At 38.4% G+C, this 55,163-nt stretch overlaps 2 protein-coding genes and 3 long non-coding RNA genes across 6 annotated transcripts; 2 read left to right on the top strand and 3 right to left on the bottom strand.

The window, feature by feature from the left end:
• Nucleotides 1-1,533: 1,533 nt before the first annotated feature.
• Nucleotides 1,534-3,137, bottom strand: LOC136240304 (uncharacterized). The gene is made up of 2 exons (XM_066031249.1): nt 2,971-3,137; nt 1,534-2,919 (listed from the first exon to the last, which is right to left on the bottom strand). The coding sequence occupies exons 1-2, from the start codon at nt 3,121-3,123 to the stop codon at nt 1,945-1,947; spliced, it is 1,128 nt and encodes a 375-aa protein (XP_065887321.1). The 5' UTR covers nt 3,124-3,137; the 3' UTR covers nt 1,534-1,944.
• A 1,833-nt stretch (nt 3,138-4,970) lies between these two features.
• On the bottom strand, nt 4,971-6,325 carry LOC136240289 (uncharacterized). The gene is made up of 2 exons (XM_066031231.1): nt 6,133-6,325; nt 4,971-6,079 (listed from the first exon to the last, which is right to left on the bottom strand). Exons 1-2 carry the CDS (start codon nt 6,304-6,306, stop codon nt 5,105-5,107), a joined length of 1,149 nt encoding a protein of 382 aa, XP_065887303.1. The 5' UTR covers nt 6,307-6,325; the 3' UTR covers nt 4,971-5,104.
• Nucleotides 6,326-15,416: 9,091 nt separating this feature from the next.
• On the top strand, nt 15,417-16,289 carry LOC136240580 (uncharacterized). Its single transcript, XR_010693894.1, has 3 exons — nt 15,417-15,830; nt 15,923-16,060; nt 16,108-16,289. It is a non-coding gene; the product is annotated as an uncharacterized lncRNA (long non-coding RNA).
• A 9,094-nt stretch (nt 16,290-25,383) lies between these two features.
• Nucleotides 25,384-28,954, top strand: LOC136241294 (uncharacterized). The gene is made up of 3 exons (XR_010694244.1): nt 25,384-25,636; nt 27,335-27,493; nt 28,442-28,954. It is a non-coding gene; the product is annotated as an uncharacterized lncRNA (long non-coding RNA).
• A 259-nt stretch (nt 28,955-29,213) lies between these two features.
• Nucleotides 29,214-31,669, bottom strand: LOC136241293 (uncharacterized). 2 transcript variants are annotated; one of them, XR_010694243.1, is made up of 3 exons: nt 31,215-31,669; nt 30,567-30,730; nt 29,214-30,513 (listed from the first exon to the last, which is right to left on the bottom strand). It is a non-coding gene; the product is annotated as an uncharacterized lncRNA (long non-coding RNA). The 2 variants fall into 2 exon arrangements; XR_010694242.1 differs by having other exon boundaries at nt 30,567-30,704; nt 31,215-31,659.
• Nucleotides 31,670-55,163: the final 23,494 nt, after the last annotated feature.

Here is a 55,163-nt window from a genome sequence, read left to right as displayed (position 1 = left end):
AACTATACAAAAATATGTTTACAGTTTACCCAAAAATTGTGATTCAAATCCTCTCCTTTTTAAGATTCTGACTATCTGGTTTTAGCTCTTTGTGATATACTTACACTGTGTATAATGATGAATGATTTATGCTGTGAGAAACTCATTTTCATTGCTTTACCCATAGCTAAGCTTTTAATTTGTATGATGACTACATCTAGAGTCTAGTAGAAATTGGTCTAGATTAGTTTTGTTTAAGTCTCCAAGCTGGTTGAGGTGTAATTGTAGCTTCAGTCCAGAACTGGGGTGTGCATATTGCTCCCTCTATGCAATAGTTTGGTCATGTGTCTTATCATTGTAAGCATTACTGCATGGCTGTCAATTCTATCTCTGCTACTTGTGTGTTATGCAACAGATTTATGTATCACACAGATTTACAGAACATATCACCTCCCTGGATCTACCAATAGTGCCTGGTTCTAATCATCATTACTATACCCGGTTGTCAAGTAGACATACCAGTATATGACCAGAATGTTGTATACTATCAGACACCCAAAAATCATTTTGGCACATCACCTCACACTGGTGGGAAGACTTGCCAAATGACATCACTACACTGCTTCAGTATGTGATTGCTGAAGTGGCACATTTTTCTAGCAAAACAATCCAACACGACTCTATAATTTGAAACAATTAGCAGATAACATGTACAGTCGTGGCCTAAAGTTATAGTGGTGCTGGAAATGTAACGTGTAAGCATCTCTACCTGGATATGAGTATATTGATGCTGCAACATATGCTACTTGCGGTGTGGATTATCTGAAGAATGATGACTGTGCTTATCATGGCAGTAGTAAGGTAGCACTACTATTGGGCCTCGCCCCCAGAAATCCTTTATGTCTCCAGTTGTTCTCCAACTATTTCAAACCCTTGGTGCCCAAGTAACTAGATCATTTCTATCCCATTCAAACTAGGATTAAAATAGAATATAAATCGACCTGTTTTATTAAGAGCATCTCTCATATATGTTGGAGGTTAGTAGTGGAGGAATCAGCTATTAAAGCTTCTCTTTTGATTGATTGTGACATTCATAAAGATGCACTACCAACAGTGAAGTTATTGCTGTGAATCAAGATCCTTTGGGAGTACAGGGACACAGAGTGAACATGACCTCTGATGGAGCTGAAGTGTGGGCAGGACCACTATCAGATAAATCAGTTGCAGTGATACCATTGAACAGTGCCGGGTAGTAAGACTCAAAATGCGACTGTTCATTTTTCTGGTATTGGAATGTCATGCACGGCATCATGCGGTTGGGCCCATGAAGATCAAGGAACAGCTACTGGCAGTATCAGCCAATCTGTGGATAGTCACTCAGCTGTTATGCTTCATCTTAAACCGCTGACATTAAAATATTGAATGTTAGCACTAGTGACTAGTATAATGTATTACTTGTAATAAATGTCTTGTATTGATAAAAACTTTTATGCAAGTGCCAAAAGCTATATAAGCAAGGAGTATAAATATCACAGTATTGAATGTTCTATTAGAGTAGGCAATTGTTGTGTTAGAGTACTCGTGTCATACACATCCAAATACTTTCATGGATTAAAATATAGTTACATACATAGTTGTATTAACATTGATTCTTGGCTGCTCCAGATATCAAGTTACCTTACTTTCACAAAGTCTTTCAACAGCTGAGCTGTATTTACATTGGAAGGCACTTGTTGATTCTTGGACATCTTTTCAGCTAAGGTGTTTGTGGGGGATAGAAAACGCTTGCATAATCATATCTACATACAATTATAGTCCTATGTATGCCACATACAGTTTAAACAAAGACAGATTGCCTATCACAACGTATATCAAATGTAGTGCCAACAAATACAATCAGAGTGACAAAACTACAAGATCTAAAGTATACAAAGCAAGTAGCATGCAGTTGTAATGCTCCAAAGTCTATTGTGGCTTAAGACGTAACATAACAGCTGAGTGGCTATCCACGGGTCTAGTAACAGTATTGGTTACCATTCCTTGATCTGCATGGGCCCACAGGTCCCTAACTGATGCTGTGCCTGACATTCCAATATCAGAAAAATGAGCAGTCACATTTTGAGTCTTACTACCACTGTTCAACAGTATCACTGCAACTGATTTATCTGATAGTGGTCCTGCCCACACTTCAGCTCCATCAGAGGTCATATTCACTCTGTGTCCCTGTACTCCTAAAGGATCTTGATTCACAGCAATCACTTCACTGTTGGTCAGGATATCTAATGTATCTTTGGACATGTTATGAATGTCACAACCAATCAAAAGAGGAGCTTTCATAAGACACCAAAGACTGAAGTGGACAACATACTCGTTATGGCTCATTCCTCCATTACCAACCTCCAACATGTCCGGGTCATTCCAACCTCCAGGACCAGCATACTTCCACCACTTGTCATTCTCTACAACTTTGCTGTACATGCTGTCCCAATTGTCTCTGATATCTGAAGTTGTCCGCCAACTGTTTCCAACTTTTGATGCCCATGTAGCTGGATCATCTCGACCCCATTCGCACAAGGAATAAAATATTGGTCGACCAGTTTTATTTAATGCATCTCGCATAACCGGGTAGCGTACTTCTGGTTTGGTGCCATCGTTATTGCAATTGTCATATTTCAGATAGTCCACACCCCAACTAGCATATGTTTCAGCGTCAATATCCTCATATCCTAATGATCCAGGTCTCTTCTGACATGTTTTTGTGCCAGCATCACTGTACAGTCCAAACTTCAAGCCCTTATTGTGCACATAGCTTATTAATTGCTTCATATCAGGGAAGTTCTTAGGGTCAGGTTGGATGGTTTTGTTGGGAAAACGTGCCACTTGCCAACAATCATCAATGTTCACATACTGATAACCAGCTGCCTTTAATCCGTTACTGGCCTGTAATAAACGGAGGTGATTTACGTTGTCACGTGACAGAACTCTACTCACCATTGCATCGGCCGTTTCCATGACAAGCTGGTCGTTTATTGAACAACGGAAATGGTTCCAAGAATTCCATCCCATTTGGGGTGTTTTACCTAGTCCGTTATCAAGCGATAAGCTTGAATGAAGGATACAAGCAATAAGCAGCAACGCCTTCATTTTAGTAGACTAACTTACCGATTGCGCATGCGTGAAAACAGCAAGTTTACAATCCACGTGTGAGTAGGCTAGTATACAGTGTACTGTAACTATATCTTTGGAAGGCGATACTTACCTAGGAAGCCTTAAGGAGGTTATAAGTCATCAGCAATCATGGACATTTACAATACAAAGGCTTGAGTAGTATATTAACTCTTGGTACTCAGTATAATAACGCTATATAGCTATATTTGCCGGTTGCACTGCTAATGAGTGACAGTCAAACCTACCTTGATGTGTTATTTTTGACTTAACTCTTCCGTTTCCTACTAAAATTACTATGGCATGCCTGTGTTATGATCACAAGGCCTCCATGTGTCTTTAGCCTTAATTGTGATGTGATATGAGTCACTTTTCTTCTTCTTTTTTTTTACAATAATATTTATTTCTACAGGGATGACAGCATCAGCCAAGGCTGTTCTTCAGCTGTACCCTGAATTACACAATATGTTTCTGGTTCAGCTGGATGGCTGGAGCAATGGGGGTAAAGTTTCTTGCTCAAGGAAACAATAGTAAGTCCCTGCACATGACACATGTATTGCATAATGATGGTGATGACAGACTAACGGCATAATAACACTGCTACTGTGACCATATAGTAAAGTACTATCTGTAAAGGTTATGCCTTGTATGTAACCCTTATACTGTGCTCAACTGGAATTAAGGCATGCAGGATTGCATACAAATCTATAGGTGTTCAAGAGAGATTCCAGTTCCCAACACTGCACTACGCTATTATATCATTTGATCGTAGCTTTGCAAAGTTGGCCTGTTACTTGATATTCACTCAGTATCCCTGTACTCCTGAAGACCTTAAAACTGATTTTCACAGCAATAATTTTTATGTATGCAAGTGGTGGAAATGGAGGGAAGGGGGCAGCTGGGGCTGTGACCAGGACCAATTTAGTATGGCTCCCTATAACCAATCAACTAATCGACTAATTGATTTCATGCAATGTGATTTTGCATAGTGACTTGTACATTTGACTTAGTTTTAGTTGTACCTGTACTGAAGTGGAAAATAGTTTAAAGTTTTAAGTTACCATCTTATAATTTTAGACTGCATTTATAATGGTTATAGTTTTAGATGTTAGATTTTTATGATTTTAGTTGTCATCTTCAATTGACATTCATATAAAAGTCATCAAAATAGCTATCTAGCCATAGCAAGAGGATTGTTCAGCGCTAAAGTCAAATTAAACCTATATAGCAGCTGAATTAATAGCATGATGTGTTATATATGTTTTCCTATTAGCTACTGTAAATTATTATGCATTCTTTGGTCACACAGGCCTCATGTGACCTTGTAATGTGATATGAGTCACATGACACATATGATGAATAAATTCTTGGTGGTTCCTGGTTGTTACATAATGTTAGGTAACAGCATAGCAACACTGCTACAGTAGAACCTCATAGTTAAGAAGACACTGTTTGGCTATTATTTTCCACAAACTATATAGATGTCTTCAATTCAGGCATGAAGTTGTCCACAATTTAAAGGTGTCATTTGAGGTTGTTATCACTGTTCAACAACTGATCACTGCGACAAAGACTAGTGGTCCCATACACACTATGCACACAGCTATAATGCATATCGCACCTAATTTTGGTATAATCAGTACGATGCAGGGCTCACCGTTAGAACAACAGCAATCACATTGCATAATGATTCTCAACAATTTCTGTATAGAAAGGCAAATAAAATATCACTGTAATATTCATGACATTTATATACAACACAACTGACATTCGTGTTAAAAATTTTGGAGGGCCCTCTTTAAATCTACCCCTGTTGGATAACATGATTATCTTAAATTTATTTTTATACATAACACTCAACAACTTTGTCTACATGGCCAACACAAAAATAATTTCAGCGGTCCAAAAGCATAAAGAACAGCACTAAACAGAGCAAGTAGTTCCACAGCAGTTTCAATACCTATTGTGGTTTAAGAACTAGCATAACAGCTGAATGACTATCCACAGATTTGGTGATACTGTCAGTAGCTGTTCCTTGATCTGCGTGAGCCCATAGGTCCCTAACTGATGCTGTGCCTGACATTTCAATATCAGAAAAATGAGCAGTTACGTTTTGAGTCTTACTACCACTGTTCAACAGTATCACTGCAACTGATTTATCTGATAGTGGTCCTGCCCACACTTCAGCTCCATCAGAGGTCATATTCACTCTGTGTCCCTGTACTCCCAAAGGATCTTGATTCACAGCAATCACTTCACTGTTGGTCAGGATATCTAATGTATCTTTGGACATGTTACGAATGTCACAACCAATCAACAGAGGAGCTTTCATAAGGCACCAAAGACTGAAGTGGACAACATACTCATTATGGCTCATTCCTCCATTACCAACCTCCAACATGTCCGGGTCATTCCAACCTCCAGGACCAGCATACTTCCACCACTTGTCATTGCTTGTAGCCCTACTGTACATGCTATTCCAATTGTCTCCAATATCTCCAGTTGTTCGCCAACTGTTTCCAACTTTTGGTGCCCACGTAGCTGGATCATCTTGACCCCATTCACACAGGGAGAAAAATATCGGTCTACCAGTTTTATTTAATGCATCTCTCATAACCGGGTAGCGCACTTCTGGTTTGGTATTGTCAGTGTTACAATTATCATATTTCAGATAGTCCACACTCCAACCAGCATACGTTGCAGCATCAATATCTTCATATCCCAAAGATGCTGGCCTATGTGCACACGTATAGTAGCCCGCGTCACTATACAAGCCGAACTTCAAGCCTTGGCTGTGCACGTGATCTATTAATTGTTTCATATCTGGGAAATTCTTAGGGTCAGGTTGGATGGTTTTGTTAGGGAAACGTGCCACTTGCCAACAATCATCAATGTTGACATATTGATAACCAGCTGCCTTAAGTCCATTGCTGGCCTGCAATATACGCAGAAGTAATGTTCATAGTCACGTGATTTGAGTTGACTCACCATCGCATCTGCCGTCTCCATAACAAGTTGGGCGTTAATTGAGCAGTGGAAATGATTCCAGGAGTTCCATCCCATCTGGGGTGTTCTACCCAGTCCATTATCGAGCGTTAAGCTCAATTGAAGGATACACGCAAAAACCAGCAACGCCTTCATTTTGATGACTCTAGTGCGCATGCGTTTAGACTTAACGTAATGATTTATTTGCAAACAAACTCATAGGAGGTTAAGTACTTACAAAAATGCCTACGCGGATCTTATCTTTGTAGTCGCATGTGTCCGAGGCTCTGTATGTAATTTTGTCATTTCATCATTATTCTGATGGTTAAAAAAAAAAAAAAAAAAAAAAAAAAAAAAAAAAAAAAGGACTACTTCGTCTGTTTTGCAAAGCATTTTTTATTTCAAAAATGAAGATCATACACAGATGTAGCTATGAAATCCTATATTGATTTGATTTATTATTATCCTCTTGGTAATAATAATCTAATCCAAAACAGCCAAGCTGTAAAAAAGTGTGCGGCCCTCAAAAAGGCTATGGTGAAAAAAGATGTGAAATCCAAGGTGGCGGCCAAGAAATGGCTGTGATGGTAGGTTGATGGTAAAAATTTTAATAACGACAATTCAGGTCTTGGCACAAAATTCACCTGAATTGTCGTTATGGCACAAATTTATCTGAATTGTCGTTATTAAAATTTTTACCATTAACCTACCATCACAGCCATTTCTTGGCCGCCACCTTGGATTTCACATTTTTTTTCACCATAGCCTTTTTGAGGACCGCACTGTTTTTTTACAGCTTGGCTGTTTTGAATTAGATTTCACTTTTTTTTGTATTTGTATACCCCAAAGCTGGCCTATGGCTGGCTTTGGGACTTTTTTAACCTATCTTTTTTTATTTACCACAGGAAGAAGAAAAGATGAAGCAGATTTTAAATACTTTAAATATTTCTGATTTTATCAGTAAATGTACAAATTATAATATAATACATATATTTATTACAGAACTATCCATGGTGGTTTCTTTGTAACTGAACACTTTACAAGGTGACTTCTTCTAACTGCTCTCTCTACAGGGTGAATTGTTTGTAGCTGAACGATCTACAAGGTAACTTCTTCTAGCTGATCTCTCTACAGGGTGATTTGTTTGTAGTTGAATTCTGTACAAGTGATTTGTTTGCAGCTGAGCTCTTTACAGAATGGTTTCTTTGTAGCTGAACTCTCTACAAGGTAACTTCTTCTAGCTGATCTTTCTACAGGGTGATTTGTTTGTAGCTGAGGAAACTTCTTCTAGCTGATCTCTCTACAGGGAGATTTGTTTGTAGCTGAACTCTCTACAGGTGATTTGTTTGCAGCTGAACTCTCTACGTGATGGTTTCTTTGTGGCTGAACTCTCTACAAGGTAACTTCTTCTAGCTGATCTCTCTACAAGGCGATTTGTTTGTAGCTGAACTCTCTACAGGTGATTAGTTTGCAGCTGAACTCTCTATATGATGGTTTCTTTGTAGCTGAACTCTCTACAAGGTAACTTCTTCTAGCTGATCTCTCTACAGGGTGATTTGTTTGTAGCTGAACTCTCTACATGGTGGTTTCTTTGTAGCTGAACTCTACAAGGTGATTTCTTCTAGCTGAACTATCTCTTTCTGTAGTTGAACTCCCTACAAGGTAACTTCTTCTAGCTGATCTTTCTGCAGGGTGATTTGTTTGTAGCTGAACTATCTACAAGGTAACTTCTTCTAGCTGATCTGTCTACAGGGTGATTTGTTTGTAGCTAAACTATCTACAAGGTAACTTCTTCTGGCTGATCTCTCTACAGGGTGATTTGTTTGTAGCTGAATTCTGTATAGGTGATTTGTTTGCAGCTGAGCTCTTTACAGAATGGTTTCTTTGTAGCTGAATTTTCTACAAGGTAACTTCTTCTAGCTGATGTCTCTACAGGGTCACTAGTTTGTAGCTGAATTCACTACATGGTGGTTTCTTTGTAACTGAACTCTCTACAAGGTAACTTCTTCTAGCTGATCTTTCTACAGGGTGAATTGTTTGTAGCTGAACTCTCTACAAGGTAACTTCTACTAGCTGATGTCTCTACAAGGTCACTAGTTTGTAGCTGAACTCTCTACAGGTGATTTGTTTGCAGCTGATCTCTCTACATGATGGTTTCTTTGTAGCTGAACTCTCTACCAGGTAACTTCTTCCAGTTGATCTCTCTACAGGGAGATTTGTTTGTAGCTGAACTCTCCACAAGGTAACTTCTTCTAGCTGATCTTTCTACAGGGTGATTTGTTTGTAGCTGAGGAAACTTCTTCTAGCTGATCTCTCTACATGATGGCTTCTTTGTAGCTGAACTCTCTACAAGGTAACTTCTTCCAGTTGATCTCTCTACAGGAAGATGCTGAACTCTCTACAAAGTAACTTCTTCTAGCTGATCTCTCTACATGATGGTTTCTTTGTAGCTGAACTCTCTACAAGGTAACTTCTTCCAGTTGATCTCTCTACAGGAAGATGCTGAACTCTCTACAAAGTAACTTCTTCTAGCTGATCTCTCTACATGATGGTTTCTTTGTAGTTGAACTCTCTACAAGGTAACTTCTTCTAGCTGATCTTTCTACAGGGTGATTTGTTTGTAGCTGAGGAAACTTCTTCTAGTTGATCTCTCTACAGGGAGATTTGTTTGTAGCTGAACTCTCTACAGGTGATTTGTTTGCAGCTGAACTCTCTAGATGATTGTTTCTTTGTGGCTGAACTCTCTACAAGGTAACTTCTTCTCGCTGATCTCTCTACAGGGTGGATTGTTTGTAGCTGATCTCTCTACAGGGTGCCTTGTTTCTAGCTGATCTCTATACTGGTTACTTGTTTCTAGCTGATCTCTTGAATTCTCTTCAGGGTGACTGCTCTATTAGGGTGACTGCTCTATTAGAGTATCTCGATCTTGCACTTGCTACACCAAGTTGGATTTCGTATTATAACTCCGTGGCTTTAAGTCTGATTCTTCTACACCATTGAAGAGCCTTTCTAAGATGATTACTTCATCTGTACTGTGATTTTCAAAGCATTACCCCAAGCGGTTTTTCTGGTAGGCGTGACAAGTAGTCGTTTTTATTAGCTAATCTCGATTGCATAATTGTTACACACTATTGGTTTTTTCGTTGTATCTTCCTGGTTTTTAGCTCGATTTCTTTCAAACCACAACAGGTTTGAGGTTCAATAGTTAACCTATTCACCCACAGATTTTCAGCTTCTTCCCATACGCGGTTTACCCTGTAGGCGTGACAACATATTGGTGTTATTGTTCGTGAATAGTCGCTCATAACTCTTTGCCTGTTTATCGTATTCCAGCCAAACTTGGTAGCGAGATGCGCTTTTATACCCCCCTTCTGTGTGCCAAATTTCAAGGCAATCGAATATGGCGTTCGCGTTTTATAGCAGTTTTTGTAAGTGTGCGACAAGAGGAAGAAAAGTAAGAAGAAAAAAACGAAGAAACTAAGCCAATTTTTGAAGTCGCATATCTCGGGAACGCTTGAAGCGATTTCGCTCAAATTTGGAATGTGGAGTGCTGAAGTTGGAGGGCGTGTCCACAGCAAAATTCGCCTTGTTTCATCATGGTAGCACAGAGCTACGGAGGTGCGAAAATTGCGTTTTCTTTCTTCCTGTCAATATACTCACGGGTGTTGCGCGCCGGCTTCTTGGGCCGCACGACACACTACCGTGTGTCTTGATAAATCAAATCAACATGTGGCTTTATCTGGTTTGCAGTTGATATTGTGATGTCTGGGAGTGAAACTCTGGAATATATTCTGATGGTAGATAAGTGTTCTGTCTTAGGATGTTCAGGAGTGTGGCCAGGATATTGTAAAGGGGGGTTCCAACAGCAGTATTGAGTTACCAGAAGCAAGGGTTGGGGGCACAGCCTCCAGCCGCTGAGAGACATTCAATATTTTAATGAATCAAAACTCAGCAAATTGCTATTTAATGCAAAAAATAGCTAGTACATTAATTTTAATGCATATTAGTACCCCATGGGATGAAGCTATAGTATTAGATAAAGCTACCTAGTGGAAACAGACAGCATGACACATAGAGACACATAATAAATTAGACATCTGTAAGGCAACTCCAAGAAAATTCATTGTTTCCCATTTCATTGATCTCAAAAACTGCATGCAGTTGGGCGGTTCATTATTCATTATAACTATGCTGCCAATTTTAAATCCATGACCCACACAACAGCTATTAGAACTAAACTATAAGGGCATGAAACACAGTATATGGGTTATGGCTCTGAATAAACTTATTGCTAGAAGTAGTGCCTGTGTACAACTGCTACACATTCACGTGATAAATAATGAATAAAATGTTTAGTTTACAGCATAATGGATAAAACCATGCGGAAGAGAATTTGCATGTGGGAAACAATGAATTTTCTTGGAGTGGCCCAAGTGATAGTTATCCCACTGGTATAGGATTGTAACCATGAATCCATGCACTGATACAAATGGAATGACTTACAATCAAAACATTATAACTACATAGTATGGATTTATTTTGTGCGCCCAAGTGATAAATTACTGGAGTTCTGTGTACTTATATCTTTAAACACTGCACAGCAGTATAAGGGCATGCTCAGTTTTGCATTTCTGAAAAACTCCACTAATGAAGATCCTTAAAATGTAGTCGATATTTACATGCATGTTCTATTAGAGTATATGTGACTGTTCTATTGGAGTATATCAATTTATTTAACAAGTTTTCAAGAGGGCTCATGTTTACCTCTGTAAATCCTTCCCTGAGAGATGAATGCAAGCTTTATAAATTGTGCTGTGCCGCACACTATTACTCACTAATTTTGTCCTACCACACTAAATATTGTGTTAGGGTCCTGCTGTAAACAATTTAAATTTTACAGGGGGGGTTCCTGAAGCCCTTGGAAATCCCACCCCCTCCCTATACGCCCCTGATGTTATAGAGCATGATCAAACTAAATGTGATTAAAGTGATTCACTCATTTAGCATCTCAATTTGATTCATTTATTGTTTATCCTCAAGGTAATCGGCATAAGCTGTTCTTCCTTACCAGAGCAACTGAATACATACAACAACACAGAGAACAAAGCACAAACAAATACAAAACACAGAACTAAAAAGTACATTACTATAGTTCTAAAATAATAATAACCACACTACACATAAATACAATTAAAGCGGGACACATACAAATTTAACACTCGTAATTACTTAAATACACAGATTTAGCATAATTGACAAATATAGGACAAGTGCACAGATTTTAGCGTAGTAGACAAATACAGGACAAGTATCTCTGTAGCACTATATGTATACTCTCCTTTTACATATCTAGCAGCACGTCTCTGTACTTTCTCCAACATATTCTTATTATTTATTAGGTGTGGACTCCAGACTGTGGTGACATACTCAAGTTTAGGTTGTACCAAATGTAAGGTGAACACTCTTTCTCTTAGCTGCGATGCTTTTAGATTACGCTTTAACAAAGCTAGTGTCTGGTTGGCTTTTACAGGTAATAGATTGGATATTTTTATGCCATTTTAGGATCGCTATGCCCAAATATTTGTAATCATGAATGTTTAACAGGAGATCAGAGATGGCTATGTATTCTGTATGGTTCTTCTAGGGTGCAAGACACTCATAACAAAACATTTAGATGCATTCAATTTCATCAACCACTTTTGCTACCAATCTTGTAGGGCACACAAGCCTGTAGTTTATTTGCATCGACAGCTGTGCATATATCCTTATACAGCATACAATCATCAGCAAATAGTCTAGCATTATAGTTTCCGGTAGATGGTGTTTACTCTCCCAGATGTCTAGTCCTGTCAGGTGTTCCCCAGGGCACAGTCCTCAGCCCAACTCTGTTCTCTATCTGCAAAACAATCTAAAACAACACACTGTGTTCTGCCATTCAAAAATGAGGAGATCCAGTTTTTAATATTTCCTTGAATGCCTTTACCATTCCAATTTGTACAATAGACATTTATGTGGCACAGTATCAAATACCTTCTGTTAAAAAATTATTTCTGTTTGTAATTATAATTGTTGCAATCACAAACATATGGAGGGCAATTGTGACTGCTGAAATTGGCATTTTGAATGTTCCCGGTTAAGCTACATGTATTTCTTGATAGCTATTAAAAGCTCTGGCTGATTGGGCATAGCCATGTAGTATAAGCTCCAACTATAATTATGTATAGTGTGGCTTAGCTAATCCATACTTTTATAGTTTGGGCAGTTGGCACATGTTGCCATCTGACTCTCAACACCACCACACTATTGTTGTACAACCATTTTAATTCTGTAATCTTGCATCTGGTGTTGTCAAGCAATGATAAATAAATAAAATACATTAAACATGAGTCCAACAATGAAGCAATTGCTGGCTTGGCTAATGCTAACATATGAATACTATAGACTTTAAATGGAGCAGAATTAGACTAGACTCCCCTGACCCCTTGTAGCTAATTATATTGTACATGTAATTATCAAATTATGATGTTATATATAACAAAATATCTGGTACACTTAGCCTGTCACATTAAATCCAAAGGTGATTCTAAATGTGTGTCAACAAAAAATGGATCACTTTGTCTCCCTTGAGGGGACCAACTGTGAAAGACAGTCTAGGTAATTGTGGGTGCCAAAATGTTCCTTGTTATACGATAGCCACTCATAGTGTATGTCTTTGTAGCTACGTATGGCAACTTATTTCTTAAGTCATAACATGCAGCTGATCGTGTACAGCTTTTGCAATAGTATTATAAACACAGTCCCTTTCTGTGTATTGTTATGTTAGTCATGAGTCCAGCACTATTGCAATTGTTGGCTCAGCTACATGCCAAGTTCCAGCTAAATAGAATAGCTCTACAAAATTAATAGCCCCATACATATGCATGGGATATGGTATTGGTATGCAGAAACAGTGCATGCAAGGGGAATGGATGAATTTCATAATAACAAAAGTTGCCCCTAGCAACCTGAATTTTACAATATTTGTAGGGGTAAATGTCTATAGTAACACATCCAAATTTTAAAAGGATAGCATATATAGGTCATGACATATAACATTTTAAAGTTTGTCAGTTTTCCATACATTGTCTATGAGAGGGGGCAACAGTTGCCCCTTCTGGGCAATCACATAAATAATGTGTGAGAAAACAACTAAATTCAATTAATGTCTTTTCTCAATTTAACATTATTGTAGGTGTGAATCTCACAATTAAATTTTAAAACGATAGAGTATATGGATCATGAGATATGACATTTTGAAATTTGTGGTTTTCCCATACATTATCCATGGGATTGCCCAGAAGGGGCAACTATTACCCCCTCCCATAGATAAAGTATGGGAAACTTTAAACTTTAAAATGTCATATCTCATGACCTATATATACTATCCTTTTAAAAATTAGAGACGTTACTTTTGATATTCACACTTACAAAATACTGTAAAATTCAGGTTGCTAGGGGCAACGGTTTACTTTATTATGAAATTCATCTACGTATTAATATTTGCTATATTAATGTATAATTTTTAACTGTTAGGCACATTATAACTTGACATGTATATAGCATAGTTACAGGATGACAATGACATGAATCAACTATAGAGCTATTTGGCAACCATATAATATTATATGTCTGGGAGGGGGCGGAATAATTTCCATTGCAAACTTATGCTGCCTTAGCAGTATCCCTCTAAAGTAATCACAATTAGCCAATTACTTCTGTGCACTCATTATTCCAACAAATTCAGTGGTGGATCTAGGATTTTTAAAAGGGAGTTTCTGATAGTTGGTATAGCTGAATAAGGCATGTGATGACATTTCTCCAGAAAATTTTGAGATTTTAGAAGCTCTGAAATTAGATTTTAGGCTACTTTTAGTTAGCAAATACAATAAATCCAATGCTTTAAACTGTAAATACTATAGCTATAACTGTAGGGTAAAGATGGTGACTGTAAGCTGTAGCTTTGATTGCTCTATTAGAGTAGTTACTTGACTGCTCTATTAGAGTATCTCAATCGTTTTTAATGCAGTAGGAGATGAAAAGTGAAGTGTAGTTAAGTGTATAGCTGCATGCATGCTACTGAAATACAGTGCACAGTATAGCTATAGTTGTTTAATATGACAAATTGTTAGTACAACAATGTTTATGCTTTCAGACTGCAACTGAGGTAAATTAAAAAAGGGGTTTCTGTCGAAACCCCAGAAACCCATCTAGATCCGCCACTGAGATTATATGTAGTTTAATTACTTGAAGCAACAAATTATATACTTATATACCTCTGTGTGTTTGTAGAAGTACATGCATACTACATGTATGCATGCATGTACATAGCTGCCACAAATAGGAGACTTCAAACATTAAAGGATGAAACAGACAAACAAAACGCATTCTTTTTGTACTCATGAAAAATATGCAAGTTTCACAATGCTATCACAGTTGTATCAGATGATCAGTATCCTAGAGCTGGTAAAAGTAGTCCTGGGATGTTTAATTAAGTTGGAGACGAGATGAGGGTTATAGAAAGTAGTTGCAAGGGTAATCGCCTTGTTGAAAATAATTGCGTTGTGTGATATCTCCAATAACATTTCTCAACTCATTGTCACCCTAGTTGGTAAGTAATGACTTGTTTGGTTATATTTCTGGTTATACTTTCCTTTGTAACTTTGATTTGTTTAGAGTGCTACCTAGCTGTTAATCATAATTTGTATCCTGAACATTTTATATGAAAAAAAGTAGTCTTCAGATCACATTTATAGCTACATTTAGCATTGTCACTATATAATTGAGCTTTGTAGAGTGTTACTCGTGAGATCTTCTCATAAATAGCTATACAGTGAAAACCTGTATGCATGCATGTGTGTGTATATGTGTGAATCAGGCTTTTAAAATTTAAAAAGATAATTTGACTGCATAGAACTATGGAGAAGAGGAATCTAGAAAACAGAAAAGTTTGAAATTTTAGATGCTTTGAGGTTGCAGTTTAGGAATTTTTAGTTCTCAATCACAGTAAATCCAATCTTTAATATTGTGAAATGAATTGGCTAGCTATAAGGCAAAATTGTTCAGCAAGCTGCTATTAGAGTAGTTACTTGACTGCTCTATTGGAATAATTATTTTGATCATTTTTATGAAATAGCTAAAGTGTTGCTGCATGTTTAATATTGCTATAATACATGTTATAGGTAAATGAAACTGCATTTGTACTGTTGATATAATATAGTGGTATATAGGATTGTCTGCTATGATATATAGTTAACACATCAGATATGGTATTGACCAAAACTATCTATATTTGTCACTGTGAATGCATGTGTTTGCCGTCATTGTATTTTGAACAGAAGTGGAGACCACCATTCCATGACTAGTATGATATGCAAACTATTGTATTGTCCCATTTAAAAGTTTTCATTAAATTGTTATCACAGACTCAGAGGAAATCTATGGTCAATGATTCATGCAAGGACCTCTATAATAATGTAAAATGAACTTTTTGTCTACAATGTCTACAATGCTATCTACTACACATGCACAAGATGCAGCAAAAAACTCTTCAAATCACATACAAATTGTCAATTTAAATATATATATTTATTAATGATTGGAATTCATTACCGCAGTCATAATCAGCTTTAAGAACTCACTGGACAGGCACCATGCTAATGTTGGTATGTATATGATGTTGTTATTATTAACATTGATTCCAACCATTTCTTGGCCGCCACCTTTTAACACTAGTTGTTTTCATGCTTTATTACAGCTTGGCTGATTTGGCATGGATTATAGTCATAGCCCGATAATCTGTGGTTATACTACTCTACTACCTGGGTGCAACTCCCCTTTCCTGCTTGTAGACCTCCTGCAAGTATATTGGTACATTTTCTCCTCTAAGACTATTGTAAGTAACAAATATGTCACAGTATGTACTACTGTATGAATTTACAGATATTGAAGTCTAATCAACAGTACTTCCCTTGGCTGAATTAATGATGAACTAATCAAAACTGAAAATTTGTAAAAAGTAAAGGAAAATTACAGTGCTATATAGCAATACAGAAAATTGGTACAAGTTATGTAATATGTAGTACTATCCCTTGTGTGCATATGTGTGAACTTCAAACACTACAGTGAGTAATGATTAATAGCTTGTACTAGCTAGTCAACAGTTATTCAAGCACTTGTTTAGCACACACATACTTGGTAGTAAGTGTAAGAGGATAGGTAATCACACCTTTAGGTATATCACCATGTGCTGCAAGTATTGGGTCATCAGAGTCAGGATCACATATCATTTTAACATCAAAAGAGCGGCCCCCTTCACCCCCAGTGTAATGAAATGTAAAAGATTTTGAGGTAATGTTGTAGTCTATTTTAGGACCGGTATTTCCAATGTTATAGTAAGTATCATGGAATGGATCTTCTTGACAGGCAGCAACTCCATTGCATTTTCCAATGGGATTCTCTAGCTTTATTCCACTGCAAGGATTGTAGTAGTAAGTATAGCCTTCACTGTCCACAGTAGTCAGTGGTGCATGTGGGTTGTCTAGATAATGAAGGTTTATCACTGCACCATCACTAGTACTCTTACAAGTACATGAGTCAGTTTGTTCACAAGTTTGAGGAGTGGGTGGAGTACTGCATCCATCAGGACAGGCACACACGCTGTAAAGATCGAATGTCTCTTTGTCATCATTTACTCTAAAGAATGGCTCTTCTCTTTGGCTTTCATCGCAAATCAGATTGACAGTTGCTAGTTGAGATGCCGGTTTCAAAGTTTGCAAGATATTGAATGCTAAGCATATTGTTATTCATTGTGAATTTAGCAGTATCAGTTCTACCTAAGCCTGAAATAGTATCTCCTTGTTTCTTACACACCGAGTGTGCATCACAGAAAGGATTTGTAATTGATGAGCATGGGTTGTAGAAAAATGTTTGTTCTGGATTTGGTCCATCACTCATGGGATTTGTTGGATTGTCAAGAGAATGAAGGTTAATTGTACCACTTCCATCGGACATTTCACAGCTACACAAATCTTTAGCTACACATTCAGTTTCTGCAGATACACATTTCCCAGGACAGGCACATTGGGTGTAGAGTTTAAATTTGTAATTGCGCTCAATGGGCTCTCTGATATACTCAAATTTTCCTATCACTTCATCTTCATCACATACCAGTTCAACTTCTGATGATCTGTTCTGGCCATACTTGTCAGTGAATCTAGACTTGTAAACTGCAACCACAAAATTGTCCACAACCTTAAACTCAACAGTGTCAAGATTTCCAAGATCATATGCCTCCACACCATCACCTGTCTGACACAAACCAGTCTGTGGACATTCATGATCAGAGAAATTCAAGCATGGGTTGTAATAAAAGTTGTATTCTAGTCCAGTTTGCTCAGACTTCCCTGTAGTTTCAAATTCTGGTCCTTGCCCACTAACTAATCCATGGAGATCAATCAACCCAGGTTGTTCGACATTAACTAAATTGCAAGAGCATTCGTCAATCTTGACACACATTGGTTGGAGATCTATAGCCACTGGCAAAGCATTAGAGCAAGCCAGAATCACCAGCAACATTAGCATCTGAGCGAATCTCATTTCTTCCTCACTGTTCCAGGTAGATATCTTAAATTAAAGATACTAGTCTGCTTCACTGTACACACTTTTATACTTGCTGTGGTCCACATGATGCAACAAGTGGAGAAGTGGTGCCACTGATCAGGTCATATGCTGCTTGTCACATGACGGAAACGTGTGATGGAAAACATGGTGCATGTTTGCTACCACACACTTTCATCACCAGTTACTACATTTAAAGGGGATAATATTTAGATTTTTGTGTACACTTATATGAACCATCAGTTATCATAATGTATTCATTGACAATGATAGTATCTTGTTTGTGACAACTTATTGTTACACAACTTTGTGTTCAATCCTATTTATTGCACAGCACACTTTAAATAAAATGTTTTAAGTGTAACATAGCGTCTCCATTTAGTATTTATTGGATGCACAATACTGTGATTAGCTTTTCTATGTACATATAGCGCATAAGGTAGATTATATTGCACAATTTGTTGAAATTATGTAAGCCATATGACTGCTGCATAGTGAAAGTGACCAGTCACTTCTGGTTTTCCCCTTCCCACAAATCAGATAAACAGATCTAGATAAACATCCCTTTCCTGCCTAGCAAAGTGTAAAGAACGTCAACAAGATAATGCACCATCAAATGCACATATCATTAAGTGGTATAGTGTATACAGTTTCAATGCTTCACCTTGCCAGTAAACATAGAGGAAACTGGACTCATAAGCAGTATTCACTGCTACACAGGATCCCGCAACACTATTCAAACCACCATAACATGTAGGAAAAGCAACCGTTCTAATAAACATAGCAGGATATATATGATAGCTACCATCCTAAAAGAGCCATGAAAGTGCAAATTACAAAATAATAAATACAGTGAGACCATCTGAAATGCATCATCTAACAGTTGCATGGAGTTTATATGTTTGTCCCAACAACATTACAAGAGTGATTAATTGAACACCCAATAAATTTGAACCTTGAAAATTACTGCAACTAGAAACTTGATCTTGTAGAGCTTGTAGCAAATTTTATAGATTATGCTGATTGATGTTAAAATGATCAGATGGCTGTTTAAGGCACTTTACTAGAAACATTAAGTCATTGAGTTCTAAATATGATAGTGGTAGCAATTGTAGCTGGTCAAGTCAAGTGTTTTAAGATGATTCGTAGTCATTTAATATGAATTTAACCCATCTTATCTTACCCCCTTTCGTCCATGCCTACGTAAGTAAGTTAGTTATTACCCCATGATATCTGAAATATTGAGATGACAGAATAATATAATGGTGAACATCATAATAATAACAATGAGATCAACAATCAGTACCCTTAGTGGAGAATTTTAATTCTATTTTCATTGCTTTACAGATACAAGATTACATGAATGGTGGGGCAAAAAAATCAGATGGAATAGTTAAGTGAGAGACAAATGACCAAACACCTAAAAAACAAAATACTGATATGTCTGTGTCAACAAAAAAATGGATCACTTTGTCTCCATTGAGGGGACCAACTGTGAACGACAGTCTAGGTACTTGTGGGTGCCAAAATGTTTCTTGTTATATGATAGCTACTCATAGTGTATGTCTTTGTAGCTATGTATGGCAACTTATTCTTAAGTCATGACATGCAGCTGATTGCATACAGCTTTTGCAATACTATTACAAACGCACCCCCTTTCTGTGTATCTTTATGTTAGTCATGAGTCCAACAACAAAACACTAGCAATTGTTGGCTCAGCTACATGCCAATTTCCAGCTAAATGGAATAGCTACACAAAATTAATAGCCCCATTCATATGGGATATGGTACTGGTATGTATAAACTGTGTATGCAGGGAGAATTGATATTTGCTATATCATACGGTATGATAGTTACTGTATAGTAGGGACCACAAAGGAGTAGACGTGGCCCATGAAATAATATCACCCAAAAAACAGCCTCAATTTCCCCTGACGATGATGAAGCACTATTGGTTAGGTAAAACTAAGCCCAAAAAAGCTTTCAAATGTACCCAGAATGCTTTCAACAAGTTGCTACGGAGTTTTTAAAAAATATATCTAACAGGATTTTGTAGTGACTGACTGAGTAACTGACTGATGCCTTCAGACAAGCATAACTCGATAACGGCTAAGGCTACAGGCTTGATTTTTTCACTGTTCAACTATTGCTTCGGCCCGACAGGTGCCTTTAGGCATAAGGTAAGTGTTCCTATTATGGGACACTTATGGATGATTGAATATTACTGCACACAGATAACTCATACAGACTTAAATTTTGGACCAAAGATTCATCAATTAGTCTATTAATGTCAGTCAAAAAATTATCCATAAAGCATAATCCAATGATGAGAACTTGTAAGGTGTCTCAATGTTGTTGGTGTACATAATTATGAGACAGTGTACATATTATGAGACAGAAAAATGTGCAACATCCTCTAACTTGGAGCAGAAAGTGTGTAAAGCAATAAAATTTGGACCAGGTACACACCAATATGTTCCATATAGAATATTAAAATTTGATGGATATTGCTTGCAAGAGAGCAGAATTTCTTTGTATGGCTTCCTGAAATGTAAATGTCCATAATTATGAGACAGATGACCATATTATGAGATAGCTCTACTTTCAGACACTGACAGTTGCATTTAGCTGTGAAGGTACACTAAAACACTTACTAATACATCTTTTAATAAAAACAAAGTATATCGACAGTCAGTGCAGTACAATTCCAATGTAGAGGCAGATATAACCACTGTAAGTGTTTCCTTCACTTCAGATGTTACTGAAACATGCCGAAATTAACTCCTTAGCTGAGTGATTACTTTTTCTACCTTTTTGGATAATAGATAATGTTTCAAACAACATGTTATGAAGACGAGATGCTACACACGATTGCATTTCATCATATTTACCAGCTTTTTACAGGGTCATCTTTAGACAGCAAAATTAAGCTTGATTTACATGGTTTAACACTAGGACATCTTCAATAACTCTCATGATTTATACACTATTTAGCTAAAATTTTTACACACTTCTGAGAACTGGCATGTCAAAACATCTTTATAGCATGCTGCGCACACTGAAGTAAGTGCCTAATAGTAATTATTTTATTTTATTTTTTGCCAAGAAATGCGCAGCCTCAGTTTGAGGATTAATGCACATATGAAACATGCATACAAAATGTTTTACAATGTGATTGATTATGGGATTACTGATTGGTAGGGGAAAAATAATAATAATTTCAGTTAGTGCTTAAAAATTTGTAATGATTGTTGTTGGATTGGGTCAAGTGGGAGTGAATTATAGCTCAAATTATCAGTGTCCCGTAATACGTACTGTCTCATATTAGGGACACTTACTTAGTACCGCAGTACGTACACTGTAATCTTCATCATACCAGTGTTCTCCTTTGTGTCCCATGCATCTTTGCTGACAACGACAAGTGTCGATTAGGCGATAGCACGTGATGGCTTCCCTTCGTAACGGAAATCGTCCGTATTTGTCATAGTGGCCGGCTAGCTATTTTGATAGCAGATCTAGAGGTGCTTTTCAAACAGTTCTTGATTAGTACTGCTGTGTAACGGGTTGAACATATCCGACTCCCTGTATTCTGTCATGCTACAACCGGTCCCCCCGGACCAGTTGCAGCAACCATACTTGGTCCCCCCGGACTACTTGCAGTACTGCAACCTGTCCCCCCCGGACAACTTACGCCGCCACAGTTGGCCCCCCTCTGCCATAAGTGGTCCCCCACTGGCTTTATTATAGACTCGATCACAGAGATCTTTGAGAAGGCGTAGGGCTAGGCACAAAGTGCCCCACTGTGCCGACCTAGCTTCCCGTTCCACTGTGGCCTTCGAAGTGGCCTTATAATTACTAGTATGCGTACGTGTTATGCAAGATCGAGAAACTCTAATAGAGCATTCAGTCAATACTCTAATAGAACAGTCACCTAAAATATACAGTTGCATTGGTACATTTAGCCTGCTAAGGATATCTTGCAAATGAAATGCATGCGATCTTGTGTATGCCATTCTTTAGGTCTATAATAATAATCTGCTGGCATGATTGTCACTCTATACAACTCTTGATCAATGTAGTCCACACAACAAGCAGTATGATCTAGATGTTTTGTCCTGTAAAAAGCTTTAGTTTCTGGGGGGCACAGATCTCTACTCCATATACTGGTTCACCCCCTTTGATAAACCCTGGACCATGCAGCTGCTGGAAACATTAGGGGTAAAAACACTGTAGCTAGCTAGTACATACAATGGAACCTCTCTTAACAAACTCCCCAAATTAAGGACACAATAGAAAAACCTCCATAATAAGGACAAAAATTTTGGTCCCAACTGGTCTGGTCAATACATTTTACCTCTGAAAAAGGAAAACCTCTGTATTACAGCAAAAAGTGGCCAAAAAATTTTCTATATAACCATGTGGCACCCGCGACTCTGTGTAAAATGGTGAAATATACAGTAACTTAAATAGTTGCATGGACATCAAGTGGATCTTTCAGATTTGGTTAACTTGATTGGTAGTCATTCTAGCCTATACCATAGCACTAGCTGGCCAACAGTGAGGGTGGTCTGGTCATAACACTGATGCTTCAAATTCACACACACATATACATGGGTAAATTTTCACACAAATATGCTTTGAAATTAGCCTATTATGCTTTTGAGCAGTGCTCAAAAATCCAGCCTATGGTGCTCAAAATTTTAACATTTTTTGAACATCAAGAGGTGGTCAAGTTTGAATAGCCACCACACTGATTTTTGAAACTGAGGTCTGAGGTAATAAATGTTGCAGTGTTTAACCGAGTAAATAAGGTATATGATACGGCCGGTATAGAACAATAAAACCATTGTGTGCGGTGATTCAATTAAACTATTACGTGTCACACTCTAAGTTTACTAACTTATTGGCTTGTAAAAACCACTTAAGGTCACCAAACTGCATTAGTTCTAGTATCATTGATGGAGAGTGTAAAGTTTACACACTAAGACTATAGTATATTCACGTTGAGCTGAATCCTGAAAAAACAGCTAAAAATTAAAAGTGGATTTTTTCTCAACAGAGTTAACATTTCAGCCAACCAGATGATTATTGGTAACAGCAAAGGTGTCAACAACAGACACGTATGGTTTGGCTCCATTACTAGTTTGGGAAAGGGCTATAATGGACACCGTACTTATATGGCTTCCCCATAGGAAATGTATTGTGAAAATTTTGATTGGCCATAAATATTATGTCAAACATTTGAACAACAAGATTTTGAACTATTTTTAGTGGGTCAAGCAGTACTACAAATGAGCCAAATTTCAAGATTGTGTGTAATTGCATCCATGAGTTATTAAATGTTTTTGAGGATTCAGCTCAACGTGAACATACTATAGAATAGAACTTTTCAGCTATAGCCTGTTTGTATAGCATTTTTGATGAAACTGACACTTTAATACATGCCAACATGTTCAAAAAATTATTGTCTAGAACTATTGAAGCTGCGTATGAGGCATGAAACATGCAGCTTGATTGATTATTACTTTACAGTAATGCATACAAGTATAGAATATTTATTTTTATTTTATTTTATTTACCTATACTGTACAACTTCAGAAATGAAGAAAAATGTACAGATGAATCACAAAAAAAACAATTTAATACAATAAGTAGATTATAATTTAATTATAGATTTAAATATTTCAGTCTTTAGCTTGGTTACGTAAATCATTCAAAAGTGAAATTGTTGCTGGAAAAAATGAGGACTGGATATGAGGTCTTTGATGCTTGCAATGATGGGAGGTTAAAAGGATGATAATTTCTTGAACTGGAATATGTTGCAAAGTTAGTATACAAATCAAATGGGATATCAATTTCATTGTGGATAATTTTGTACATCATGGATAATCTTAATTTTGATCATCTGCTTTCAAGTGATTCCCAGTCCAGCTGGTCCATAAGGTTAGTTACGCTAACAGTAGGGTCACGCGTGTATGTATTGGTCACAAACTGGGCTGCTCTTCATTGTATCTGCTCTAACTGGGATATTAAGGTAGACTGCCAGGGTGCCCACACTGTTGCAGCATATACGAGTTGGGAACAAATAAATACTGTGTATGCTAATTTCTTAGCATGGATTGAGGCACATGAGATATTACGTTTGAGAAATCCCAAGGTTTTGTTGGCTTTAGCTGTTATGTAGTTGACATGCATGTTCCATTTTAGGTCTGATTGGATGATGACACCTAAGTACTTGCAACTATCAACTTGGGACAAGGGAGAGTTATCCATGTAATAGGTTCTTGGGATAGCGTAAAGCTTACTTAGGGTTACACTCATGCTGTGACATTTACCTACATTAAGTTTCATTTGCCATATCGAGGCCCATTCCATAAAGGAATTAATATCGCTTTGGAGTAAAATAGCATCTTCTGTACATTTAATTTGTCTGTATAGTATGCTATTAAGAGATGTGCAATTAATAAAATCTTTAGGGTACAGTACTGATGGTCCACTAGCTCAAGGCTACCGGCCATTAAAAATCAACAATTTACTTACTGTATCACATTACTTATAAAAATTACATTACTTATACTTAAAAAGTCACATTAAAGAGGGGCAGGGTGTGTTGGAACATCTACTACATGGGCATAAAAAATGAAATGTACAAGGGTTGTCAGCTAGTAGTTCCCGATCACTGTCCAAGTCTATATCCAAGTAAACTGATTAATGATTTTCACCATTGGTAGAACAGCTATCTAACCCATACTCCAGCCTAAATCACAATATAGACATATTTTATTATAGAACTGAGAAACTATAGCCAACTGTTCGGGTGGTGTGTCATGGTCTCTGGAAAGTGGACATGGCTAATTGAGCATTACAAGTTACTGCGAAGTGGTGAAGATTCCCAAAAGCTTTATTTGTAGCCTCTTCTGGAGATGCATCTTATAGCGTTATCCTGTCACATACTGCTGACAACTGCATGTGGATGATACATGACACTATAAGCTATGTCATAGTGGTGACTGTTCTATTTGACTGATTGCTCTATTAGAGTAGGTTTTGTTAGTAATTTTGAAAGGGGGATCGAAAGGGACACTGGTGCCCACAAGGCGTTACACGAGAACCACGTGCAAATGCAAAACAATGCGATGTTCAGAATTATATGTTTAAAATAGGTCATGCATTAATTACTCAAATTTCGCTTCACTGGACTCGTATTTCGTGGAGGGCAGTGCGTTTTGATTAAGACGTTGAGCTAGCACTGACTGGGAAGCTCATAGTGAAGATTTTTTTGGGGGGACCATCTGCAGCAGGGCGGACCATCTGCAGCAACTTTACATGGTCCGGTCGGACTACTTGAGGCGCGGTAGTTGGTCCGGCCGGACCACTTGCGGCGGGGGACCACCTGCAGCGTGACAATTCACATGCTTTAGCCTTCTCACAGGTCCCTAGTGGGATAGCATTCACAGACAGATAGACAGACAGACGAACGAAACGTACCTAATGGATACTTCACTTTTCAGACGATAATTGATACGTAGTGGCTATTCGTCCGGTTCCGGATGCCAATTTCACCACGCTATTCGTCCGGCTCGGATCACGTGATCCTATTTTAACAATAATACGGCATTAGTATACTTGAACTATCCTGAACTTGTGTGCGATCGGGTGGGAAGATGCAGATGGAATCCTATGACTATGTGTCCTGTTGGCGATAGGTTCGCGATTTTTCCTAATTAGAAGAAAAAATTAACAGATACGAGAAGGCCGGGTTTGTGCGAGATTGAAGCTGCTAGAAAGAGAGTAGCTAACCCACAAGTGTTTGAGCTGCATTCAAAGAGAAGTGATACCCAATTAATCAGCAGTAAGCTCAGTTGATATGTTATTGTTGCCTCTCTGTGTGTGGGTGTGTGTTAGTATTTAGTAATTGTGTTACAGGTGAAGAGGGCTCAAGGAGCCTGTATGTATGGAGCCTGGTATGTATGTAGCCTGGTATGTATGTAGCCTGGTATGTATGTATGTATGTCAAGGAACCTGTATGTATGGCTCCATACTGCTTCGTCCATGTCATGGACTGGTAACACACCACTTCATCGTGTCAAATGGCACCACCCCATATCAGTGGCGTATCTAGACATTTTACTTTACCTGGGCACTGGGTGGGCACGCCACTCAGCCAAGCAACACACATACACATGCCCATCTTCATATGGACATCAATATAGCGTTTAAAATATGTTGTGCATCACTATCTATGTGCTATACTTACATTAACTACATGCAGGATAACTAATATTACCCCACTTGATACAAACGCTAGCTACTATCGTCTTCTTCACACACAGTACACTGGAGGAAACTTTGAAATTTCACACAGCCACATCTCAAAACGTCTCAAAAGTTGCTCTTGTCTGTTCACATCTGAATTTTGACTACATCTTCGTCTTGAATTGGCACTATTCACCACACATTCATTTGTTCTCTGTCACGATGCTGCAGTTGGTAGTCATGTGATCTTCCTTCTATTAAGTGCTTTACATTGGCAATACCACAATCGAAACCAATGCAAGATCGCCGTTCTCCTCTGCACTACCTCTGGAAAAAAAGGCTTGAGTTGACATGGATTAGAGCTACGTAAGTTGTGCTAGTACAATCATTATTGCTATAAACGGTTATTCAACATTACTGTTGAATAGCATTTACCCGGGCACGATTCAAATTAACTAGGGCCCAGACCCGGGTAGGCCCGGGTGTAGATACGCCACTGCCCCATATCCCTGTTTTAGTGATTGAGACCAGGCATCATAGACCTCCCTTTCCTCAAAGTTGAGTTGCTTTATGCACACCTCTCACAAGGAGAAGCATCTGCTTCCGTAGTTCCCAGCTATCATCCACATGCAGCTCATCCACCTTCCTAGAGGTTCTCTAATTACTAGGCCTAAATTCACAGCTTGTGGATTGGTTACTATAGCATCCCTTGATTAGGTGAGGGATGCCACCTTTGGGACGGAGGTGGAAGTGGAGATTGATATCCTAGTGTGTAGCACTTACTGTGTTCAACTAATAATTGATAGTGCACCAGTTGAACAGGATCAAGAGAATATTATTCCATTGTAACTAGCTGTACTACTACTATCTGCTGTCACCATCTTTTACAAACACTAGAGCTAATCATCACCTAAAATTCTCTCACTACCAACCCAGCACAGAAATTTACTGTAACTCTTTCCCCCCAAGACGACAATTGAGAACGGAATTCTCTACCCTACCCTGATCTACATGAAGTTGACATTAAAATATTTAAGTTATACTTATTTACATAATGTACTGTGCTTGTACATTAGCATGTTACCCCTGAGGGTTTCGCTAATAAATATATAAGCTGTAGCTAGAAACTTAAAATATGGCACATGCTGGTTGGCTCAAAAAGGGAAGAACCTGGTATTAGTTATATGACATAATTTTGACAATTTGTGTGAAGTGTGTTTTGTGAATAGGAAAAGTGTTTTAGTTGAAAAAATTAAACTCCGTTTTTTAAATGTTTTTTAATCTGCTTTACCAGTTAGGTACTGGAGGGCGAACACTGGAGGAAAAGCCTGTATGAGGTGTTTATCACGAGCCAGGGAACCTAAGCTAAAATCTTTGACTAAAGTGAAACGGTGCTTCAGAGCCTTGTTGTAACTTTTATTAATACTGATCACAACCATGAACTATAAAGAAGGTACAATATTTGCTGATTAATTGAGTATGTTTATATACATAATTATAGACATGTACCAATTTCTATATGTGCAAAAGTGATCATGCAGTTACGTATAACTTGTGAAAAGCTGGCATTGAGATAACTATAGGATAGTGTTTTGTATATTTTAATACAGTGTAAAGTTGAGCCCATTGGTTCTTTTAACACTATTTTGTATCAGTGGTAATTTACATGGATTCTAAACTAAAGTTCTACATTCACACAGATTTTACTGCAAAGAAGGCTAACTGTAATAATTATTTAGGTCTTATTTCTGAAGTATTTGAATGTATGGACTTGGATGATATGCCAAATCCCTTGTCCGTCCACTGCTTGAGTATAACAATGCAATTTGGGGGCCATATTACATCATGGATAAACATAAGATAGAAGCTATACAACGAAGAGCCACTAGAATGATTACCACCTGTTGTGATTTGTCTTAATATGATCGATTGCACTATTTTAATTTACCATCTTTACAGTACTGAAGGCTCAGAGGAGATCTGCTATTTTTGTACCAAATGATCAACAATTTCTATAGTAATACAGAGAGCTTTTTGTCATTCTCACAATCACAACAAGAGGGCACAACATGAAATTATTCAAGCCATGCACATACGAATTGCTTGTCAAGATCATCTTTCTTTTCAATTAGAGTGATTAATGATTGGAATTCTTTATCCCAATCAGTGATTGACGCCAGCTCCCCTAGAATCTGCTGGACAGACACTATAGTAATATAATGTATGATTTTTAATGGGTATAGCTACTTAATTGTGTGTATGATTTGGATGTACAGGTTATGCCTCTATCCAAAATAGATTACAATTTCAATTTTTTGTGACAAAAAAGTTGCTATACATATACTTAAAATTAATGTCCATGCTACCCTAAATTAACTGTACAATGTGCTATATACTACAGGTGAAATTTGCTCGTCTTCCTCAACAACGTCACCTGGATGATGAAAACAAGAAGAAAGCGTTAAAATAATATTGAAAGTTAAAAAAACTATCCCAACAGCCTATGATTGCAGAGACAGGCCATATTGAAGGATTAAGGAATACACACTCACTCACTGAGAAAATTGTGATCAGTTGTGCATGTGCTTATATGACCAACGTTTATTGATACTGTATAAATCTCTGTGTGCTGTTACATGTCACCCAGACATAATAAATTATAATGTGTTTTGAGAAGCTATATTACTTAGGTAACCAATGCCAGTCCCACTATGGTATGTATGGTTATCTTCCCAACAGCTGGGATTAGCTATAACCTTGCACACTTTAGTAATAAAAGTTTTCTGATATGGATTGACTACAGCAAGCCATCTAGCTATATTATCATTATTTCCCACATCTATGTCATGACTGTATTTTCATTATACAACCATCACATTTTTTTATACTTGTAGCTATGCACAGCAAAATTAAAAAAAAGTTGTAAATAAAAAAATCGTAGATAGACTTACTTATTTTGCAACTTTAATTACATCATCAATCAAGTTAGATTATTTTATGACCATCCCTTCCCAATTCTGGCTGGCTGTTCAATCTGACCACAGTAAAGTTGTCAGATCTGAAAATGGATGGCTAGCTTAACTCCATACAGCCTGCTAGTCTCATGTAGCCAGAACACTGATTTTTCCTTTTATGTGCAGGCAGGAAAAATATCAATGAATGCATTATGAGAATTCTGCAGTCAACATGAATAATCATAACTTTAGATAAATAACCAGCACCCACTGTAATATAGATTACATACAAACAATATAACAAATGTACATAACTCACAACAATATATAAGCACACAATTGGCCTGGTTCCTCAATTTGTACTGTCATGTTCCTCAGAACAGTACCACTTGGAGGGTAGAATGTCTTATCTGCTTGAATGCATGACTAGTGAAAACGTTCTAAGCACGGATGGCATTTTACCATACCATCCCAAATGTCAGGCAGTTGACAAGTGCAGGTTTTTTTTAGTAATGGTTTTGCAGGAGCTCTTCCTTGTCAAACAACATAAAAAGTGTTATATAAGCGTACTTTGATTATATGTAATTTTCTCTGGAACTGCTCCAGCACATAAAGTATTGCAAATGCAAGAACAAACAATCCACAGTCAGAACCACCTGGACATCCGGAAATGTTAGGGACAAGTACTTTCCAGGTGTGTTTGGAACACTCCCATATACAACTGCTACCATTAATGTTAATTTTGCAGTTCTTTTTTGACACAAGAATCCAATAGGATTCATAGCAATTTAGTACCAGCACAAATTCACTACTCTTATTATCAAACATGCATGTTTGGCTTCTCTGTAATCCTGATACGTTTTGAAACTTTCTCTTCAGCAAAGTTTGCTCAGCATTTATTAGTCTTGCATTAAGCCAATCTATTTGATTCCTTTAAATCGGATTCATAAACTTTTACTCCTGCAGCAATTTCAATGATAGTTCTATCTGGTTCCTCATACGTACTTTTCATCTGAACTTGTGGTGCTCAGCACCTGTGGTTTTTTAACCTCTCCTTTGCTTTTCTTCTATTCGCAACTGTTCCAGGCGGAAATGTGACATGTAATGCATTGTGTGTTTTAGGGATTACTTGTGGTGTAGTATTTTCACACTGTGTGACTTTGTTTCATTACTGTGACTCATTTAGCACAAGTGGCAAAACCATTCTTTTCACTTTGGTGTAGACTTCAATCCAACATAAGATATATGACAATCACAGCATATAGCTGTGCATTCGAAAAACTCCCTTTCACACACTTGGTAGCTGGGGTCAAACTTAATTCTTTTTCTCCATGACCTGACACAGTTGAGCCCATCCATCATCAGTGAAATGCTTTCTGATTCAGAATACTTAACATTTTCATCTATGCAAGTATTTCGTATCTTCATGTCTTGCTTGTACTGATGCTACATCCAGTTCGACACCATCATTCATAGCTGTGTTAGCATCAAGAACAGAAACAAACCATTTCAGCATTTCCTGAAGAGCAGTGCATTGCTATAGTGATGTAATTAAACAGATAATAAACATACCTCTTTCTTGATACTTGGGATGCTGTCTAAAACAGCAAAAGGTCCATCTGCTAACTTCACTTTCTTTGGTAAGCCAATAACTGTTACAGTAAGTCTGAGCCTTTAGGCCTCCCTCGTTTTGGTACTCTACCAGGCAATCTATATCAGACAACTCAAGTTCATATCTGCAGTGGATGCATATACACATAATACGCTCTAGAAACATGTGGGGGTCAAGAAATAAATCCTTTCTCTCATAAGACATTAAGCCATAGATATACTGACTCAAGGTTAGTATAATATCTGTGATAAAGCTGTTGCAAATTGCAATCCCTGACCCTGCCTGCACTGCAGCAGAGACAGGGATACTGGTGTTAGCTAGCCAAACCACCAAAAAGTGCTGGGTCATCATGCAGCCCTATGACATGGTCATGGCAGAACAGAGTTATACCCTCTCTCTCTCTCTCTCTCTCTCTCCACACACACACACACACACACACACACACACACACACACACACACACACACACACACACACACACACACACACACACACACACACACACACACACACACACACACACACACACACACACACACACACACGCACGCACGCACGCACAACACGCAAAAGCATATAGGCTAGGCCAGCAACCACATCAAGCTTACCGCTGATTGGGTCTCTTTCCTTCAGTTTTACTTTTAAATGTCTTTCCTCCGTGAATAGCTAAAACAGTCTGAATATACTATCTCTTCCTTGAAATTCTTGTGGGTTTCTCTCCGGCTCGGTTGTTCTCTTTCTATAGCAGCTTCAATCTTTCTGCTAGCTATCTCTCAGAATTGCACAAACCAGTTCCTTTCTCGTATCTGTGAATTTTTTGAGAAAAAGTTGCGAACCTATCAAAACAGGACACATCAGATTCTCATTCCATCAACACCATCAAGTTTAGGATACTGTAGTTCAGGTGCACTAAAGCCATAGATATACTAATCCCAGGTACTATGCTAAAGCCGTATATGTTAAAACCGGATCACGTGGACCGAGCCGGACGAATAGCCTGGTAAAATCGGCGTCCGGAACCGGACGAATAGCCACTACGTAATTGATATAACTGGGGCGCGCGGCACCATTTCTTTCGGTATGCGTGGATTGCAGAGGTGCTTTTCGAACACTTCTTGATTCGAAATGCTGTGTAACGGGTTGAACATAGCTGACAACGAAGCGTGATGGATACTTCACTTTCAGACGATAATTAGGGCGCGCGGCACCATTTTAGATGCGGTATGCGTGGAATCACCAGTCATAATTATTTACAAAAAAAAGTTAACAAACAAGTACACAGAAAAATTTGGAAGTTTCAACTAGAGTAGGGACCATAGCACATTGATAAAAAGTGCTGAAACAAGCTAGAGTAGTGCACGATATTAAATCACAGTAAAACAATAAGAAGTGTTATATCCCTACTGTACATTTCCATTACGGTATCTTGAGCACAGTAGGGATATAACACTTCTTATTGTTTTACTGTGATTTAATATCATGCACTACTTTAGTTTGTTTCAGTACTTTTTATCGATGTGCTATGGTCCCTACTCAAGTTGAAAATTCCAAATTTTTCTGTGTACTGACTACAGTGAGCTACTTGTTTATGTATAATTTTAAACTGTTAAGCACATTATAACTTGACATGTATATAGCATAGTTACAGGATGACAATGACATGAATCAACTATAGAGCTATTTGGCAACCATATGTGTCTGGGAGGAGGCAGAATGATTTTCATTGCAAACTGCCTTCCCAGTATCCCTCTAAAGTAATCACAATTAGTCAATTACTTCTGTGCACTCGTTATTCCAACAGATTATATGTAGCTTAATCACTTGAAGCAACGAATTACACCCCTGTGTGATTGTAGAAGTACATGCATACTGCATGCATGCATGTACATAGCTGCCACAAAAAGGAGACTTCAAACATTAAAGGACAAAACAGACGAACAAATTGCATTCCTTTTGTACTCATGAAAAGTATGTGAGTTTCACAATGCTATCACAGTTGTATCAGGTGATCAGCATCCTGGAGCTGGTAGACGTAGGAGATCTATGGTCAAGGATTCATGCAAGGACCTTTATAATGTAAAATGAACTTTTTGTTTACATTGTCTACTATGCTATCTACTGCACATGCACAAGACACAGCAAAAAACTTCAAATCACATACAATTGTCAATTAAATTATTTATTTTAAATTAATGATTGGAATTCATTACCACGGTCATACATAATCAGTTTTAAGAATTAACTCACTGGACAGACACCATGCTAATGTTGGTATGTATGTGATGCTGTTATTATTAACATTGATTCCAACCATTTCTTGGCCGCCACTTTTAATGCTAGTTGTTTGTCATGCTTTATTACAGCTTAGCTGATTTGGCATGGTAAATCATAGCCCAATAATCTGTGGGTACACTACTCTACTACCTGGGTGCAACTCCCCTTTCCTGTTTGTAGACACCCTGCAGGTATATTGGTATGTGTTCCCCTCTATTGTAAGTAACAAATATGTCTGTCACAGTATGTAATACTACTACTGTATGAATTTACAGATATTGAAGTCTAATCAACAGTACTTCCCTTGGCTGAATTAATGATGAACTCAATCAAAACTAAAAATTTGCAAAAAGTAAAGGAAAATTACAGTGCTATATAGCAATACAGAAAATTGGTACAAGTAATGTAATATGTAGTACTATCCCTTGTGTGCATATGTGTGAACTTCAAACACTACAGTGAGTAATGATTAATAGCTTGTACTAGCTAGTCAACAGTTATTTAAGCACTTGATTAATTAGCACACACATACTTGGTAGTAAGTGTAAGAGGATAGGCAATCACACCTTTAGGTATATCACCATGTGCTGCAAGTATTGGGTCATCAGAGTCAGGATCACATATCATTTTAACATCAAAAGAGCGGCCCCCTTCACCTCCAGTGTAATGAAATGTAAAAGATTTTGAGGTAATGTTGTAGTCTATTTTAGGACCGGTATTTCCAATGTTATAGTAAGTATCATGGAATGGATCTTCTTGACAGGCAGCAACTCCATTGCATTTTCCAATGGGATTCTCTAGTTTTATTCCACTGCAAGGATTGTAGTAGTAAGTATAGCCTTCACTGTCCACAGTAGTCAGTGGTGCATGTGGGTTGTCTAGATAATGAAGGTTTATCACTGCACCATCACTAGTACTCTTACAAGTACATGAGTCAGTTTGTTCACAAGTTTGAGGAGTGGGTGGAGTACTGCATCCATCAGGACAGGCACACACGCTGTAAAGATCGAATGTCTCTTTGTCATCATTTACTCTAAAGAATGGCTCTTCTCTTTGGCTTTCATCGCAAATCAGATTGACAGTGCTAGTTGAGATGCCGGTTTCAAAGTTTGCAAGATATTGAATGCTAAGCATATTGTTATTCATTGTGAATTTAGCAGTATCAGTTCTACCTAAGCCTGAAATAGTATCTCCTTGTTTCTTACACACCGAGTGTGCATCACAGAAAGGATTTGTAATTGATGAGCATGGGTTGTAGAAAAATGTTTGTTCTGGATTTGGTCCATCACTCATGGGATTTGTTGGATTGTCAAGAGAATGAAGGTTAATTGTACCACTTCCATCTGACATTTCACAGCTACACAAATCTTTAGCTACACATTCAGTTTCTGCAGATACACATTTCCCAGGACAGGCACATTGGGTGTAGAGCTTAAATTTGTAATTGCGCTCAATGGGCTCTCTGATATACTCAAATTTTCCTATCACTTCATCTTCATCACATACCAGTTCAACTTCTGATGACCTGTTCTGGCCATACTTGTCAGTGAATCTAGACTTGTAAACTGCAACCACAAAATTGTCCACAACCTTAAACTCAACAGTGTCAAGATTTCCAAGATCATATGCCTCCACACCATCACCTGTCTGACACAAACCAGTCTGTGGACATTCATGATCAGAGAAATTCAAGCATGGGTTGTAATAAAAGTTGTATTCTAGTCCAGTTTGCTCAGACTTCCCTGTAGTTTCAAATTCCGGTCCTTGCCCACTAACTAATCCATGGAGATCAATCAACCCAGGTTGTTCGACATTAACTAAATTGCAAGAGCATTCGTCAATCTTGACACACATTGGTTGGAGATCTATAGCCACTGGCAAAGCATTAGAGCAAGCCAGAATCACCAGCAACATTAGCATCTGAGTGAATCTCATTTCTTCCTCACTGTTCCAGGTAGATATCTTAAATTAAAGATACTAGCCTGCTTCACTGTACACACTTTTATACTTGCTGTGGTCCACATGATGCAACAAGTGGAAAAGTGGTGTCACTGATCAGGTCATATGCTGCTTGTCACATGACGGAAACGCGTGATGGAAAACATGGTGCATGTTTGTTACCACACACTTTCATCACCAGCTTCTACATTTAAAGGGGATAATATTTAGATTTTTGTGTACACTTATATGAACCATCAGTTATCATAATGTATTCAGTGACAATCTTGTGGTTATCATAGTATCTTGTTTGTGACCACACATTGTTGCACAACTTTGTGGTCAATCCTATTTATTGCACAGCACATTTTAAATAAAAATGTTTTAAGTGTGACATAGGCTAGCGTCTCCATTTAGTATTTATTGGATGCACAATACTGTGATTAGCTTTTCTATGTACATATAGTGCATAAGGTAAATTAATTATTGTCTCTTTCACTATGCAGCAGTCATGTGACTTCCATAATTTCAACAGATTGTGCAATAATTAATTTACCTCATGCACTATATGTACATAGAAAAGCTAATCACAGTATTGTGCATCCAATAAATATCAAATGGAGACGCTATGTCACACTTAAAACATTTTTATTTAAAATGTGCTGTGCAATAAATAGGATTGACCACAAAGTTGTGTAACAATAAGTGGTTTTCCCCTTCCCATAAATCAGAGAAACAGATAAACATCCCTTTCCTGCCTAGCAAAGTGTAAAAGAACATCAACAAGATAATGCACCATCAAATGCACATATCATTAAGTGGTATAGTGTATACAGTTTCAATGCTTCACCTTGCCAGTATAGATAGAGAGAACTGGACTCATAAGCAGTGCTCACTGCTACACAGGATCCCGCAACACTCTTCAAATCACCATAAGCAACTGTTCCACTAAACATAGCAGGATATATATGATAGCTACCATCCTAAAATAGCCGTGAAAGTGTAACGCTGTGACTTTGTCGAGAACAATTATACTTAGCTACCACTAGTATTATTCTTAACACAGACTGACTTGTACAACATAAGGAAACCTTAACATAACTACTTAACATCCAAAGTGTTAATTGTCCAACAATATATAATTAAATATATGTTACTACAGAGGTCTGTTACACTATCCTCCTCCACTAAGAAGATGTCCCATCTTCACGTTCTCACATAATCCTGCAGTCTCACAGGAGGCCGGTGCTGTCTGGTTGGGTAACGTCTTGTCTCACTTGGGGGTTGATCAGTTCCAACATTTGTAGGTTGTGTTGATGTAGGTTGATCACTGGAGTAGCATTCATCATCATAATCTACCAACTCCAAATCTGTTCCCACAGGTGGAGCTCGAGGGGTAGGTACATGTTCCTCACTTGCTGCGGCCGGTTGATCACTACTGGCAGAAGTGGAAGGCAAGTCACCATCTAGTCGAATGTCCTGTGGACATGGCTTTAATCGGTTAAAATGCACCACCTGTCGCTGCCTCCGTCCCCTTTGACACTGTACTCTATAGGTGCACTCGGACAGCTTTTTCATGACTTTGAAAGGTCCAGTCCAAGGGTGGAAAAGCTTCCTACTACTGTTCTTTGGGACTTTTGGGTTTAACACCCATACCATGTCACCAGTCTTAAATGGTGAGCCATTTGCCCTCTGGTCATAATATGCTTTCTGCCTTTGATGCTGCACTCCAGCAGTCTTTTTTGCTACTTCAAACGCAGCTGTCAGTTGCTTCTCAAGGTCTACTGCATATTCATTGATGGATTGTGTCTTGTTATCTATTGCAGTGCCATATAGGATGTCTATGGGTAGAACTGCCTGACGGCCATACATTAAATAAAATGGTGCATAACTGGTCGAGGCATGAGTACTGGTGTTATAAGCAAAGCATACCTTGCGAATGTGATTTTCCCAATCCCACGGATTGTCTTTGCAGTGGGTAGCTAACATGCTTAGTAGTGTTCTGTTAAATCTCTCCACCATGCCATCACATTGTGGATGGTATGGGGAAGTTCTACTCTTTTGAATACCTAAAAGCTTGCATACCTCTGACATCAGCTGTGACTCAAACTGTTTCCCTGATCTGAGTGAAGCTGGCTAGGTACTCCAAAACGCATGAACACCTCATCTACCAGGCGAATGGCAACAGTCTTAGCCTCTTGATTCGGGATTGCAAAAGCCTCCATCCATCTACTAAAATAATCAGCCACAACCAGTATGTAACTGTTGCCAGCTTGGCTCTCAGGGAATGGTCCCAAGATATCCATGGCCATAACTTGCATAGGATAGCTTGCTGTTATTGTACCTAGTGGCGCTCGTTTGGAAACAGGAGGTGATTTCCTAGTAGCACAACTTGCACAGGTTTGACACCAGCTGCAAGTGTCATTCCAATATCCAGGCCAATAAAAACGTTCTTTAACCCTTCCAAAGGTCTTCTCCTGTCCCAGGTGACCACCTGCTACTCCATCATGCAGTGATGCCAGAATGTCTGACCGATGATTCTTAGGGACTACAAACTGTAGCCACTTCTGATCCCTCTGAGGTTCAGAGAACTGCCTATACAACACTCCGTTGATGACTATCAACTGGTCCCACAACTGCCAGAGTCTGCGGTCCTCGGGACTGATATTGCTCAGAACAGCCGGTTTCTGATTAGTTTCCTTAGCAGCCAGTACTGATGAAATACGGGGATCATCTATCTGGGCAGTTCGAAGTTCCTCTGGGGAGTGAGCACTCAGTGAAGCCAGATCAGTAGGGACTACTGCTGCTAGTGCAAGAGCCTCATCAGCTGGAATGATTCCACATTGTTTACAAGGGATTCTTGACATGGCATCAGCATTGTTGTGACTTTTACCTGGCCTATGCTTAACTGTGAAGTGATACTCTTGTAGCTTCTGTACCCAACGTGCAACTTGGCCTTCTGGGTCTTTAAACTTCTGTAACCACGCCAAGGCACCATGGTCAGTCCGAATTGTGAAATGTGATCCTAGAAGGTAAGGGCGGAAGTGCTGAAGAAAGGTCACCACAGCCAATAGTTCTCTTCTCGTCACGCAGTAATTGCGCTCAGCCTTAGTCAAGCTTCTGCTGGCATATGCAACAGTACACTCTCTGCCCTCTTGGATCTGGGATAACACTGCTCCAATGCCCATGTCACTGGCGTCAGTGTCCAAAATGAAAGGCTGTGACCAGTCTGGTAAAGCAAGTATAGGTGCAGAAACTAAGCGAGTCTTTAAGCAATCAAAGGCTTCCTGGCACTGGGTAGTCCATTTGAATTCAGACTTCTTCTCTGTAAGCTTGTGCAATGGTGAAGCTACTGAAGCAAAGTTTTTGATAAATCTTCTATAATAGCTGGCTAAGCCTAGAAATTGTTGTGTTTCTTTAATGGTAGTAGGTATAGGCCATTCTCGTACACGACATGTTTTGTCTGGATCAGGTAAGATCCCATCTGCAGAAACAACATGCCCCAAGAATTGCACTTTAGGTTGCATGAACTGGCACTTGTGGGGTTGTAATTTTAGTCCTGCTCTGTCTAATCGTTCAAAGACTTGCCTAAGGTTGCTCAGATGTGCCTCAAATGTTTTACCTACAATAATAATATCATCTATATAGACAATGCAACTGCTCCATTGTAACCCTGACAATACCATATCCATTAACCTTTGAAAGGTTGCTGGGGCATTACACAGCCCAAATGGCATAACATTAAAGTGAAATAGACCTTCATGGGTACAAAAGGCAGTTTTCTCCCGGTGCTTCTCATCTACCTCTACTTGCCAGTACCCGCTCTTCAAGTCCAATGTAGAAAAACATTTTGAACCAGCTAAAGTATCCAGGGTGTCGTCTATCCTTGGAATTGGGTAAGCATCCTTATGTGTTATTTCGTTAACCTTCCGGTAATCAACACAAAACCGCAAAGAACCATCTTTCTTTGGCACTAAAATGATTGGTGATGCCCACGGACTCTTAGATGGTGCGATAATTTCCTTTTCTTGCATCTCTGCTATCATTTTCTTTATCTCATCCCTTTGAGGTAGCGGTACCCTCCTCACAGCTTGCCGGACTGGATTTCCTGTGGTCTCAATTCGATGGCTAAGCACATTTGTCCTACCCAAGTCATCTGGTTTCAGGGCAAACAGGTGAGCATATGAGGTGAGCAGTGCACTGAATTGTCTCAGCTGGTGTTCAGTTAAACTATTTGGCATTGCACCCAAAATACTGCTCAAGATAGCTTCCCAATCTCCCTGCTGCATCAGGACATCAGATTTGGTTACCCCCGATACCTCATCCAATGGCTCTATCGCTGTGGCATCTGCAACTTTGGTCCCTTTATGTACAGTGACGGGGTGGGACTCCATGTTAAGCATACGCATAGGAACAAACCCTTTTAGTGGTATCACAACAGCACTAGCAACAAGTACTTCTGCTTTCTTAGACTTCTTATTCTCCACAATCCAATTCCCCTGACAGGTGACTGGCATCATCCCCATTACTTCAATTTCACTAAGAGCCCCAATAGTAATGGTGTCTTGCACGGTGACATCAACCTGTGTGACCGATGAGCCAGGTAATGTATGAGCACACAAGGGTATTTTAATAGTACGAGTGCGCAACTCACCATGACCAATGTCCAAAACACATTCATGAGCCTCAAGGAAGTTTAGCCCTAGTATACCCTCTGATGTTAATGCATCAGCTACAATCACCTCCTGTTGGAAAATTTGCCCTAACAGCTGTAGATTGACCATCACAGATCCCTGTACTCGCATTGGTGAGCCATCTACACCAACCAGCCGCATACTAGCATGGTTTAACTTGGGAGAATTACTCGGCTTGATTCGATCCCACACCTCACTACTTATGAGGGACACAGCTGCTCCCATATCAATCAGGAATGATACCTGATGGCCATACACATGCGCAGGCACGGAATATTTAGATACACTATTAATAGAAATTGTGGGTGTGACATCATTATCTGCTGTGGGGTCAGCATTGCTAGCATCCTTGTTCCTTTGTGTCTGCATCTCACTTGTAGTCATTGCCTTATTTTCTGGGTCCACAGGTATACTGCTAGCACATCCCCGAGCATAATGCCCTGGTTGCTTACAGACATGGCACATAATTGCTTGGGGCTGCCTCCTTCTCTTTCTTTGTCTCGGTGGTTGATATCGACTGCTTTCTGCATCTTCCACTTTCTTCTCCAGTCTGCTTAGCTTCTCCAACAAATTTTCTATCATCAATGTCAGGCCCGGTTCAACGGATGCTACAGCGTTCCCTTGAGTTGTTCCGGGTTGCACACCTGCGCCATCACCTTGAGCGCTGCACTGTATCAAATACGACTCGAGTTCCAGAGTAGCTGCAAGTGCTGCCACCATCGTTGAAGGGCGTTTTTGTCTCACGCCAAACGCCACCTGGGAGTTGTCCAGTTGGTCGAGGTATCTATTGAGTGCGATGTGTTCCCTAGCTGCTTCTTCCAAGTCTGGATAAGCCTTGTCTGCTAGCACAGACAGTGCGTCAGCAAAATCACCCCAGCTCTCGCCCTCTTGCCTCTCACGAGAGTGTAACTCAGCTTTGTACAGATTCTTGGTTACTGACGGCTCAAAGCGTTCTCGAAGCGCCTCTATAGTGTGTTTGTACCCTGTGGCCTTAATTCGAGTAAGCGCCACGTGAGCTTTACCAGTCAATCGCACGTGCAACCAAAGTGTCTTCTGTACCTCGTCCCACCCGTTGAGTATGGCTACATTATCAAAGTGCTGGACCCAGTCGCTAAATTCCCCTTCCCCAGAAAACACATCAGGAAGAATCACTGGCCTTTGAGTTGTCACTTGACGTACTGGTCCTCGCTCCACCGGGTTCTCGTCGGACATTCCAGAATCAGTGCCTCTCGGGTCAGGCTTGTGGGGCGGTGCTCCTCAGCTCTGAAAATGTTTAAGCACACAACAGTGTCTCGGTTCAATTAGACTCCACCTTATCAGGTACCGTTAAGGGTGGCCACGGTACAACAGCTTTCTCTCCTTGGGTTCAGAGTGGCGGCGATGACCAATCCTGCCGACTACGCCAATGTAACGCTGTGACTTTGTCGAGAACAATTATACTTAGCTACCACTAGTATTATTCTTAACACAGACTGACTTGTACAACATAAGGAAACCTTAACATAACTACTTAACATCCAAAGTGTTAATTGTCCAACAATATATAATTAAATATATGTTACTACAGAGGTCTGTTACAAAAGCACCAATTGCAAAATAACAAATACAGTGAAATGCATCATCTAACAGTTGAATGGAGTTAATTACATGTGTCCCAACAGCATTACAAGAGTGATTAATTGAACACCACACACATTTGAACCTTGAAAATTACTGCAACTAGAAACTTGATCTTGTAGAGCTTGTAGCAATTTTTATAAATTATGCTGATTGATGTTAAAATGATCAGTTGGCTGTTTAAGGCACTTTACTAGAAACAATAAGTCATTGAGTTCTAAATATTATGTGTACATTAGTGGTAGCAATTGTAGCTGTTCAAGTCGAGTTTTGTAAGATGATTCGTAATCATTTAATATGAATTTAGTTGAGTATATCCATCTTATCTTACCCCCTTTCCTCTATGCCTATGTAAGTTAGTTATTACCCCATGATATCTGAAACACTGAGATGACAGATCTAGAATAATGGTGAACATCACAATAATAACAAAATTTAGACCTAGCAGTATGGGTGGGAGATCTGAGATCAACAATCAGTACCCTTAGTGGAGAATTTTAATTCTATTTTCATTGCTTTACAGACAAACACATTACATGAATGGTGGGGTAAAAAAAACAACAGATGGAATAATTAAGTGAATCTGAGAGAGAAATGATGATTAATGTCAAACACCTAAAAAAGACAAAATACTTTGGTACACTTAGCCTGTCACATTAAATCCAAAGGTGGACAATTTGATTCCAAATGTGATCTGTCTGTGTCAACAAACGATGCATGGATCTCTTAGTCTCCCTTGAGGGGACCAACTGTGAAAGACAGTCTAGGTAATTGTGGCTGCCTTGTTATACGATAGCTACTCATAGTGTAGGGTGGAATAATTTCCATTGCAAACTTATGCTGCCTTCCCAGTATCCCTCTAAAGTAATCACGATTAGTCAATTACTTCTGTGCACTCATTATTCCAACAGATTATATGTAGCTTAATCACTTGAAGCAACAAATTATATACTTATATACCCCTGTGTGATTGTAGAAGTACATGCATACTGCATGCATGCATGCATGTACATAGCTGCCATAAAAAGGAGACTTCAAACATTAATGGACGAAACAGATGAGCAAATCACATTCTTTTTGTACTCATGAAAAGTATGCAAGTTCACAATGCTATCACAGTTGTATCAGATGATCAACATCCTGGAGCTGGTAAAAGTAGTCCCAGGATGTTTAATTAAGTTGGACACGAGATGAGGGTTATAGAAAGTAGTTGCAAGGGTAATCCCCTTGTTGAAAATAATTGCGTTGTGTGATAACTATCTCCAATAACATTTCTCAACTCATTGTCACTCTAGTTGGTGAGTAATGACTTGTTTGGTTATATTTTTGGTTATACTTTCCTTCGCAACTTTGATTTGTTTAGAGCGCTACCTAGCTGTTAATCATAATTTGTATCCTGAAAATTTTACATGAAAAAAAGTAGAACAATTGTCTTCAGATCACGTTTATACATTTAGCATTGTCTCTATATAATTGAGCTTGGTAGAGTGTTACTCGTGAGATCTTCTCATAACCATACAGTGAAAACCTGCATGCCATGTGTGTGTGCATGTGTATACATGTGTGAATCAGGCTTTTAAAATTTAAAAAGATGGTCTGACTGTGTAGAACTATGAAGAATAGGAGTCTAGAAAATAGAAAAGTTTGAAATTTTAGATGCTTTGAGGTTGCAGTTTAGGAATTTTTAATTCACAATCACAGTAAATCCAATCTTTAATATTGTGAAATGAATTGGCTTGCTATAGGGCAAAATTGTTCAGCAAGCCGCTATTAGAGTAGTTACTTGACTGCTCTATTGGAATAATTATTTTGATCATTTTTATGAAATAGCTAAAGTGTTGCTGCATGTTTAATATTGCTATAATACATGTTATAGGTAAATGAAACTGCATTTGTACTGTTGATATAATATAGTGGTATATAGGATTGTCTGCTATGATATATAGTTAACACATCAGATATGGTATTGACCAAAACTATCTATATTTGTCACTGTGAATGCATGTGTTTGCCGTCATTGTATTTTGAACAGAAGTGGAGACTACCACTCCATGACTAGTATGATATGCAAACTATTGTATTGTCCCATTTAAAAGTTCCATTAAATTGTTATCACAGACTCAGAGGAAATCTATGGTCAAGGATTCATGCAAGGACCTCTATAATAATGTAAAATGAACTTTTTGTCTACATTGTCTACAATGCTATCTACTGCACATGCACAAGACACAACAAAAAAAACTCTTCAAATTGCATACAAATTGTCAATTTAATTTATTAATGATTGGAATTCATTACCACAGTCATAATCAGTTTTAAGGACTCACTGGACAGGCACCATGCTAATGTTGGTATGTATATGATGCTGTTATTATTCATTTAGCATTAATTTCAACCATTTCTTGGCCACCACCTTTAACACTAGTTGTTTTTCATACTTTATTACAGCTTGGCTGATTTGGCATGGTAAATTATAGCCCGATAATCTGTGGGTATATACTACTCTACTACCTGGGTGCAACTCCCCTTTCCTTCTTGTAGATCCCCTGATATGTTCCCCTTTATTGTAAGTAACAAATATGTCACAGTATGTAATACTGTATGAATTTACAGATATTGAAGTCTAATCAACAGCAGTACTCCCCTTGGCTGAATCCATTTCTTGGCCGCCACCTTTTATTTCACAACTTTTTTCACCTAGGCTTTTGAGGGCCGCACTCTTTTTTACAGCTTGGCTGTTTTTGAGTGGATTATATATATATATATATATATATATTAATGATGAACTCAATCAAAACTGAAATTTGCAAAAAGTAAAGGAAAAACTACAGTGCTATATAGCAATACAGAAAATTGGTACAAGTTATGTATTATGTAGTACTATCCCTTGTGTGCATATGTGTAAACTTCAAACACTACAGTGAGTAATGATTAATAGCTTGTACTAGCTAGTCAACAGTTACTCAAGCACTTGATTAGCACACACATACTTGGTAGTAAGTGTAAGAGGATAGGCAATCACACCTTTAGGTATATCACCATGTGCTGCAAGTATTGGGTCATCAGAGTCAGGATCACATATCATTTTAACATCAAAAGAGCGGCCCCCTTCACCTCCAGTGTAATGAAATGTAAAAGATTTTGAGGTAATGTTGTAGTCTATTTTAGGACCGGTATTTCCAATGTTATAGTAAGTATCATGGAATGGATCTTCTTGACAGGCAGCAACTCCATTGCATTTTCCAATGGGATTCTCTAGTTTTATTCCACTGCAAGGATTGTAGTAGTAAGTATAGCCTTCACTGTCCACAGTAGTCAGTGGTGCATACGGGTTATCTAGATCATGAAGGTTGATCACTGCACCATCACTAGTACTCTTACAAGTACATGAGTCAGTTTGGTCACATGTTTGAGGAGTGGGTGGAGTACTGCATCCATCAGGACAGGCACACACGCTGTAAAGATCAAATGTCTCCATGTCATCATTTACTCTAAAGAATGGCTCTTCTGTTTGGTTTTCATCGCAAATCAGATTTACAGTACTAGTTGAGATGCCAGTTTCGAAGTTTTCAAGATATTGAATGCTAAGCATATGTGACCCGGTCTGCGAAAAGGGCTCTTATAGCCTTTCCAATTATCCATGTTTGGCTAATCATAACTCCTAATCTACTAAAGCTATCACCATGTAATTACACCCACAGCTACTGCCAGGTTAGGGTTGTTGAGTGACCAAATTGTAGGCTTGTACCATATTCACCAGTAAAGTTATGGGTTACCATATATATGCAATTGGAAAGGCTATAAGAGCCCTTTTCGCAGACCGGGTCACATATTGTTATTCATTGTGAATTTAGCAGTATCAGTTCTACCTAAGCCTGTAATAGTATCTCCTTGTTTCTTACACACCGAGTGTGCATCACAGAAAGGATCTATTATTGAAGAGCAAGGATTGTAGAAAAATGTTTGTTCTGGATTTGGTCCATCACTCATGGGATTTGTTGGATTGTCAAGAGAGTGAAGGTTAATTGTACCACTTCCATCTGACATTTCACAGTTACACAAATCTTTAGCGACACATTCAGTTTCTGCAGGTGCACATTTCCCAGGACAGACACATTGGGTGTAGAGCTTAAATTTGTAATTACGCTCAATGGGCTCTCCGATATACTCAAATTTTCCTATCACTTCATCTTCATCACATACCAGTTCAACTTCTGATGATCTGTTCTGGCCATACTTGTCAGGGAATTTAGACTTGTAAACTGCAACCACAGAATTGTCCACAGCCTTAAACTCAACAGTGTCAAGATTTCCAAGATCATATGCCTCCACGTCATCACCTATCTGACACAAACCAGTCTGTGGACATTCGTGATCAGAGAAATTCAAGCATGGGTTGTAATAAAAGTTGTATTCTAGTCCAGTTTGCTCAGACTTCCCTGTAGTTTCAAATTCTGGTCCTTGTCCACTAACTAATCCATGAAGATCAATCAATCCAGGTTGTTCGACATTAACTAGATTGCAAGAGCATTCGTCAATCTTGACACACATTGGTTGGAGATCTATAGCTACTGGCAAAGCATTAGAGCAAGCCAGAATCACCAGCAACATTAGCATCTGAGTGAATCTCATTTCTTCCTCACTGTTCCAGTTGGATATCTTAAATCAAAGATACTAGCCTGCTTCACTGTACATACTTTTATACTTGCTGTGGTTCACATGATGCAATAAGTGGAGAAGTGGTGCCACTGATCAGGTCATATGCTGATTGTCACATGACGGAAACGCGTGATGGAAAACACGGCGCATGTTTGCTACCACACACTTTCATCACCAGCCTCTACATTTAAAGGGGATGACATTTAGATTTTTGTGTACACTTATATGAACCATCAGTTATCATAATGTATTCATTGACAATAATAGTATCTTGTTTGTGACAACTTATTGTTTCACAACTTTGTGTTCAATCCTATTTATTGCATAGCACATTTTAAATAAAATGTTTTAAGTGTAACGTAGCGTCTCCATTTAGTATTTATTGGATGCACAATACTGTGATTAGCTTTTCTATGTACATATAACACATAAGGTAGATTAATTATTGCACAATTTGTTGAAATTATGTAAGTCATATGACTGCTGCATAGTGAAAGTGACCAGTCACTTCTGGTTTTCCCCTTCCCACAAATCAGATAAACAGATCTAGATAAACATCCCTTTCCTGCCTAGCAAAGTGTGAAAGAGCATCAACAAGATAATACACCATTAAATGCACATATCATTAAGTGGTATAGTGTATACAGTTTCAATGCTTCACCTTGCCGGTATACATAGAGGAAACTGGACTCATAAACAGTGCTCACTGCTACACAACACTCTTCAAATCACCATAAGCAACTGTTCCACTAAACAGAGCAGGATATATATGATAGCTACCATCCTAAAAGAGCCATGAAAACGCAAATTACAAAATAGCAAATACAGTGAGACCATCTGAAATGCATCACCTAACAATTGCTCGAGTTAATTACATGTGTCCCAACAACATTACAAGAGTGATTAATTGAGCACCACACACATTTGAACCTTGAAAATTACTGCAACTAGAAACTTGATCTTATAGAGCTCGTAGCTAATTTTATAAATTATGCTTAAAATGATCAGATGGCTGTTTAAGGCACTTTACTAGAAATAAGTCATTGAGTTCTAAATATGATAGTGGTAGCAATTGTAGCTGGTCAAGTCAAGTGTTGTAAGATGATTCGTAGTCATTTAATATGAATTTAACCCATCTTATCTTACCCCCAGTGGCGTAGCTACCATTGAGGCAGCTGCCTCGGTAAAAATTCCAACAGGCTGAGCAGGCCTGGGTTTTGGCATCTCGGATTTTCTACTCAAACGTTTATACTAGACAGCATTAACTGCATCACACATAATAGAATCTATGGCTGTAGTACTAATCAAGGCCGGAGCCCATGGTGACACGGTGCTGGACCACCGTTTTCAGCTATGAATTTGTAAAAAGATCGAGATACTCTAATAGAGCGGTCATCGTAATATACCCTAATAGAGCATTCAGTACAGATTATAGTTATTGTTCTCATTACATGTAACTACGTAGCTAAATTCATTTTGTTGTTGCTTTCTCTTTCTTTCCTGGGCATATCAGCTGTGCTGTCTGCTTATAAATAGTATAGTACATGCACTTCTTGGTCTAAATCATTTATGTTAATTGTATAAATTACTTTTCGAAAGGTCCAATGAGTCAACTGCATGGCATTGCATTGAGCTATTTTATCATGCATTAACAGTTACAATCAAAAATATTAATATAGCCTCCACATGCCATTTCAAAGCATATATTTTCAAAATTTCCTTGAGGGAGCATGCCCCCAGACTCCCTAGTTTGACATGCTTTGCACATGCAGTTGAGCATCACATGAAAGAGATAATCTCTGACTTAAACATCACATCAGATCAATAAAAGGTATATTTTGCACGATTATGACTTCCCTTGCAGTCCATGGATGGCCCGACCACTCGATCAAACTATCTCTGCATGGAGTAATTCAGTTTCTTTGTGCCAGTTGAATGCAATTAAACCAGTCTTAATAATTGAAGTATGGTATACTGTAGCATTAACTAAGCTGAAGCATTACTTATGACATGTAGAAAAATGCTCAGAGTCTTCTGAAACAGTTTCTTCTATCCAACCAGAGAGTCAACCTGCATATGTTGTACCATGCACCCATACTTGAAGTGTTTGTGAATCAGATGAGACCCTCTCAATTAGCTAGGTCAATGTATAAACTTTGCCTCAGTAAAAATTTTTTCCTGGCTATGCCACTGCTTACCCCCTTTCATCCATGCCTACATAAGTAAGTTAGTTATTACCCCATGATATCTGAAACACTGAGATGACAGAATAATGGTGAACATCGTAATAATAACAAAATTTAGACCTAGCAATATGGGTGGGAGATCTGAAACATGAGATCAACAATCAGTACCCTTAGTGGAGAATTTTAATTCTATTTTCATTGCTTTACAGATACACAGATTACATGAATAGTAGGGTAAAAAAATCAGATGGAATAGTTAAGTGAATTTGAGAGACAAATGACAATTAATGCCAAATACCTAAAAGACAAAATACTGATATGTCTGTGTCAACAAAAAAATGATCGCTTTGTCTCCCTTGAGGGGACCAACTGTGAAGGTAATTGTGGGTGTCAAAATGTTTCTTGTTATATGATAGCTACTCATAGTGTATGTCTTTGTAGCTATGTACGGCAACTTATTTCTTAAGTCATGACATGCAGCTGATCACGTGCAGCTTTTGCAATAGTATTACAAACAACGCCCCCTTTCTGTGTATCTTTATGTTAGTCATGAGTCCAACAACAAAACAGTAGCAATTGTTGGTTCAGCTACATGCCAAGTTCCAGCTAAATGGAATAGCTACACAAAGTTAATAGCCCCATACATATGGGATATGGTATTGGTATGTATAAACTGTGTATGCAGGGAGAATTGATATTTGCTATATCGTACAGCACGATAGTTACTGTATAATAGGGACCACAGAGGAGTAGGCGTGGCCCACAAAATAATATCACCCAAAGCCTCAATTTCCCCTGACAACGATGAAGCAGTATTGGTTAGGTAAAACTAATTAAGCCCCAAAAAGCTTTCAGATGTACCCGAAACGCTTTCAACAAGTTGCTATGGAGTTAGAAAAAAAAATTTAACAGAATTTTGTAGTGACTGACTGAGTAACTGACTGATTCCTTCAGACAAGCATAACTCGATAATGGCTAAGGCTACAGGCTTGATTTTTTCACTGTTCGACATTGCTTCGGCCCAACAGGTGCCTTTAGGCATAAGGTAAGTGTTCCTATTATGGGACACTTAAGCATGATTGAATATTACTGCACACAGATAACTCAAGCAGACTTAAATTTTGGACCAAAGACTCATCAATTAGTCTATTAACGTCAGTCAAAAAATTAGCCATAAAGCATAATCCAATGATGAGAGCTTGTAAGGTGTCTCAATGTTGTTGGTGTACATAATTATGAGACAGTGTACATATTATGAGACAGAAAAATGTGCAAACTATTTCAACATCCTCTAACTTGGAGCAGAAAGCATGTAAAGCAATAAAATTTGGACCAGGTACACACCAATATGTTCCATATAGAATATTAAAATTTGATGGATATTGCTTGCAAGAGAGCAGAATTTCTTTGTATGGCTTCCTGACATGTAAATGTCCGTAATTATGAGACAGATGATCATATTATGAGATAGCTCTACTTTCAGACACTGACAGTTGCATTTAGCTTCTAATATATGTGAAGGTACACTAAACACTTACTAATACATCTTTTAATAAAAACAAAGTATATCGACAGTCAGTGCAGTACGATTCCAATGCAGAGGCAGATATAACCACTGTAAGTGTTTCCTTCACTTCAGATGTTACTGAAACACAGGGCCGCCCACAGGGGGGGGCAACTGGGGAATTTTGCCCCGGGCCCCAGCCTGAAAGGGCCCCCAGGAGGCCCCATGAAAGGCCCCCTGAATACCTGTTTAAAAGATCGATATACTCTAATAGAGCAGTCAGATCTAAATACTCTAATAGAGCAGTCACAGTATTCTTCAGAGGAGCAGTGTAGCAAGCTTATAGATAAGGAGATATGGTTGGTGATGGGTAGTTATTGTCATTGCCAGCAGGTTGTGACCTTTTTTTTTTTTTTTTTTTTTTGGTCTTCACCTTACAACTTGGGCCAAGGGCCCCATTTTAACTCTTTGCCCTGGGCCCCTTAATTTCTCTGGGCGGCCCTGCTGAAACATGCCGAAATTAACTCCTTAGTTGAGTGATTACTTTTTCTACCTTTTTGGATAATAGATAGTGTTTCAAACAACATGTTATGAAGATGAGATGCTACACACGATTGCATTTCATCATATTTACCAGCTTTTTACAGGGACAGCAAAATTAAGCTTGATTTACATGGTTTTAGGACATCTTCAATAACTCTCATGATTTATGCACTATTTAGCTAAAATTTTTACACACTTCTGAGAACTGGCATGTCAAAACATCTTTATAGCATGCTACGCACACTGAAGTAAGTGCCTAATAGTAATTATTTTATTTTATTTTTTTCCAAGAAATGTGCAGCCTCAGTTTGAGGATTAACGCTCATATGAAACATGCATACAAAATGTTTTACAATATGATTGATTATGGGATTTTACTGATTGGTAGGGGAAAGTAATAATAATTTCAGTTGGTGCTTAAAGATTTGTAATGATTGTTGTTGGATTGGGTCAGGCGGGAGTGAATTATAGCTCAAATTATCAAAGTGTCCCGTAATACGTACTGTCTCATATTAGGGACACTTATTTACTTAGTACCGCAGTACGTACACTGTAATCATCATACCAGTGTTCTCCTTTGTGTCCCATGCATCTTTGCTGACAACGACAAGTGCTGATTTGGCGATAGTACGTGATGGCTTCCCTCGTAACGGAAATCGTCCGTATCTGTCATAGTGGCCGGCTATTTTGATAGCAGAGGTGCTTTTCAAACAGTTCTTGATTCGTACTGCTGTGTAGCTAACGGGTTGAACATAGCCGACTCCCTGTATTCACAGGCTTTAGCCTTCTCACAGGTCCCTAGTGGGATAGCATTCACAGACAGACAGACAACGAACTTGAACGAAACGTAATGTATATACTTCACTTTTCAGCTTGCTTACCACCTTGTGCTTTTCAGACGATAACTGGGGCGCGTGGCACCATTTCTTTCTTTCGGTATGCGTGGATTACAGAGGTGCTTTTCGAACACTTCTTGATTCGAAATGCTGCATAAAGAGTTGAACATAGCTGACAACGAAGCGTGATGGATACTTCACTTTCAGACGATAATTGGGGCGCGCGGCACCATTTTAGATGCGGTATGCGTGGGTTCACCAGTCATAATTATTATTTACAAAAAAAAGTTAACAAACAAGTACACAGAAAAATTTGGAATTTTCAACTAGAGTAGGGACCATAGCACATTGATAAAAGTACTGAAACAAGCTAGAGTAGTGCACGATATTAAATCACAATAAAACAATAAGAAGTGTTATATCCCTACTGTGCTCAAGGTACCATAACAGAAATGCACAGTAGGGAGTATAACACTTCTTGTTGTTTTACTGTGATTTAATATCGTGCACTACTCTAGTTTGTTTCAGTACTTTTTATTGATGTGCTATGGTCCCTACTCTAGTTGAAAATTCCAAATTTTTCTGTGTAGCTACTTGTTTATGTATAATTTTTAACTGTTAGGCACATTATAACTTGACATGTATATCAAGACACACGATAGTGTGTCGTGCGGCCCAAGAAGCCGGCGCGCCACACCGTGAGTATATTGACAGGAAGAAAGAAAACGTCATTTTCACACATTTGTATCTCGGTGATACCTTATCCGATTGGAACCAACTTTGCTACACAGTTGCCCGCCAGCCAGGGGAGTCTACATTCCAAATTTGAAGGAAATCGCTCCAGCCATTTCCGAGATACGAGCTGCCAAAGTTTCGTTTTTTTTCTTCTTCGTTTTTTTTTTCTTCTTCGTCTTTTCGCACACTTGCAAAAATTGCTATAACAAGCAAACACGTACTCCGATCGCCATGAAATTTGGCACACAGAAAGGGAGTCCAACGGCGAATCCTAGCATCAAATTTGGTACAAATCCGATGAATGGTTCAGGAGTTATGGCCGATTATTCGCGTAAAACAAGATCGATTTGTTGTCACGCCTACAGGATAAACCGCTTCATGGAATGAGTTGAAAATTGCTATGTAGATGGAGTAACCATCGTAGGAGTGCCTTTTGGTGGTTTGAAAGGAATCGAGATAAAGACCATGGAGATATGACACAAAATCCAACCTGTGTCACAATTACGCGATCGATTTTTACGAATAAAAAAGTATTAGTTTTCACGCCTACTAGGCAAACCGCTTAGAGCAATGAGCTGAAAATCGGTGTATAGCTGGAATAATTTTCATAGAAAGTCCTTTCAGTAGTACAGAAGAATCGGATTACAAATCACTGAGTTATGATTCTAAAGCCAACTCCGTGTAGCAAATGCGAGATCGAGATACTCTAATAGAACAGTCACCCTAATAGAGCATTCGGCTAATTTATTTACTCCATTATAGAATTTTATTACATCACAAGTTATTCTGTAGGGAGTTCAGCTGCAAACAGTTAATCTTATAGACAGTTCAGCAAGAAGCAAGTCACCATGTGGAGAGTTAAGCAAATATATCACTATAGAGATTCAGAACATTACAAGTCACACTGAAGAAAGTTCAGCTATAAACAAGTCATGCACCCTGTAGAGAATTCAGCTACAATTAAGTCACTCTCTAGAGAATTCAGCTACACAGAATTCAGCTACACACAAGTCACTGTGGAGAGAGTTCAGCTACAAACAAATTACCCTGTAGAGAGATCAGCTAGAAACAAATCACCCCGTAGAGAGATCAGCTGGACGAAGTCACCTTGTAGAGAGTTCAGCTACAAAGAAACCATCATGTAGAGAGTTCAGCTGCAAACAAATCACCCTGTAGAGAGTTCAGCTACAAAAAAATCACCCTGTAGAGAGTTCAGCTAGACGAAGTCACCTTATAGAGAGTTCAGCTACAAAGAAACCATCATGTAGAGAGTTCAGCTACAAAGAAACCATCATGTAGAGAGTTCAGCTACAAAGAAACTATCATGTAGAGAGTTTAGCTGCAAACAAATCACTCTGTAGAGAGACCAGCTAGAAGAGGTCACCTTGTAGAGAGTTCAGCTACAAAGAAGCCATCCTGTATATAGTTCAGCTACATTTCAAGTCACCCAGTAGAGAGATCAGCTGCAAAAAAATATCCTGTGGGGAATAATGGGCATGTAATAAATATATGTATATAATTTGTATAATTACTAATAAAATCAAAAATAATTGAAGTATTACAAATCTTCTTTAAGTTCTTTTCTTCTTCCTGTGGTAAAGAAAAAAACACATGGGTTAAAAAAGCCCCAAAGCCAGCCATAGGCCGGCTTTGCAGTATACAAATACAAAAAGAAGTGATATCTAATCAAAAACAGCCAAGCTGTAAAAAAAGGTGCGGCCCCCATAAAGGCCTTGGTGAAAAAAGATGTGAAATCCAAGGTGGCGGCCAAGAAATGGCTGTGATGGTAGGTTAATGGTTACATTTTTATAACGACAATTCAGGTGAATTTTGTGCCACTTGGTCTTGGCACCAAATTCACCTGAATTGTCGTTATTAAAATGTAACCATTAACCTACCATCACAGCCATTTCTTGGCCGCCACCTTGGATTTCACATCTTTTTTCACCATGGCCTTTATGGGGGCCGCACCTTTTTTTACAGCTTGGCTGTTTTTGATTAGATAGCATAGTTACAGGATGACAATGACATGAATCAACTATAGAGCTATTTGGCAACCATACATGTCTGGGAGGAGGCGGAATAATTTTCATTGCAAACTGCCTTCCCAGTATCCCTCTAAACTAATCACAATTAGTCAATTACTTCTGTGCACTCATTATTCCAACAGATTATATGTAGCTTAATCACTTGAAGCAACAAATTATATACTTATATACCCCTGTGTGATTGTAGAAGTACATGCATACTACATGTATGCATGCATGTACATAGCTGCTACAAAAAGGAGACTTCAAACATTAAAGGACAAAACAGACGAACAAATCGCATTCTTTTTGTACTCATGAAAAGTATGTGAGTTTCACAATGCTATCACAGTTGTATCAGGTGATCAGCATCCTGGAGCTGGTAGAAGTAGTCCCAGGATGCTTAATATGACATGAGGGTTATAGAAAGTAGTTGCAAGGGTAATCCCCTTGTTGAAAATAATCATGACTTGAATGATATGCAAACTATTGTATTGTTCCATTTAAAAGTTTCCATTAAATGGTTATCACAGACTCAGAGGAGATCTATGGTCAATGATTCATGCAAGGATCTCTATAATGTAAAATGAACTTTTTGTTTACATTGTCTACAATGCTATCTACTGCACATGCACAAGATGCAGCAAAAAACTCTTCAAATCACATACAAATTGTCAATTAAAATATTTATTTTATATTAATGATTGGAATTCATTACCACAGTCATAGTCAGTTTTAAGAATTAACTCACTGGACAGGCACCATGCTAATGTTGGTATATGTGATGTTGTTATTATTAACATTGATTCTAACCATTTCTTGGCCGCCACTTTTAATACTAGTTGTTTGTCATGCTTTATTGCAGCTTAGCTGATTTGGCATGGTAAATCATAGCCCAATAATCTGTGGGTACACTACTCTACTACCTGGGTGCAACTCCCCTTTCCTGTTTGTAGACACCCTGCAGGTATATTGGTATATGTTCCCCTCTATTGTAAGTAACAAATATGTCTGTCACAGTATGTAATACTACTACTGTATGAATTTACAGATATTGAAGTCTAATCAACAGTACTTCCCTTGGCTGAATTAATGATGAACTCAATCAAAACTAAAAATTTGCAAAAAGTAAAGAAAAAACTACAGTGCTATATAGCAATACAGAAAATTGGTACAAGTTATGTATTATGTAGTACTATCCCTTGTGTGCATATGTGTGAACTTCAAACACTACAATGAGTAATAATTAATAGCTTGTACTAGCTAGTCAACAGTTATTCAAGCACTTGTTTAGCACACACATACTTGGTAGTAAGTGTAAGAGGATAGGCAATCACACCTTTAGGTATATCACCATGTGCTGCAAGTATTGGGTCATCAGAGTCAGGATCACATATCATTTTAACATCAAAAGAGCGGCCCCCTTCACCTCCAGTGTAATGAAATGTAAAATATTTTGAGGTAATGTTGTAGTCTATTTTAGGACCGGTATTTCCAATGTTATAGTAAGTATCATGGAATGGATCTTCTTGACAGGCAGCAAC

This window comes from Dysidea avara, chromosome 12 (genome assembly GCF_963678975.1).
Source record: "Dysidea avara chromosome 12, odDysAvar1.4, whole genome shotgun sequence".
Classification (NCBI taxonomy): Eukaryota; Metazoa; Porifera; class Demospongiae; order Dictyoceratida; family Dysideidae; genus Dysidea; species Dysidea avara.
The sequence above is the reverse complement of the archived record's forward strand: the minus strand, read 5'-3'. Positions and strand labels throughout refer to the sequence as shown.

Excerpts from the sequence above, each read along its gene's own strand:
- LOC136240304 (XM_066031249.1), bottom strand. The coding sequence starts at position 3,123 with ATGAAGGCGTTGCTGCTTATTGCTTGTATCCTTCATTCAAGCTTATCG. Across the intron at positions 2,920-2,970 it reads TGGAAACGGCCGATGCAATG|GCCAGTAACGGATTAAAGGC; the intron begins GTGAGTAGAGTT and ends CGTTTATTACAG.
- LOC136240289 (XM_066031231.1), bottom strand. The coding sequence starts at position 6,306 with ATGCGCACTAGAGTCATCAAAATGAAGGCGTTGCTGGTTTTTGCGTGT. Across the intron at positions 6,080-6,132 it reads TGGAGACGGCAGATGCGATG|GCCAGCAATGGACTTAAGGC; the intron begins GTGAGTCAACTC and ends CGTATATTGCAG.